The sequence below is a fragment of the Cuculus canorus genome, chromosome 4 (genome assembly GCF_017976375.1).
Source record: "Cuculus canorus isolate bCucCan1 chromosome 4, bCucCan1.pri, whole genome shotgun sequence".
NCBI lineage: Eukaryota > Metazoa > Chordata > Aves > Cuculiformes > Cuculidae > Cuculus > Cuculus canorus.
This window is the reverse complement of record NC_071404.1, coordinates 27,938,308-27,999,255: the sequence shown is the minus strand read 5'-3', so window position 1 is coordinate 27,999,255 and position 60,948 is coordinate 27,938,308. Positions and strand designations below refer to the sequence as shown.

Below are 60,948 nucleotides of genomic sequence, written 5' to 3'. Positions count from 1 at the left end.
AGAATATGGAATATCTCATAAGATGTAATTTAAAAATGGTGAAATTAGCCAGTGCAATGCATATACCAGAAGGTTTAAACAAGCATTCAGAAGTGATATAATCTGGCTTACAGGACTGGTTACTGTTATTTTGAACTGGTTTATGTTTTCTTCAAGCCCAGTTTTGCAAAAGTTTGAGCAGTATACAAATGACAGTTTTCCAGATATCAAGAACAATGATCTCTGGTTTTGATATTAACCGTACTGAGTTCTTGGTAGTCATTGCTGGGTCTAAAGGAGATATTAACAACTGATAAATCTGAGAAGCTTTAGAATTCTTTTTCTAGGTTTGAAGAAAGTGAGTTCTTATTTAGTTTTAGCACTCGTAGGGAGTAAATGCGCCCAAGTGGCACCTGGATGCTACACCAATATAACCTGTGGCAGTGAGGGTGTGACAGAAGAGCACTATATGTACCTTTCCTTAGAGAAAAAAAACACATGAATATCTTCTTAGAAGCCATGAGTACTTCTTGCCCGATGCCCTGGCATGGCATGTCCACAAATCTTTCAACCTGAGGTTACCTTTACTGACGTACTTGTACTGAAGACACAGAAAATATTGGTAATGTTATTCTTTGTTCTAAAGAGCCTGGGAATCATGCAAAGAGCAGCTCAGTTCCTAAGATTGCTGGAAGGGAGATAACTCAGTGAGTTTCTTTGATTTCTACCTGTAGCAGAACTACTGGGCATATGGCATCCATGTTCCCTGGGACTCCTGGCATGGATTTGAGAGAGGGCTGAGTAATAACATTTCTCAGGACATTCCTGTGGAGACGTCATTACTGGTGAATACTCAACTTTTCTTTTTCAGTTCACACAGGTGTGTGTACGTATGCAGAATTTAACAGAACAATACAAATCTAAGGGTGCCCCCAGCTCTACCAGGATGTTGTTGGCTTTCTTCCATGGCAGCTGCTAGAAGTGGCAGTGCTGTAGAGCCACAGTTTGCTCTGTGTCTGTGACTAGACAGCAAGACTTTCGCAGTTCTCTATTACCATCTATTGCCCTTGCTCAATTTTTGTGAATTTGTCTTCTGCCAGCAAAATTTTGCTGAGGTATCCCTAGATCAGATAATCTCACTTAGAAATATCTTCAATGTTCTGCAGCCAGGGGTTATTTTTTCCTGCAAGCGACAGAAAAACTAGAGATCCTCTTTACTGTAGGCCAATTCCAAGTATCCCCTTGGGACTGTCCATGCTACAGCAGAAGACTGGTCCAGAAAAACAAATTACATCACTTTATAGAAGATCAAAAGTGGCTGATTGACTCAAGCAAACTTATCTGATGTGGTGAAAGTAGACTCCTGAAGAGCTTCTGATCCATCCTTCTGTTGTTCCTGATCAGGAACACTGCCAGGGCAGTGGGCTCTTGTTGGTGTGCTGGTTTTCACCAGTGTGTGGAGTTAAACAAGCTGCTCCCAGAGCCTTATTACGGGAGCTGAAGCAACCTTGGCGCGACATCCTGCTGTCTGCATTGTCCAGGCTTGTAAATACTGTATGGAGCGTGTGTGCTGCCCAATCTGTGAGGTTTCGGCAGAGCACTCATCATCCCAGTAAGGCAGTCAGATCAGGATCCTCTAAGGCAGCCAAGAGATGAGGATCCTGTCAAAATCTCAGGAAGCAGACTGGTAATCTGCAGAGCCCTAAATAGGGCTTTTAAAATTGGAAGCAGTACTGACTGCCTAGACAGAGATTTTTGAACAATAAACAGCATCAGCAAGCTAAATGGAGTTCAAGAACAGCTTTAATTGTTTTTCAAAGGACTCAGCAAAGGGCACCCTAGCTAGAACAAGCTCTGAAGTACAATCAGAAAGATTTCAAGTGTATGGTAGTTTTGAAGATAATCAGGTATTTCAGTGCTTGGAGATACTCTAGCAAGGAATGGATAAAGTCTTTTTAAGGCAGCATTGACAGTACTGTAGTCTTGGAGTCCATTACAATACCTGCTCTATGTGCTCCTACGCAATGAACTTCACCATCCTCACTAAAATTGACATGCACGCCCATTTCCAATCCTGAACAGTTGACCCTGCCGCACACTTGTTCAGAAGAACAAGTTGTGTATTGTCAATACCTATTGTGCAGGGGACACTCCCCTCCTCCTCTTCCTCCCCTCTCCACCCAACCATCCCAACAGCCTGTGACAGACCAGTAACATTTCTGAGTGGATTTCACTGTAATTGTTGCAGAATCCCTTGGACCTTGCATAATAGAAATTATTTGGGTCACCAAATCTTGATTCCTAATTATAGGAATGAAAAAAAAAAAAGAAATAATGTGAAACCATTCCCTTATTCTGGGATTTTTGCCTTTAGAAACCCAGGATAACCCACTCGCTGCCACGCGTTTTAGGTGCGCTTGGTTTTAACCTTGAAGTCAGAGCTCGCTCTCTTCTCTGCTCATCTCACACCAGAGCAGAGGGACCCCTCCTCGCCGGGGCATTAATCGCCCCCCGCCCCGCTCTCGGTTTTGTTCCCCCTCCTCGGGGAGCAGAGATGCTCGGGACGAACGCGGACTTGGCCGCCGCGGCGCCCTCACGGGCTCTGCCCTTCGCCTCTCCCCTGGCGGGCGGGTTGGACGCCGCGGGGACCGCCCGGAGGGGACGGCGACGGCCGCCCCGGAGCCGCGGGGAGCGGAGAGCGGGGCGGAGCGCCGGGAGGAGGTGGGAGCGGCGCCTGTTGCCCCGAGAGAGTTAACGGCGCGCGGAAAGTCGCGTCTCCTCCGCTTGGCAACCGGGGCGCCGCGCATGTGGGGCAGCCGGGAGCTGCCGCCGCCCCCTCGCCGGGCACCGCGTCCCCCTCCCCGCCCCGGACGAGGCGTTTAACGTGGCCGGGCGTGAAGTATGGCATGCAAAGATGGTTTCTGCCAAGGAGCCAGCGATTGCCATGTCCTCGGGTCTCTCCATCGCCCTGCTGCACTGCCTGTGCCTGGCGACGTGGTGAGTAACCCCGGCGGCGCGGCGGTGCCGGTGCCCCCGCGGGCTGCGCTCACCCCTTCCCTCTTTGCCTCGTAGTCTCACCGGGCCGCCGGGGCAGAGCAAAAAAGAGGAGAAATTGTGGCCGGAGAATTTCACCAGCATCCTGAACAGCCTCCTGGATGGCTATGACAACAGGCTGAGACCGGGATTCGGGGGTACGGTGGCGGCGCGGCTCGGGGGGAGGCGAGCGGGGGGCGCAGCGCTGCGTACCGACCCGTTACCGACCCATCCTCGTCCCCTTCGCCCCGCGGTCTGAGCCCTCCGGGGAGGGAAGGGTGGGCGGCGAGGTAGCGCCTGGCCCCGAAAGCTCCGGGGGAGCCGAGCAGCCCCCGCTTCGCTGCTCTCCCACACCCTGCGCTCGGGCTGCTGCTGCTGGAGAGAAAACAACAAGAGCTCTGAAGCCGGTGTGCGTTGGCTTGATGGGGATGGAGGGACTTGCCTGGCAGCCGGATTCTTCTAGTTCTTGGGAGGTTTTGCCTCCTAAATGTCACGGATCGGTTCCTCGTACATCCGAGTGTACTTTTACCCGCCTAAGAGGTCCGCCCTTTGGTGGGTTCTGTCCTACCAGTTAGGGAAAACCAGAGCTCAGGTGCCAGAGTACACTAATTCTTTACCACAGTTGCTCGAATTCCAGCAACGGACTTAATTGCTGTATAGGAATTAGAAGTGGAGGAGTCTTGAAATTGCCTTCACCTGTGCCCTGTGTGTGGGATTTTTGTGCCCCAGGCTGTTGATATGCAGTTCTGCACCGCTAAAGAAGCACCGAGACTTGCTGTTCTTTATTGGTTCTGCTGTTACTGTGTAGCAACTGGGAACTAAAAATCATTAGGATCTAGATTAAATAAAAGTTTATTTTGTAATCTGGAATGAAGATATTAAGAATACAGATTGGAAAGTAAAAAATAAAAACAGATTTAAAAAGCCCTTCTTATGATTCACAAAGCTATAATGAGCATTTTACAGGATGCTCCCTATACAGGATTGAATGAGATCCTTGCGTAGGTTTATGCTGCAAAATACTTTCTTCCTCCTCTGAAAGTACCTTCTTAATACATGTGATGCATCTACGCTGACATGTATGCCAACACATTCCCCACATGCCATATACAGTGCTTACAGGCATGATCATGATTCTTAAAAGACAACACCTGACATCGTTGGTCACTCCCTTATTATTTCGAGTGTGTGGAATAAATGAGGCCTTCTGTAAGTTAGCACATTAAATGAGGAGGAAGCTAAATTTATGAACACCCAGAGGAATCATTGGGAACCGGTGGCCTTTTGCAATTCAGTCTCTGCGGAGAGGTTACAGGCACTTCTGCATGCATACAAAAGATGTGCTATGTTTGGCATCATTTTGGGTTGAATGCCAACTAATTAGTCATCTAGCAAAGATGCTTTATGAGCATTATCAGATTTCTAAAATTAAACAACTACTGAATATATAATATGACATACAGTTTATGTTGATTTTTATTTTAATATAGTTGTCCTTCGCAGGATATTTTGCAAGAGTAGATCTTTTTCCCCAATAAATGTTGCAGACTTGCAAAATGCTATCAAGAAGGAAAAGGTCGTTATATCTCCTTGAACTGTTTGAACATGAGCCAGCAGTGTGCCCAGGTGGCCAAGAAGGCCGATGGCATCTTGGCTTCTATCAGATACGGCGTGACCAGCAGGTCCAGGGAGGTTATTCTGCCCCTGTTGTTGGCACTGGTGAGACTGCACCTCGAATACTTTGTTCAGTTCTGGGCCCCTCGCTCCAAGAAGGATGTTGAGGCTCTGGAGCGTGTCCAGAGAAGAGCAATGAAGCTGGTGAAGGGGCTGGAGAAAGAGTCTTATGAGGAGCGGCTGAGACAGCTGGGATTGTTTAGCCTGGAGAAGAGGAGGCTGAGGGGAGACCTTGTTGCTTTCTACAACTACCTGAGAGGAGGTTTTGGAGAGTAGGGAGCTGGGCTCTTCTCCCAAGTGACAGAGAACAGGACAAGGGGGAATCGCCTCAAGCTGCGCCAAGGGAGGTTCAGGCTCAACATCAGGAAAAATTTTTTCACAGAAGGGGTCATGGGGTACTGGCAGAGGCTGCCCAGTGAGGTGATTGAGTCCCCATCCCTGGAGATATTTAAAAGACGGGTGGATGAGATGCTCAGGGGCATGGTTTAGTGGTTGATAGGAATGGTTGGACTTGATGATCCTGAAGGTTTTTTCCAACCTAGTGATTCTGTGAGGTAAATGGTAGAGAAAACTCAGATTTCAGCCTGGGGAAAACACTTACGAGTGAATATTTCTGAAAATTGATATTACATTGCTTCTTGCTTCTTCCTTTGTTGTAACATCTAACCCACTTGTCTTTGACTTTTCAACTTCTAAGTAAAACACGGAGGAAAAAAATGCTTCAGTTTTGAAAGTGATGCCTACCTCCTTACAGCAAAAGTTATTTTCACCTGGTTTGACAAGAACAACTTTAAAAAAAAACCAAACCAAAACCAAACAAAGAAAGAAATTTCTGCAATTGGTCAAATTCAACTTTTTGACATAACTCAGAGCAATAATATGGACTAGTTATTCAAATATACACTATCGAAATAAATCTTTTCCCCATATTTTGGGGTTTTTTTACTGATGAATCTTTATGACAAATGGAACTTGATTTTTGACAGTGGGTCACTCACTAGTTTATAGCATAACAAACAAAATTTAAGTGGTGGTGGAAATATTTAGAGATGGAAAGTGTAGTGTGTTTTTGTAATGTTAAAACTACCTCACCTTCCGATAAACAGCAGAATATTTTTGTTTTATTCTTGAAGCTGATTCACCATCTAGTTTTCATGTGGCTTGAAATGAAATGAAAGTTTTATTTTAAGAACAAAAGGCTGCACAGAGGTCTGACTGATGCTGATTTTAAACTTCAAATTAATGAAAACATTTCCAGTTCTGGCAGAAATTATGTTTAAAATCAGCAAAACAAATTTTGCTGGCATCTTACAGAGTTGCCACAAATAACAATTCATGAAGAGTTTTCCTGTGCAGGGTAAAGTAGAAAACATTATATTTTCAAGATTTACTACAACTGCATCCAAATTCTCAACACTATCATCAATTAGCAATTTTTTTTGGTAGCTATGGAGGAGAATTGAATTGCCTGAGCATGCTTACAAATGTCGACATGGTCCTCAGGAGTGTCTTGAACCTCAGTGGAGTATATGGAAGCTTGTCTTGCTATTTCTTATGTGGAAGCACGGCATCTGTTGAGGATTGATAGAAGAATGAAGTTCCCCGTGCCATTGGATTGACACCTTGCATTACAAACTCACTTCATTAAATGGATTTAAAAAAGCTAAAAAGTTGGTGTAACTTACTAAGCACTGGAAAGTTTGGTGGTGTAATAAACAAAGAAAGAAGTGTTTATGAAAATGGTTCTTAAAAGCTCTTGGAGTCAAAGTTCCCACTAAGTTTTTTTGGGGAAAGAGAATCTAGAGAAGCAGGAGAGAATCAGAGAGGTTTCACCTAAAAATTTAAACAAACAAAGCAGAATGGGCAGCTTCATGTAGGGAAGGGAAAAAAATACCTAAGTGCTGTCAGGAAGACTTTAAATGTGTGAGCTTTGGATTTCAATAGAGGGAAGATATTTAGGAGCTAATGAATACAGTAATCCCAATGATGTTTGAAAATAGTGGGTGTAATTGAAGTCCATTCCATTCCCTACACTGTATGCTCCACTTAATCATCATCCTGAATTTCAGAATGCAATTTGTAATGCATATATGTTTCCTACTCAGAACCACTCTATAAGAACAGGATGTTTACAGAAGCCACTTGTAGTGTGATTAATTATCTGCTAGAAAACTTCAAGTGTTACCATAGTGCTGTTTTGATTCAGCAGTAAAACTTTGAAGCAAAAGCATTTCAAGTTATACCCTCAATTCCAATTTTCATCTGCTTTTGAAAATTTTCTGTATGACACAAAGGAAGACTATAGAAAGTTGCAAAAGCTCGATTTTCTCTGAAAATCTTGTTGCCTTTCGACTGGTGATTAGCTTTAAAGTGATGGTAGAAGTCCAGAGATCATAGTATCACAGTATAGTTTGGGTTGGAAGGGACCTTAAAGATCATCTAGTTCCAACCCCTCTATGATGGGCAGGGACATCCCACTAGATCAGGCTGCCCAAGGCCCCATCTAACCTGGCCTTGAACACCTCCAGGGATGGGGCATCCACAACCTCCCTGGGCAATCTGTTCCAGTATCTCACCACTCTCATGGTGGTGGTTAAAAGATGTTTGAAAGGAGTGTTATTCACTTGAAGTAAGAGGCCTGTGTCTGATTTGCCATTTCACATACTTTACCTGGGCAACTCTTGACATAGGTAAGGGCCTGCAAGATCCCATTTAGAACTGTACTGGATTATAACTTTGAAAAATGTAATGGTGTCTTCAAAACTGTTATGATAGGCTAACTCATCACATATAGACTTACATGTAGGGAAATAAGAAAGAATGGGGAGACTGAAGCTGGTGAGGGCAGCATCACTGTGTGTTGCCATGTATCTGCTAATTTTAATGAATTTTACTTTTTAGAGAACATCTCATCTCTGGTGTCTTGCTTTTAATGGCCAATTTTAATGGCCAGGCCAAAGTAAGAATGTGGTGTGTGACTTGCCTTCTGCCCAGCACTGTTAGGTTGACTGTGAAACCTGCTGATTGCCCACAGCATGTCACTTTTTTGTTGTGGTGTGGTTGCCCATCAGTTGGTGAAAGCTGGACCTCTATCTCATCTTTGGTTCTGTTTGTTTGTGTGAGGTAGAGTCTGGAATGAGCTGTACGTCTTACTGTCAGCTGCTGAAATGGTGATAGCTCTGTGGCTTTCTATTTGGAAGTTGACATGTACACTGGCTCATGAGTAGAAGGAACAGGATAGTTTTCAATAATTTCCCTTTTTCTTTTCTTCCTCTTTTGATATTCTTTCGCATGATCTCATGCCTGTGAAAGTGCAGCTGAGTACTTGAGAGAAATAAATAATTTGGCCATTGTCTCCTCTAAGCAGGATAGATGAGGGCTTCTCTCCCCTTCTAGGCTGTGATGTTCAGCTGATGAACAGTGTTTCTGAAGAGTTTCATTTCCTGTCAGTGATGGTGACTTTAGTCAGAAGGTAAACATAGAGTGTCTTTGAAGAGCAAAGACAATTTTCTGGTTTTAGAGAAAAGAAAAATACCTAGGTAATTATCCGCTCTTATTAGGAACTCATGTGTATCTTCAAGGTTCCATTGATCAGGATAATGGATATTGTAATTTATTTTTACTTTTTAGATTGCAAACGGACTTAAAGTGAGCATTGTAAAGTGAAGCTGATATTTCTTTTTCAGGCAGTTGTCCAGTCTTCCTCAGTTGGTGAGTGTAGATGACTCAAAGGCTTAACAGGATGTGGTGTTAGATACCTGTAGTTGGCTGATTTGAATTTGGCCCAGGTTACTAATGCTTGAAGTCATTACCATCTGTCTGTTTTTCAGTGACCTGTATAAAATTAGCTGGTATTCTTAGTCCAGTTCTTAGTAGACAGGTGTCCACATCATGAAAATTGGCACCAGTATCAAGCTTGCTAGCTGTCTCAGCAGAGATTATCTGCTGATGAACAGGCATAGAAACAGTAATCTCCTCATTTCTGGAGGTATGTTCTTCCCTTTTCAGGGTTCAGACAGGCTCATGGATGAACATACGTAGAGACAAAGGTTGTTGTGTGCTGCTGCATTTGTTGTATTTGTCTTTTGGTAGATAATATAGCTTTTTTTAAAACACCCTACCTAGTTGTTCTGGCTTTCTTGCAGAAATCTTATGTATAGCAGGTGTCCTCAGCTGTACTTTCTGATAGAAGGAAGCAAGAAGGCTCATTTCATATGATGGCTTTTTTTTTTCTTTTTTTTTTTTTTTTTTACTTTTTTCTTGTCTTTGCTTAAAAGATATCAACCCTGTGCAGGCAGGAAGAATTTGGAAAGAGGAAGACCCAAATTTTACACATGTAGTTATATTAAAATAAAAATAATCTGATCTCATAATAGCAGCATTAACTGCACTTAGCATTTAAATTGTACTTTATATATTGAAACATTTGTACAGGCTTGTTTGCTAATGTTCCTGATTGGTTGAATGGCTCTAGGTGGCAAAATCTGTAATATACAGAAAGCCTGTGCAGGATTTGACTGTTTACATACAGTGGAGATCTCTGCAGTGACAGTTGCCTATGGAGACACGGGGATAATGGAGCCCAATGTCTTTCACTGGGAGATGTGCTGCAGTTCAACCCACATGTTGGCATGGAATGCACAGGAGAGCTAGCTTACGTTCCTCTTCGTGGGGTTAGGGCCTGGCATCGCTTCTTCAGCCCACATGTAACATCTCTAACACTGAACTATTCTAGCTTTTTGCAGAGGTTGCTTTTAATCCTGCCTGAGCTTCTTTAAAGTATATTATCTTGCAAGCAGTGATTCAGACTTTAACTGTTCCCACTGCAGTGTGTAGGACTCTCCTCCTATTTCATTGACATAAAAATACACACCAGCATGTTATAAATAGTTCTTCAGCATTCCTGAAGATTTATGGTGGATAGATGCTTTCTGAACATCCATTGAGGGATATGCCCAAATGGTCATATTTAAAGTTAATTGGCCTTCTTACAACTTGCTGCATTTTATTGCCAGTAATAGAGTGTTAAGAATTCTAATAGGATCTTCTGCTTGCAGACTCTGAGTTGATTAAGTGGTGAAACACATTCATTTTGGAGGACTGCTTAAATCACCAGTAAAAGTAGGTTAGGTGACTACAGATCACCTCCTCGTTGACAGGAATTCCCACAATTAATAATAGCTTTTTTAAAAAAGAAGCATGACTCACGATTTGTACCCCCACTATTGTTACAAACTGGAGTTGTGTTTTCTTCTAGAAAAAGAAGAATAAGAGATCGGTTTTGGTGTCAGCACAGATACTCCTGAGGTGACATTAAATAATGGGATGTGCTAGAAAACCCAAAATTTGGCCTTAGGAGTTGTGAACTGACAATGTAGATGGAAAATGTGGAGCACTACAGGGCTACAGTTGGAGAAAAGGCATTAGGGAGGTAATCAGCTTCGTTGTCTCTTGCTGCAGTCTTCACTTCTACCAAACATATTACTCTTTGACCAGGGTTTTGAATGCAAAGCAATAATTTGCACTTCAGTACTAGCTGGCTAATTGTTATAATGCCTAAAATATTTCTAGATCCTCAGTCATCTACCATTTTCTACTGACCTAAAGTGTGATTTTAACATTTGTTTTGTCACTGTACTGCCATCATATGGGACAAGCAACCAAAAATAAACTTTATTGGCAACCCTATTTTGTGACTTGATTATTGCCTAAGAGTTCCTGCTTCCTTCTTTCTCATGGGTCCTACTAATAAATGAAGTTTTGAGAGCAGAATAGCAGTTACTAAAGAGTGAACTCAAGCATAGCTTTAGTCGTGTGCTGCTGCTGTGGGATTTCTAATAGCATTAAGTTGTAGGCTTGTTGATTTGGAGGTCAGCTTCTTAGTCTTAGCTCTCCCCTTTTTTCTGCGAAACTCTAAAAAATAAGCTTGCAAAAAGCCTCTGAACAGGTATTGCCCATGAAGCTGTAATCATTTAATAAAACGAAAGAAATCAATGACTGAGGAGAAGCAGCTCATCCCTGTCCGAAAAAATCTGCCCCTTTGCTCAATTTTCTATGATTATAAAATTACACAGTGTTTGGTGAGCTAAAAAAAGAAGAAGATATCACCAGAAGAAAGCAGTTAAAGGTTTGGGGTTTCTTTTTTTTTTTTGGAATATCCCTGTTCACCTTTTTAGAACTAACAAAAAAAGCAGTTCCTGAGAGAGATTCAGGTGCAGTATTCTCTTATTATTGAGTAATGGAGACTAATTTTCTTGTTAGAGCTATGTAGGAAAATTACCTTTTCATTTCTATAAAACTTTGATTTCAGACACATTTCAAGTTCAGGTGAAATAAATATTTATATATTTAAACCAGCCCTAGACACATTACAGTCTTGTCATTATGGGAGATCAGATACGATTGGATCACTTCTATTTCTATGTACAAGCATGATTCGAATTTTCTCCTTTATTTTCTAGTGCTGCAGGTGAATGTCTTCACTTTCATAGTGTCTTGACAGCTCTACTGTGAGTTTCTCCAATTGGAGCTCTTCTGCTCTCCAGATGTAATTATGTTCAAGAAATGTCATTGGAGTACGTTGTCAGTAAAATGAGGAGTCTAACCACTCATGGATTTACCTGATCTGATGAGCACATTGTTACGTTTGGAAAGGGGAGCAGCTTCTGTTCTATGTTTTTAGAGAACAACCCGCTGCAAAACAAACAACTTGGTATAGGGATGTGTTATCTGGAACTTGGATATTTCTTCTTAAACTCTCTTCAGGATAGACATGCCAAACTGTCTAACTTTCCAATGACTGCTGAGCTACCAACTGTTGTAGGGTGAATTTTCTTTAGATATTATCTTAAAAAATGTCCTTCTGTCAAACTGTTAACTTCAAGCAAAGTCCTTTTTTTTTGACATTTAGCTTAAGAATTCTTAGCTGTTCTTCTCTACATAACTTGCAAACTGTTTAGTGGCATAATTTTACCTGGTTTTACTTTACTTTTTGCTCATAGTTTGACACTTGTTCTAGGTGCAAGAAGTATAGATTCCTTATTTTCTAGTCTATTTTGTCCTTTTTACATTTGATTTAAAGTGACATCTGTGAACATTGATTTATAATTTTTTTTCTTTCCAACAGGGGCATAGTCTTCCACTGCTGACAGTCTGAAGTCTTTCCTCCTTTCATTTTTAGATTGCAAATACTATGATAAAGCCTGAATTAACAGACTTGAGCCTCTTCTCCTCTTTAGAAATTTGAGTTGTAGGAGTGAAATATGGCTGTGAATTTATAGATCATACATTTTTTTCAAACAGATACTGTTTGGTAAGACATCAGTAGATTTTTTTTTTAATTTAGATTGTGAATTAACTATGTGAATTAAACCATTAGCTAGTACTTTGATCACAGAATCATCATAATAACTAGCAATCATTAGCAACTTTCTGGCCTTTTACATTGGGAACAGACCTAAATCCTGGTGAAATTAGTTATTGCATGTGTTCTTTGGTTTAAGGGGAACTGTAGAGTGTGTACTGTAGAGTGAATACCCATCTGAAATTTCAAGGTGTTTTGTACTGTAGTAAAGGAAATGATACATTAAATTAAAAGTACCTTCTCTGATGGTTGCTACGCTTTACCCAGCTGTAAGAGTGTAAGACCTCTGTGCGGTGCATTGTTTTTAACAATGTTCTGAGTATCACGAATTCTTTCAAGACAAGCTTTGTAGTAGCATGTGGACCTAGGCTCAGACCCTCAAAAATGCCTAGATATCCAACTTTGATTTTGATTGTTAGTATTAAAGCACTTAATTGTATCTCAGGATATGGATGCAGTTCTTGATTTTGCAGTATTAAATTACCCAGTGCATGACATGTAATATCTATAGTCCAGTTATTACCAGTAAGACAGAATGTTAATAATTAATGCCTTGGAGAATATGGATTTCCTGAATTCAGTGCTTGTTATTCATTAACATGGTGTTTTCAGTGAGCCTTTTATTTTTTGGCATTTGTTTTCTTATCCATTGAGTCAACACTGGTTTTCTGAATGGGGATTTACATGAAAATGCTGCCTTTGATTTGCTTATGTGGTAGAGGTAATTGAGCAGTGGTTGTTATTAGATACTTATCTGAAATGACCTGTGTTTGCGTTTTACTCTTGCTTGTCCACAGAACCCTCAAAGGGATAACTGTTCACACAACAGGATCATTCATGGGAATTGTTGACCTGCAAAATTCAAATTTTCTTGCTCACTTCCTTTTCATATATTAGGTCCTGTTACTGAAGTCAAAACAGATATATATGTCACCAGTTTTGGACCTGTTTCTGATGTGGAAATGGTATGTATTTCTGGGATTAAAATGCCATTTCCTGGTTCTGAGAAAGCATTAGCTGCTGTAAGGAGTGGATGCTTCATCTGTACCGTTCTGTCTATCATGCAAAGTGGACAAGATTAGTAACAGCTTAATTTACAGGTTATAATTAGATACATCAGGCCTGATTCTGGTCACACTCTGGTTTTTGGCTGGCTTAAGGAATTAACTTCATAGGATTTAAAGCAGACTTTCATGGCATAGAGGCAGAATCAGATCTTGTGGGGAGTGTCTGCATCAGTGTACTGTGGGAAAAACTTGTAATATCTTTGAAATTGCCTTTCCTTTATGAAACTTGTGTTATTCTCAGGTGAATAATAATGACATCGTTTCACAAATAGTTGTTGACGTTTTCATTTCAGATGAATGCTCTTTGTTGATCTTTGTGCCCCTTTTAGCATCACTTTCAGCAAACGTTTGACTGATACGCATTTTCATAAGTGTCTGCAGAAACTGAACATCAAAGTGACGTGCACAAAATAGTCGCAGAAGATTAATGTTGCATTTGCATGTACTGTTATTTGTGCCTGAACGGCATCTGCATTCGAGGTCAAATCCAGCATGACTCTCATCAACTTCTATAATCTAGTGGTATACCCTTGAATCACACAATAGTGTCTCTTTTTATAAAATACCCAAGAATTCATATGGAAGTAACACAGCTGTCGGTGCTGAACAGAATTTCTTTAAGGGAAAGGCAGTTTCAGGGCAATAACTTTCTTCCTGTACGGTACTGTCATGCACGTTGTGGTGCACCTGATAAGGTTCTATCAGGTGGAAAGGTATGCGATAGCAGAATATTTTTTCAGGGGTTAGATTCATCACAGCAGTCTCAAGCTGAAATGCATCTTACGCTTTCAGTGGTTGTCATGTACAGTATGATGCTTTTCAGTGTGACAAGGGGTACAAGAATCTGATCCCAAGGAAGTTTAGTAATCTGTGTGTCATCTAAAATAAGGTCTGCATCTCTCAGGTTTCATTGAAATATTTGACGTGGTGCTACATGGGAAGCTATTAGTTATATTGGAGAAGGCAGAAGTGAGAACATGGGCCGAGGGTCGGCAAGGAACTTGCAAAATGAAAGTTTACAGGAGATATTTCCCCTTTCGTCATTAAGGATTTATTAGGAGGCTACTCAGGGAACCAGGAATTGATTTTGGAATAATTTTTAGTTAATGTATCCATTAGTGACCAAATGTAATCTGAATGTGGCTGGAATCATAAAACCCACTGAAACAGCAAAGCGTGATATAGTCTCAGTACAGGAGATGATCAGAATGTCTTTTTGGAGCTGGGTTACTTTGGTACCCAGTGTAATGAAAAGGGCTGAAATCACATTACAAAATCTGTCATGTAGAACCTAATAACAGAAATGGCTACTTAGGAGCTATAAAGTCATTAGCAAGAAAAGGCACTAGAAAAGAGACTTTTCATAGGTTAACTCTAAACCATGATGGAGGATGCAGCCATGGAACAGAAGACAGATATTATTCTAACATGCATTACAGCAGTAGACATGCCTCCTTGCCCATGCAAATAGATACGGCCATAGAAGTAATTTCAATGGTAACATTATGCAGAAGAATTTTAAATAAAATCAGAAAACATTGTTTGGTTTAACAACAAAATCACAACTGCAGGTTAGACAGGACTTAAAGCTTTCTGTGTTACTTTTTCCAATGCCACATTATCCTTTTCTTTTTTTTTTTTTTTTTTTTTGAAATGCTTTAGCTTCCTGAGATGAGAAATGCATTCCTTTGTCCATTAGTTCACATATGATTTCTCATGATGTGGCTGTGTCTGCAGTTCTGCAGTTGTTTGCATGTTTTCTTTGTTGCATCTAAATGGCCTTTCTGAGGAAGTGAATGGGATAGTTACATACTTAAAACCAAATATGTATATATGCACATTTATCAATGTTTTGTGAGCATGGCAAAGGAAATATTTATCTTTCTTCATTTAAAAGCTTACTTTCTATCAGTTGAAATTAAATTTTCTTTCCTGACTTTAAAGTGGAAGTAGTCATTTGTCCTGATATTTTTAATTTAGACAGCAGCAGGAAATCCGTGGATATGTTTTCTTTAAAAATCTGTTGACACTTATTGTCAGAGATCATTTTGTTTCAAGTTAGATGCTTGACTACAAATTCAATTGCCTGCTTCCTGCAACCTAATTAGATTAATTATTCCTTAATGATTAAATATGTGTAGCAATTTATTGATATGATTAATGTGGGAAATTAAGCTATTTAGAAGTACACAACACTCTTTAATTGGTGGAAATATGTTTGTGTAGTGGACTTAGCATTTTCTTTATTACTTCTTTCTTTGCCTGTGAGGGATTTCTTTTTTTTACAGGAAACACTTATACATGCAAATGTGGTCTTTGTTTTTTTTCCCTGCAATTTCATACAGGAGTACACAATGGATGTCTTCTTTCGTCAGACGTGGGTAGACAAAAGATTAAAATATGATGGCCCTATTGAAATTTTAAGACTTAACAACTTGATGGTTTCGAAGGTATGGACTCCTGACACATTCTTCAGGAATGGGAAAAAGTCTGTTGCGCATAATATGACAGCCCCAAATAAACTCTTCAGGATAATGAGAAATGGTACCATCCTGTACACAATGAGGTATCTCACTTTTTCGTTCAGTTTCTTGCAATTACTGCATGCAAAAAAGTTATACTGCCTAGACAAAATGGCAACCAGAGACTATTTAATTTGTTCCATTATAGGCTTACAATAAGTGCAGAGTGTCCCATGAGATTAGTGGATTTTCCCATGGATGGTCATGCTTGCCCTCTCAAATTTGGGAGTTGTAAGTTGCAATTATGAAATTTCTTGTAACTACAGAGTTTAAATAGAAGTAGATTTTGAACAATTGCTGAACTTTCTGAATATTAGTCTCGTTACACAATCCTTCTGCAGACAAAACTCCTGTTAAGTTAAAATTAAGAAATTTTATTCACAGCCTGAAAAATTAAACTCAGGCGGAGAATCAAAAAGCAGGCAGTGATTCAACTGTTACGCTAAACCTCAATATTCTGGCTACACAGTTGCTTGAAATATGTAGCTTTTCTTGGTTCTTAGGGAGGAATTTGATATTCTGTGAAGTAAGAGATTCTTTGGAGAAGACAAAGAGGGTGGGATCTGTCTCACTTTCCAACAGCCAGGTAAAAGGCACCTAGGTAATTTGACTTTCTCTGCAGTTGGTGGAGGTACATTGACATCTGAAGTTAGATGTGTGGGTTTGGAGTAAAACCTTAATCTCTAGTTGTATTTGTTTATCTGCTGTCTCCTGGCCTATAATGGAAGCCTACATGGCAATTTTAGTCTAGATAAATAATTTTTAGATTGGTGAGAGGAATCTTAGTGCAGGTGACTTTTTTGTATATTTTGGATAATCTCCAGAGTCTGACTAGAAGGAACACGTTGGGATATTCTGCATAACAGCCCACAGAGGCAGTTATGATTCTCTGGTTTGAATCTGCAGCACTGACCTCTGAGACCATTGGGGGACGGCTGGTGCACTCTATTAACTATCTTGCCACTTTTCTAAGCCTTCTCGGTCACTGACTTCTCTGGTTTACACTCTGATGTAGTTAGTGGCTGGACATTAATATGTTTTCCTTGGCCCCAGAACTCCGAAGTTAGAAATGGCTAGAAGCTCCTCATAGTCTTTCTTTAGCATAAATTTAGTTTATATGGCTGAGTAGTCAACCAAAATGGGGTTGACTTTGCTATCAGCTGTACAGTACGGGAGCTTCAGTAGTGGGGGCTTCTTCACAGGCATATTTCTTCAGGCAGAATCACCAGGCAGCAGAAATTGCGTTTGACACTAATCTGATATTTTCCTCAGTGGAACTTGAACTGATGTAGCCATTTTAAATGCAGAACTACTTTAATTTAATTTTAACGGGAGTTTGTGCTGTGTAGGGATTGAATGCTAGCTTTATGTTATGTCTTTTGTATTAAATGTAAAATGTTTATTTGATGTGCTTATTTTTGGGCTATTGTGATTTTTTTTTTTACTGACATCTGGTTTCTGGCAAATATTTTAAACACAGGTTTAAAATATTATAGTTTTTAGTGTACTAAAGCTTTTAGTATAACCATTCTTTTCTGTAAAGAAATGTGCACTCATTCTCCAAAATGTATTCTGCTTATTTATGCTCTTTTTATTTAGTAGTATATTTTAATGATAAAATTTAATAGAAATTTCTAAAATAATTTAAAGATAAACTTTACATGCCCAGTAAGGGCAAATCCAGAAAGAACTCCTATTTATACTTCACATTCAAACGTGAATGGAATTTGTGTGTTGCAATTGACATATGATCTTAGCTGCTATTTATTGTCCTCTGAGGGTGGCTGTTGGGTGTAACATAACATGAAGAGTATTCTCTACATTTGTTAGTGTGAGTCTTGCAGTTCAGTTTCAGTAGGTTTGGATTGGGCTCTTAGTAAGTTGTGAGAAGGTGTTTCCTATTTATGCAAACTGATGCTGTGTTGTAGATGCTTATCCAAAGAGTGAAATGATTTATACCTGGACAAAAGGACCTGAGAAGTCAGTGGAAGTTCCTGAGGAGTCTTCCAGTTTAGTTCAGTATGACCTGCTTGGGCATACGGTATCCACTGAAACCATTAAATCTATTACAGGTAGGAATCTCATCAGTAAAAATGAACTTGAGGTAAAACTCACCCTCTAACATTGCCTAGGGCTTGTTTTATTCCTTCCCGTAAGGTATTCTACTGAATGTCATAGGATATAGATTAAAGGCTGAGAGCATAAATCTGAATTAGGTTTCTGTCCTTCAGATTTACATTTGCAGATTCATTACAGTAGATTGTGGCTGTCTTTCACTAAGATAAAATGAGATCATTACTCTGAGGGACAAAATGAGCATTTAATCACTGCTTAAAATGCGGTTTGAAGAGTCAAGAGGATGCCTGGGTGAGGAAGTAATTTCTCAGCACTGTATCCACATTATGTGCAAAAGACTTCCTTTGTTTGGCAGTGCAAACAGCCCATGATAGAAGTACAGCATACAGAATGGGTTATTAAAGCCATAAAAACCCTCTAGTCAGATAAGGATAGGCACAAATGCATTAGTCACAATAGATACTTCTGCTGATTTGTGCTGTAAGAAATAAGGCAAATGGCAACTATAGGCATCTGAGTGAAGTATCACTGATGAGCAGTGTGGTGATAAACAAGCATATTCACAAAATATTTTTAAAATTTGGAATAGTTTTCTAAGCATCAGCAAATTTGAGTGTTGTGAGATGGTCAAAATGAAACAGATAAAGCAAATATATTTGACTTAGTCCTCTATGGATATTTTTCTCATAAACCCCCCAGCATTTTGTAGTACACTAGAAATTTACTTTTCAGCATATTGATTATTATGAGTTAACAGCAGTATTTCCTTACTGTCCCCAAAATGCTCATTCTCTAGTGCTTTGCTTAGACAGTTTATTCAGTTTATGGTCAAAGTGCATTTTTTTGTTTGTTTGTTTAATATGAATGATAACATTTTAGATAAACTTACAGTATTTTTTATTCTTGTCAATGATTTTTGCTTTTATTTGAATATCATAGTGGTGCTGATGTATAGACCTATTAAAAAGCTCAGTTGCTTCCATAACATGTAGTGTGCACCATTATAATATTGTTCTATTTGGCAGATAACCATAATGTTATGGATACAATGGTAGGTAGGTAGTTTGTGTCTTGAGACACTTTTATTCAACAGCTGCCAAAGAATTTTTAAAATCACGCTTATACCTTAAAATGTAATCCAGTATTAGCTGTGCATTTATAGTATTTTTGATATCTGCTTCTGAATGGTACTCTACATCCAGGATTCTTTGTTTAAAACTTTCATTCATTCTTGTCTCTAAGGAACACATCTTTCTATATATGTTAAGTTATATGAATAGCATTATCTTGAACGATCCTGGTTGGTAGTCTGAAACAGTTATTCCGCAACACAAATTTCATGCATAGTCAGAAAAATATTTTCTTTATTTTTCTTTAGGTGAATATATTGTTATGACAGTTTACTTCCACCTCAGACGGAAAATGGGTTATTTTATGATTCAGACCTATATCCCATGCATTATGACCGTGATCCTTTCTCAAGTTTCATTTTGGATAAATAAGGAATCCGTTCCAGCTAGGACTGTGTTTGGTAATTGTTTCTTTTTTACTTTCTGCCATACATCCTCTTTTTAATGACTTTCACCAGGAGAGGCCTTATAAAGTGTGTTGTGCTATACTGTCTCAGTACTAGTGCAGAACTAAGAGAATAATACCAATTCAGAGGAATTTTTGCTATCGATGTATGAAGAATGTTTTATGAGAATCCTTGGAATCTGAAGAGAAACTCGGAATATGTAACCTGAAGAGTAGCATGGTTGCCTGTGTCAAAAAAAAGGCTGTACGTCTTTGGGGGTTCTCCCTGCTTGGGAGACCAAACTGGGAAGACCTGGCCCTGAGTAATACAGTCAAGTTCTTAGTCTACATCCAGAGCAGTGTTATCCTCCAGTGGACAGTAGTGTAATTACTTGAACTCACCCTTTCTAAAAATACTTGTATATTAATTTGATGGGGAGTGTGCAAGATGTACAAATATCTTCTTATGAAATATCCGTGTCATTTGTTGAAGCTTACTATGAGTAAGGATTAGATCTTATTTGAAGTTAACGTTTAGTGCTCTTCTCTCCCTTCTGCCATTGCCGTAGTGAAAATAAATTAAAAAAGCAAAATGCTCACAAGATATTAAAATTGCCCTCATCAAAATACAGCTTGAATGAGATGCTACAGTGAACTCTGAAAATAATAATAGTAAAAAAGCTTCTATGGAAGACTAAAAATAAGAAAGTAAGTGTAAATATGGTTCCAAACAAACAGATAGCATAAAAACATTTTTAAAAGGAATCTTTATAGAGCAGTGTCTTGACTTTATAACTTTATAACGTCCTGTAGTCTAAAGCAGAATAATCAGGAAAAGAATGTTCTACAAAAAACCTTTCTATAGATAGATGCTGGCAGGAGTGATAGGAATTACTGTTTCTATGGGGTGGGCCATTCAAACATGTAAGCAGAGTCGGAACACTGTTTAGTATCACAAATTAGACAAGGTTAGTGATTACTTATAGGAGAAACAACTTGTAAACCTAATAAGAACCACACTAACTCTTAACTTGAGCATTATGTTAGGTAAACTACTATATCACTTTACATGCTTTTGCAGTGTTGTTGAATAATGATACTTTTTTTTGAAGGGAGTATTGCCATGAACTGGAAAGGTAGAATCTGTATTTACAGACAGAATGTGATAGTAGAAAATGTACAAATTATAGAGGAATAGATGGTATATGTGTCATTATATCCATATGCAAAACTTAAAACAAGTAATAATAATAAAGTTTGGACATCTCCTAAGTTACAGATAAGTCTCTAAAATACCTTTGAAAGCAAATGGCTTCAAGTGTGGCTAAAAGTATTCTTTTAGTTTTCTGACAAATTCTAACAGGGATCCTGTTTTCTGAAGTTTTTCTTAAAGAAGGTAGAAATGTTGCAGGCAGGAGATAGGAATGAAGCCAGAATACCTGCTATGGTACCAGCTTTCTAGAGGAACTGTCAAAAAAGGCTGACCATTGGACACTGCATGACAGAACTTGGCAAAGCTAACAGAGGAAGGATACACAAGGAACTAAGTTCTTAATTATTTTGAATTCTTCTGTGCATGTACCTTTCATTTTGAATTAAAATAGGTACAGCGTTCTTTTCATACGAGTAAAGACAACTCTATTTGTAGTCAGTATTCCTTGAGGTTATCACGGTAGGACTTATGCAGTGTTCAGTACATACTTGGTATTGACATTTCTATGATATGGGGTATTTTAGATGAAAAAGGGAAAAAAAAAGACCTTAGACTTTAGTTTTATACAGCACATATTTGCATTTGAACTATTACTATGAAGTGGTCATATTTTGAGTTCAGTGTTCATGCTTGTACACTTTAATTAAAAAGTTGTTCTTTCAGAAGACGAAATTGTAATTGAATTTCATCGGTTGGCTAGTAGCAGAGAGGTTTAAAAGATAAGGTGATGGTTTCTTAATTAACAGAGTTATTAACATAATGTTCTAGTTTTCCTTAGCACCAAAATAATTTGCCTTGTCTTAGTGGCACCTGGATTACCAGTAGGATCAGAGGAACAGACACAGACTAATATGTGGCATTCTGAACCCATTACAGGAAAAAATAATGTATTTGTTGCAGTCTGAGGAGTGCACTCCTATTTAAGGACTTGAATTGTGTCTGAATGTTTAGAAAGTAACTTGTAAGAAATTCTACTGAAATTGACATGAAGAAAGTATGAAATTAAGGATTCTATGTTTCCTTCATGTGAAGTGTAGATCATCTGCTGCAGTCATGGCTTTTTATGCCTCCTGTAGAAACTGGCTAACTGTTTTGTGTGCGTAGTTACCTATAGATATATGATGGTTGTCTTGACTTAAATCTAACGCACTATGCACAAGCAGCAGAGAGAGGCTCCTAAGTGATTTAAAATTATTTGTTTGAAGTTTCTTGCATATTCTTGTTTTGTTTAACTTGGATCCAGCAGTACTTTTGCTTTATTTCTTTGAAGGAATTACCACAGTGTTGACAATGACGACACTGAGCATCAGTGCAAGACATTCACTGCCAAAAGTATCCTATGCTACTGCCATGGACTGGTTCATAGCGGTCTGCTTTGCCTTTGTTTTCTCTGCTCTTATTGAGTTTGCTGCTGTCAACTATTTTACTAATATTCAAATGGAAAAAGCCAAAAGGAAGACGGTAAAATCCCTTCTTGAATTTCCAGTTGCTCCAGTGCAGAGAGAAAGATGTACAGAAGAGATACTCACGGTATGTTTTCAGCTTACACAAGCATTTGCTGTCCTTTTGGTAGTGTTTTGGTTTTTTTTTTTTGTAAAAACAGGCTTTTACCTTCCTCCCAGTTTCCTCTGAGCTAATAAACCACTGTAAGTAAGCCTCATTGTTAAGGTTAATGGCACACTGTATTTAACAGCAAAAGCCTGTAAAACATGGTTTAATTCTTACTTGCATTATTTGATTTACTGGAGGAAGATGAGGAAGTTGTGACCACCTATACGTGCAGTCTCTTCTGTATTTAGCTGTATTTTGGTAACTTTCAGTTGGGATGGGTATCTTTTTGGAAACTTTTCCTTTGCACATTGATTCTGATTGGACTCGTTATACGGATCAAGATACTACAGATTATAAGGGCACATTGCTTTTTGTGTGACTAATGTTTTTGATTAAATGAAAAAGCTAAAGCATTGCATTTGTGTCTTGGAGAACTTCTCTGGACATCCTTTTATTGCATGTATTGCCTGTCTAGAGTTTTCTCTCTTCATCAGTTACAGCTTCAGGAATTTTTGAAGAATGCTGGATGAAACCTTTGTGTCCACCTTAGAATTCATTTTTATGTAATTTGAATATCTTTGTGCAGGAGCTCACCTCAACTCTTGGAATTATAGAATGGTTTGGGTTTGAAAGGACCTTTAAAGGTCCTTTAGTTAAACTCCCCTGCAGTGAGCAGGGGCATCTTCAACAAGATCAGGTTGCTCAGATCCCCATCCAACTGACCTTGAATGTTTCCAGGGATGGGGCTTCTACCACCTCTCTGGGCGACCTGTTCCAGTGTTTCACCACCCTCACAGTAAAAAAATTCTTCCTTATACCTAGTCTACATCTACCTTCTTTTAGTTTAAAACATTACCTCTTGCCCTGTCACAACAGGCCCTGCTAAAAAGTTTGCTCCCATAATTTCCCTTTTCAGGAAAAGATTTTGGGGCTTTGTTTAGCAAAATGCTTTCCAGCTTTCATAGTGCTTCAGGTTAAGTATGACTTGTGTGGTAGCTGTCTTAGTGTGCGGACCAGTTAATAAAGGCTTGATCTCATATCCAGTTGAGCTCACTTTTCCCATTCCCATATCCTTACTCTCTGCTGCATCACTCTTTCTATGAATGAGATACCTAACTAACAAAGTCATTATAGTGCTTGCACCGGCCATGCAGTAGGCCAGTAATTCCCAGGGATTGCTCGCTCTTGACACCATCACTCAAGAAGTAAGACACTGACAGCAGCATTGTAATGTACTCTTCCTGTCAGGCTGACTTTGTAATTTCCTTTTCCTGAACCATGATTTAAGAACCACTGTTTTAGACTAAGTCTTGGTAATTCTGTCTTCTGTCTCTTCTTACATCTCATTTGTCTCCTTTCCTATTCATCTGCTCTTTTTTTTGCCTTCCCACTCCTTCCATTTGCTATAGCTGCTCAGATGCTGTCCACCCACTTCCATTTTTCTTCCTCTTCTTTGCTCTCCTACCATAGATTGTTATTGTTTTTAGTCTCCTGGCTGTGTTGTTCTGTTAGCTCCCATTTCTGCTTAAAAGGATAGATGTGCTCCTGAAGAGTCTGTTACTTGTCACTCTGTTGGCTGCTAGTAAGAGATGAGAACAAGAAAAAGTATGTTTATCGTAGTTTGTAGTTTGCCTTGTACCTACAGATATTACTGCCATTAGTTTCTGCTAAGCTTCTTGATTGTACAGCATGTAGTTTGGGCACTCTTGAGGAATGTTAATAAATACTGCTTTTGATGACAGTCAGGTTTACTTGGGTCCATAGGAAAATAAATTATAAGAACAGTTTCATCCTAGATTTATAAGATTTGTTTAAAGCAAAAGGAGAATGTGTAGTTTTCTGAGGAAGCAACAATGGAGGCTTAATGAAACTGTTTTGATTCATGGTCATAATTGCTGTAAGTCAGTCTTCTTTCATGCTTATATATTTACACACGTGTTTTGGAGAAACTTCTCTTTCTCTTCCATTTTTCTTAATTTTTCTTGTTTTTAAAAACAGCAGCAACAGAACACACAGCTTCACCCAACTTGAAAGCTATGTAAAATGAGATATGAACAGTTGTATTCCACTTAATTATTGCCTCTTTGATAAATATGGTAGTGTACTTAGACGTTTGGGGATTTTGAAAACACTCAAGGGAGCAATCTAATTTTTGAAGGGTTACACGTTAATGTTATGAGTATGTAAGTAAGTGATAATGTTGATTGTACCTTGAACTGTGATTTTTTTATGGCTTTTTCTTCAGTTATGCTGCACGGAATAGAAGCTAATAAAGCTGTTCTTAATTTGTTAGAAGCTAATATGGCTGTTAATCTGCTTTCCAATCTGACGTGTAATATAGTCTTTTCCTTAATTTTTTTTGTTTGGTTTGTAAGGGCTTATCTAGAGTTTTCTTATGCCTTATTATAAGTCTGATTTTTTTTCTACACATATACTGTCTAATCAGTGTTCATTTATAGGCCCTCAGCTTCTCTGTGAGTGTGTGGTACACAAAGAATGCAGGACAGTAGCCTTACTGTAGCATGTAATCCGCAAGCATTGTTTCTTATCATAAAGACTGCATGTTTTATCTCTTTATCTCAATGATAGAATTTGATTTCTTGACCCAATTGGTATTTCAAAGAAGTCTGTAGTACATTGCAACTGTTGTGCTGGAAGTTCTGCTGTTAGCAATACGAGTGCCAGAGTTCAAAAAAAAAGTTGTATTTTAAACTTGAAAGTTTTTTAAAACAGACTTTACCTAGTCTGGTAAATTTGCCAGTCTTCCTTCATTAAAAAAAATTCACTTAGCCCTTGGAGGAAGTGTGTGTAAATTAGGAAAGAAGATGCCCGAATGCCTAAAGCATGCAGTTCTTTCTGGTGCATATCTCACTGTTTGCAACCTGCTTTGGATCTTGTATTAATTGGAGGGGGAGGGTGGGGAGGGTGGGGAGAGGGACAAAATCCCTCTCTTATGCCTGTTAGCCCTGTACTTTTACTTCCTTTGAAATGGCATAGAGCCAGCTGTGCTGGCTTTTCGTACTTGAGGTCCCATTTGTATAGGTTCCCTGAAAACAAGAAAAATATGGAGCAATTGGGGCTGTTAAAGGAAACAAACTAGATATACTTTTAAATGAGATTTCATTTTATGGGCTCTTGATTCTGCATTATTCACTGGATGGTTACGTGCATTTGATCTTGTTTAACTTATTTTTTTTCTCCAATAATATGGTGGAATTTTCCTAGAGGGGTTCTAAGAGGGAGCAAGTTGGGCTTTGAAACTGGATTCCCTGTAGGACATGGGGACTTTACTACTCGTACTAGAAATTAGACATATTAATGGTAAAATCTGATAAAATAAAGATAAAGTGCACATAATTGGAAGTACTTTTTGACATGTGTGTGTTTGACCAATTTCTGACCATAGAATTGAAGTGAGTTTTCTCTTTTGAATCAGTTCATGCATTACTTGGAATTCTTGGTGGTGGGTGTTTTTTTTTTTTTTGTTTTTGGTCAAAAACTTTTCCAGTTGTCCTGGATCAAAAGCAACTCCTGTCATTATGATCAAATGATCTGGGATGTGTTCATTCACAGTATGTATTTCTTCACCACAACCAACACATCTTTACTATAGCAAAAGTGGACTGTATGCTTTTCTAAGTTATTCTCTTTTGTAATTATATTTACTTTTTTGAGGCCACACAGTGGGTCTTACTGGTCAATATATTGGTTACAGTAAGCATTAGATTAATTTCAGATGCTAGCCAAGTAATCTGGACTGTGTTATTTCCAACAAAAGATCCTGGTGTCCGGCTAATTTACTGGGCTGGGGACAGCAGAGGTGAGTGGACAGGCTTCATAGTGCCTGCAGATGCAGCATGTGCTCCTCTATCACTTGATTCAGTTTTAGCCATGGTATTATTTAAACTCTTTAAGCCCCACTCCACACCCCGTTTCAACTCATTCTTCTTGTTGTCTATAACTTTCTGATACAAACTTAATATATTTCCATAAGGAAGAGTGCAATTTGGCAGCAGACATCCCATAAGTAACACCCAAGCTTTTGTTTGAGATCTGCCTTGAGTTCTCAAGGTACTTAGTCAACTGCAGTCATCGCTTCTGGCAGCCACAGGGAGATAGTACTGGACTCTGTCTAAGCCAAGACATATGACTTGCACCATGATCTCTTGTGATATCTTTGTCTTGGGAGCAAGGTAAAATGCTCTTGGGCTAGAATGAATGAACCTGTCCCTAAATGTTCTGAACTCCTTTCTTTAGCAAAACCAGAAGTGTTGTTGCAAGTCAATTTGTGATGAAAATGAATGATTTATAGTTTGTTATTGGACTCCTGCGTCTATTTTTATGCTTCTGCACTATTTTTTTTCACTGTATTCCTATGAAGTTTATTTTTAAAGACCTACCCAGTTCTGGAGATGAGAATGCTCCTGAAAAATAGTCTTCAAAAAAAAAACAGGTGCCTAAACACTGTTAGCATGAGCTTCAACCTCAGCTGTTTGTTAAAAGAGTGTGAAACTTGAAAAAACAGGTCAGGCTGAAACAAACCTTTTGAATGGAATTATTTATTCAAACTCAGTCACAAGAAGATGGTTACTTTCAAACTTTCTTCCTCTTTTCTTAAGCCAGTTAAGTGTCACATTATCTTAAGTAAGGCCTGTAGCATCTAACAGAGGAACTCAAGTGTAAATGGACATTCCTCACCAGGAGGATCCACTCGAGGTGGTATGTGACTGACGTGTACCTGACAAGCTTGCAAGAAACATTGTCATGTGGACAACCTTCATATATGCTTTTATGTGATTAAGATGTATTTTCTGTGATGAGGAGTACTTGCCTTTTAGTCATATGGTGGACACACCTCAAGTTACATGATGGTGATGGGAGGAGAGTGGAGATCCTGTGGCAGCATTTGGTGAACAAATATCTGGAGCAATTAATCTCTGTGCTGTCTCATGGCTTCCAGAGCAGGGATTGGCCCAGATGAATAGTTCTGATCATTTGGGTACAATGCAGAGGCCACAGGCTGGATGCTTTTCTTATTTTTGTTTTATTTATTTGTTTGGGCTTTCATTTGTTTGTGTCTATGTTTATCTTGTGTCTAAGGCCTAGGAAATTTTAAACTTTGAATGAAAATTTCTTTTTGAACGTGTAGACATATTGTAATGGAGAGGTGCATAAGATGAAGCATCCCTAGAACAGTACTGGAAGGTACTGGGAAATGCGCTTAACAATTAAATTTTTCGCTTCTTCCTTGGATTAGTATAAAAATAGCTTCCTCTGTCCCAGCAAATAGAAGAGTGAAGTTCAGCCAGTTTTTCATATATGGGAAGGGAGTTACCTGAAGAGCAGATGGATCTTAATGGCGGTACTTGGACCACAAGGCGATTGTCTGTTTACTGAATTCCTTTTGTGAATGCATAACCTAACCTCCTTTGTGTGACTTGAATAGTTCTGCAGCATTCTGGTTTTTAAATGTAACAGTAATTTTTTGCTGAGTCACTACTTCTACACTGCCTAGGGTGTCACGCTTCGTTGAGCGTTTAGAGCAGTGGCATTTAAAACTCAGATCCTAATGAAGATCTTCAGGCTCAAGAAATGGATAGAGTTCATGTAGATATAAGAATGGGACCATACAAAGGCAGAGGGCTGCGCCATGCGAGTAATTTCTTTGATGTGTCAACAATTTTCTGTTGCTCTAGTTTCATTAATCAGCATTTTTGATGTTTATGATTTACAGTCATAATATGCTGACATCATGTTTAAGTAGGATGAGAGTGGATGAAGATCATAAACAACTGGCACATTTCATCCTAATTGCTATTTGAAAGATAGCATAGAATGACTCTGGGGTAATGATGCGGTGGTTTAGTGGGAACTTAGAATATTGGGATACGTGAAGATAAAATAGATCCAAAATGGTTCTAAGAATATTTTATTAGCTGTGATGCTCAGGTACAGTGTTTTGGATTGCCTCCCCTACACCTTTTATTTCTGCTTGTTTACTTTAGTTTAGTTTGGTTTTTTGTTGCTGTTTTTCTTTGGGTTTTGTTTCTTGCTTAGTTTGATAGACTCAGATAGTGCTAGCCAGCAACTGGCACTATTTGCAATGTGTAAGGCTAAATATGTGCTCAAACAAAATGATCGGAGTGTGCAATTTAAAATAGTTTTCTTAATATTTCACATAGTACATCTTTGTAAATAGCTTATATTAAAAAAATCAGGCCTCTTGCCAAGAACCTGATATTGCTCTACCTTTTGACATTGCTGAGTTGTGGAATAACTTTACACTGTAGGTAAAACATTTGTCTACTGCAAAGTGAGCAGAATAATATCTGGAAGCATTCAAGATAGTATGAGGTTTGAGGCTAGGTTCTGACTCAATTTAACTGCGATGTAAACTCAGAGAGTTCCAGAATTCAGTTATAATGAAGGTAAAAATAGCTGGGTGTCGATAAAATGGACAGAAGTGTTGGAATTCAAAATTGGGGAATGAGTTGTTTCCTTATTGAAAGTGGAAAAAGTTTTGTTTAGGTTTTTTGGGTTGTTTTTGGTTTTTGTTTTTTTTTTGCTTGTAGTTTTTAAAGTATGCAAAAAAAGCAGGAGTTTAATTTCAACACCTGATTTATAGCTAAACAAGAAATACTGTTCTATCTCCTCCAGCCCTTACTAGGAAATGCCATAATTGCTGAATATTGTAATGAACTAGCACAATAGTAGGAAAGGGAATATGAAAGATATGCTTGGCTGTTATTCATTTGGTGCTCAAATACCTGACAGTGTTTACTATAGTTACTGGAAGACTTAATTTGTTTTGGAAACCAAAGCGTAGCTCAGTAATGTCAACCTTTCAAATGGCTATTCTAGGAAATACTACACCCCATTGTTTTTCATTTTTAGCATAGCTTAACTGCCTTTCCTTGTCATTGTGCTGATCTGCTGAGGAGAGAGGCTTCTTAAGATTTCTTCATTAGAATAAGCTATACAATCCTATTTAGTATGAAAATAACTTTTATTACTAGTGTCAGTTGCAGGCATTAATCAAGGTTGTTTATTGATTTAACTGCAATTTCCTTCCTTTTTTTTTTCTTTCTTTCTTTTTTTCTGTACAGGCAAATATTAAGAACTCAAAACCGCCAAGTCAGAATAAACCTGTATAGTGACAGGGGTAAGATTTTCAGATTGTTTAGCATCCTTTATAATACCGATTTTCAGTGAGTTTATGGCTTTCCCTATAGTGATTAGTATGAATAATGCCTTTGAGCACAAGGCTCTTTGTATTTTCTGCTTAAAACTTTTTCTGTATTTATATTAAAATTTCAGTTTTGTTTTCCTTGTGCAAAGAGTTTTCAAGACTGCTGAGCCCCATGACACCAAATGGAAATTGAGTTTCACAGAAGTGTGTGGGATTTCTAGCTGACTTCATTTTTACACTGGGTAAACTGGGGTCAGAAGAAATAAATGTTGAGAGGCCTGGGAAAATCTATGAGGCAATGACTGTTCAAAGCAGTTTCAACAGACTACTGAAGCTAATTTAGCTACAGCTTTTAAGGACAAGGAAAATTGAAAGATATAGAAAATAATGAAGGTCTTTGGTCCCTAATCAGCTGTTAGTCTTCCTTTCATAGATTTTATACAGAGCACCTCCATAACTGGTTAGCACAAAACTTAGCCTGATAGATTTATTCCTCCTTCCCCTTAACTATATTTTCAGCTATTTATTTTTTCTCGTGATATGAATAAAATCTTTAATTTTTGTGCTCACCAATGCTTAAGAACCATATACATGCATACTTACATATACATATATATGGCTTTTAAGCACTATATAGGTGGATGGATTTATTCGGCATAAATTTAGCATCTATTTTTTGGGAAAAAGGTTCTTCTAATCTATGTCTCTCTAATAAGCTGGGATTTACTTTTCTACCATGTTGTGCACTTTTAGACATGTGTAATGGTGGAACATAAGATGAAGCGCTCTTCTTACCTCTTCTGCCCTCCCATCATGTGATTCAGATCACAAAATGAGCAGCATGGCTGGTGGACTGGTTTTTATAGCTTATCTCCTCTCGCTTTTTCCTCCCAAAATAATCTGCATTGCTCTTTGCACCTCTAAAGCTATGGGCTAGAATTCATTTATTTTGTTGAAGGTGGAGCTTTTACTTGGTCATATTCCAGGGCTCTGTAAGATAAAACCAAAATCTCTAGTAAAATTCCAGTAAAACTTTGATTGCCTGGCTATACAACATAATAGTAAAACATGGTAGATTTCTCCTCCAAGTTCTGCATTTGCTAGCAGCATGGCAATATGGTGACTCAGTGGGATTTGGGACAAGCAGCATTATTTACCCTGATGACAACATGCTACTTCTCTGGTAAATGTCAAATGGTATGAATTTGGCAGGCTACATAATGTCCTTCCAGAAGAACAGCCTGTTTCTTTAGGAAGGATTAGTAGAGATAAAAAACACTACAGTAGAATTTAATAGGAAAATATTGCTAAATTACCACATAAACATTTTTTTCCTCTTGCAGCCAAACAGTAAGCAATGTCAGACTTTTGGTCGTTTTAAGCCTTCCAAATTTTGCATTGTTTTTGTTTGAATTAATTGCTATCTCCCAACTTGGGAAACCTATGTTTTCATATAGCACATTACTGACCTTCCTATAAATTAATTTACCTGCACCTTCTTGAAGGTTTAATAGTGCTGTCGTGGAAGACTCTAATCTTGTAAAATTAACGGTAACACATAGTTGTTTACTCTTCACTTTTCATTTAATTATAGTAATACTTCTTCGTGATATGTTTGATTATTCTAATAAACAATATTCTTCCATGCAATTTTAAAACCACTTTGATTGTGGTGTCATTTTCAGATGATTTTTTTAAGTTGGTTGTTTGTTGGTTTTCAGGCACCTGAAAGGCTTACTTACTAAATTTCCATAGGTAGGCATGTATACAACTGACTTGCTGCTTCCAAAGTGTTTGCCATGCATCTTAGATGAAAAAAATACCTGCTTCATTTCTTCTAAATGGCCATATGCCTATTAGATACAGCCTCCCACAAACCCCAAGTAGGAGTTAGGGCACGTTTGAGTCCTGCTCCTTCTGTCTGGGAGAACTGTATTAGTAATCAGACTGTTAGGTAGTGCATGGGATGTTAAATTCCTGTTGAAGCTGCTTGTTTGTTAAATAATTTATATGGGGACATGGAGAAGGAGTGGAATTGATTCTGGATCCAGCTTCCCTGTGCATGCACTGCAGTGGGAGGGGGAGATAGAAGTGAGCAGAACGCAACATCTAGGAATGAGGACCACTTGTCCTAGCCTGATGGGGAAGTGTTTGAGATGTAGGAAGCCTGTGTTGATATCCCTGCAACAGTCAGAGCAGGTTTGAGAAGAGGTCTTCTATCACCAAACCTTCATTGCTGTCCTGGTCCTCGTGGAGGAGGACAGTCTTTTTGTGAGTGTCTTTTTACAGTGTGACATTGCTATCTAGTTTCAGAAAAGAGCTCAGAGCTGGAAGCGTTGTGAACAGTTGGATGGTTGTTCCTGCAAAAACATCTAATATAGACTGATCCCACCTGGGGCATTTCTCTCCAGCTTCAACAGCTGCTTACTGGATATTGAAGCGCTAGCTCTCTCCTGATAGGACTGGTAACAGAAGGTGGTGTTGTGACTTGTAAATTCGGCTGTGAATTTATCCCTGAGAAAATAGAACCTACTGCCTCTGTCGTAGAGAGAGAGAGAACACTTAAGTGATATCCTGTGTCAAAGATCTGCTATGGATCTAGAAAATGTACTGACCTGCAGCAGTGAACTCTGTTTAAGAAAAAAAATCACGCCAAAGCAGCCCTGGGACTTCGCACAATGTTGCTGTGAAGGTCTGTTGTAGGATGAGGCTGATGCAGGTTTTCCAGAATGTCTGTATATCTAACCCCAGGACTGCTGTGCTATCCAATACTGCGACAGATTAGAAGAATACCTCTGAATTATATTGCAAATACATGGCCTTAGTTTTAAAGTGTACCTCTTTATTAGCCATTGATGATGACTGTGCTTCTTAGTGGCCAGAGGGCCTATGGAGGGGATTTTCAGTACTGAATACTACTGATTCTCTGTTAGCTCAGGCAGTGTGAGCTGCTTATTTTGAATATATATCCCAAGAGGAGGTATCAGTCATAAAAACGATGAAGCTATTTAAAATTGCATAGGCTGATTTAAAGCTGCTATGTAGAACACCAACAGGCTATAGGAAGATGCTGGAGTTGTATAAAGGAGCTAACTGTACAGTGCTGTACCAACACAAAAATTTCTCACATCTTGCAGTGTTCTCAGTGCTTACATTCTTAAATACAGTCCTAGGGGTAAAGTTCCCTGATGCCATGGTGATCACTTTTGCCATTGCTGCATTATCCCCAGGACTTGGCTTGTGACTTCTAAATGATGCTCTTGTTTGGTTTACAGATTCTATGTTGGCCTTATCATAGGGAATATGCACTGTGATTGTTACCAGCTCCTTTTATTCTGTAACAAGATGACTAACTTTGTCAGTTCAGCATTGTACATTGCTGTGCTCATGATCCCCTTCCCATGGATCTCAGCTCAGCTGCTGCACACTGCTTCAGTTCATGCTAAATTTGCAATCACTGAAGTGCAAAATTGGCTTGCTTGTCAAAAACTGGTAATACATACAAAACAATCCACTACTTTATTTTTTGGCTCAAGTCAAGGCTTTTGTAGGTTTAGAGAAAGTTTTAGAATTTCCACATTATGTGATCAGCTGCTTATGGTGTGCAAACCTTGTTAAATATTGAAGACTTTAGATTGACTCATATTTGTGCATCATTTTAGCATTGTAGTAAACAGCAGTATCCATCAAAGTTTAGCTTAGTGGAAAAGCAAATGATCTAAGAATTGATTTTTGGCAATAGAGATGTTGTAGGTTCAGGTTTTTTGGTTTTTTTTCCTATACGTTATGTCATAATCGCTGATCATCAAACTATCTTTATGTCTCATAAAATGGACTTTCTGCTCTGGGACTAGAAAAAGGACATCTTACATCAGGACTTTTTACATAGGAGGAATTTGTACTGATTGTATCTTTCCCCACTTTGGTTATTTTAAAGATAAAAAATATGCAGATTGGCCTGTGATGCTTAAAATTAAAGCAAGATCTTGGTGCTTTTTAATACAGGAAATATTTCAAAAGCTTTTTGCATACTGCATGCTGCATGACAGAATTTGTCTGACAGAATTTGAGTCTCCTCTCGTATATTAGGGCCCCCTGCCTTCCCAGTAGGTTATGCTTATGTGTAGGATGGGAACTTTCTAAATCTCTTGTACTGAGCTTTCTTTTTTTTCCTTCTTAGTTGCATGGACTAATGAAATATTAGTAATCTCTTGTGAAAAAGATAGAAGAGATTTTTGCATTTCGCTCAGACTGGTTGATCTATTGGCTTTGTAAGTGCAGTCGCCTATCTACCTCTGGCATACTATACCTTTTAGTGTTCCTAAGTCAAAGTCTTGGTGATAAATGTTTGAAGGCCCGTGGAGGCCGAAACTTAGCTTTCTCTGTTGCCAATCTTGGCTGTTAAAAATCAAATGGGAGATTGGTGATATAGGTGATATTGGTGATATATTGATATTTATATATGATTGGTGATATATTGGTGATATTGGTGATATAGGTTCTTGGCAATAATGTATCCCAGACTATCACAGAGCCTTAATCAATGAAGATGTCCTACAATTATAACAAATTATATATTCATAGATTATTATCAGATCTCTTGAGAATGTTGTCTGTGCATAGACAAGAATTGTGCTCTGAGATCATCCAGGATTTTGAAACTCTCATTTATAGTGTTTCTGCCAGTTAATATTCAGAGGCTGAATTCTCCTGATAGGATCAATAGCAAGGAAATTTGCTCTTGAAGGAGTATAGAGCAAAACAAAGTACTTACAGCTTCTGGTTTGGTGGTGATTGTGGAGTTGGTTGGACCAAGTCAGAGTGTAAAGCTATATCAAAGGAAGACGTAATTCAAGTAAGCAGCAACTTCTTGTGTTTATAGAAAGGCAATCTTTATCAGTTGTATTAAGGCGGGTGTTGTATGCTGTAATATATTACATTTTATGGTAGTTTCCAGGCTCCCATTTTGCATTCCTGAGCTACAACATTGTAAATGTCTCTCAAAATTCTCACTGAAATATCTCCAGAAAATCAGATCCTTTCTTAATCTAGAGTGAGAATGTAAAAAATGTAGAGTCAGTATTTCCTGCGGAGCCCCATCTGGACTAGCACAGCAGCTCTCTGTTGGCTCAGGATAACCGAGTGGTTTCCTGACTCTTTCCTGAATCTTTCCTTGGATAAAATGCAACACAAGAAATTAAGGGATTAATTTGGCTTCCAATTGATTTTCGTATTTTGTTTCTTGTTTTTGTGCCTCTAAAGTAGAAGCTACTGATAGGCAGCAGATTTGTGTTTCTTACCGTTATTTTCTAGGAGGCTAAGCAAATAATTTTGGGAGGCAGCAAGTGCTTTACATATGCATATAATTTTGTTGGTCAGATTGTCATTATCATAGTATCTTTTTACTGGGAGTATGCACCATAGCTGAAATATCCGTGAAGTGTTTTGCTTAGTATAAACCGAAAGTCACATTTTACAATGTTTTGCAATGTAGTGGTTAACCTGACTTCTGCTGATATCAACAGAATGTGGTTTGTTAAGGCTTGGCTGCGGAATCAGCCTTGTTTAATATTTTTGTTAGTGACTGTGGCACTAATTTTCAGTTGATGTGGAATTGTGAGATAGCATCAGTACAGAGAAGGAATTGACAAATGTAGGAATAAATGAGTCATGTTTATAACATTGCATAGAGGAATATGTAGGGGTCATATGTGTACCACCAATAAGAAGAATTTTTGCTGGAAACTTTTCAACTGGGGAAACTGAAAAGGAGAGACACCTGAGTGCTTTGAAGCAGGAGAATGAGCTGTTGTAATGATATGATCTTGAGTAAGGCAAGCCCCCCAAAAATATATATGAGGTTAGGTGGTGGGCAGTGTGCTAGTGAGGCCACCTTGGCAATGAGTGTGTGTTCTACTCAGCTTTGACAGGGCATAGAGCTTGGTGCTCACCACTCATAGGACGAGTGATATGTGTTAAAAAAGGCTGCCCACCTCTTGTTTTGCTGTTGCACACTGATTCTGCAAAACCTAGTGGGGAAAGGAGCTGGAATGTGTTCCTGTTAGACAGGGCTTTTGGGGTGCGTAAGGTATTGGAGCTAAGCACTGACCCAGGAGATTTTCTGCCTCTGATATTTAAGTTGCTCCCAGCACTGTTGAGTATTGAACATTAACAGTCTGCTCCAGCAGTGGTGAAAGCCCCTGCCTTTCCCTGGGTAATGTAGCATCTTTCTCCACCGAATGTGCTTGTTTCCGGATGCTTCAAGTTCAGAGTTCAATTCAGGAACACTTATCCAAACTATTGCAATGACATTATGAAAGAACAACCAGTTTTCAGTGATATGAGGTCTGTGGAGCACATTAGAAATAACCATTTTGAATTCCACACTCTTGAGTGCTTGGAAGGTGGTTTCTAGAGAACTAAGGAAAAATGTACGGGTACTTTTAGGGGCTTGTTATGCACTGCTCATTTGTGTAATCTTACAATGTTAACTATTTTGGCTTTATGGGTACATTGTAATACTTAGAAGGAAACTATGTTTCTAGCTAAGCTTAAGGTTACTGAAGTATTTGGAAGTTTCATGTATCAGTGGGAAGAACTAGAATGCCCAGCAGGCTTTTAAACAGGTGGTTAGATCATTTGGAAAGTGTAGATAATTTTATTTGAGAATAAATACTGTAATGGGGCATGAGTAGTGGATTAAATAGCAAACGGATCTTATTTGGTCACTTAGATGACAGCCAGAGTGTGGGAGGAGGAGGTATTACACACACATATCAATGGAAAGAAGTTCCTACAAAAGAAACGGGGACGACTGGCGATTGAGAGGGAGTCTAACTGACTTACCAGTGTCTGTGGTTGAGGGTGCACAAAAGCGAAGAATACTGAAGTGGCTGTTGAAAACAGGTGACAGTACAAGTGAGCAGGAGCATTTAAATGGTGCCTCTGTGAATTACACTTCATTCTTTGTTCTACTTTTGGGACCATTCTTTCATGGTTGCACTTTGAATGACTGAAGATCTGGTACTTGTATTCTCCAGCAGCACCACCTCTAAGCTGCTGGTCTAATGTAGGCAGAGAGCAGAAGGGAAGCAAGATGTTTCTTGGTTCCAGTGCAGATCTACTTTACAGACCCTGTCCCGGCCTTTGGGCCTTTGCTCCCTGGACCTGCTTGAGAGCTTTATGATGGGAGAATCTTGTGCAAAATCAAATTGTCCAAGGATCTGCATGTAGAAGGTAAAACTTGCCTCCTCTCATTGACTCTAGTGCCAACTTCTCCAGAGCACAGAGCTGTGGTTTTAGGCAGTGAACATCAATGACTTGCATTTAGCTTTATAAGCATCCAAGTAACATGCAGTACTCCATGAGGTATTACCAAGTCTCTGGCAAATGCACTCCTGTCCTTGTTGCACTTTAAAATTTCAATTTAGCAGTCCTGAAAGCTGGGTTACTGACAACTGTAATGTGAAAGTATCCAAATTGCACCTGTGTGTACTTCTGAACTTCCCGAGCAGTGACTCAGGCTTCTCCTTCAAACAGTGCAATTAGTATTTCTTTCAGGAAATACCAGTTTCCTCTGGTGTTTATTCCAGTCCTCTGCTTCTCTGGAATACAGATGCAGAAAGAAAAAAAAAAAAAAAAAAGGATTGACACACTTCTCTGCAGGAAGGAAAACTGGGAAACCTAAAAGGGATTCTTTGATGTATCAACTATGAGCTGGGAAACACACCAGCCATGAACTGGCATGTGGCTGTGGATGCTTCAGGTAAATACAGGCCATCAAAATTGTCAGTGACTTATACTGTGATTAACAGGATTTGGGCAGCATTCTGGCAGTATTTTTTCAGATTTTTTTTTTCATCTCCCATTTCTCTGTTTCCTTGAGCAAAACAGCTAAGCACCTCTGATACAACAGACAGATATGGTTGTCACTTTTCTCACTATTTAAAGTACTAATACCTTGAATAACACCTGAGTTTTCTGCATTGCTCCTCTGGCACTGAAGTGGAGAGAGTTGCTGTTGAATGAAGAAGAGAAGAGAGATCACTGCCTACTTTCTCTCAATTTAGTTTGCGTGGTGAACTTTGGCAGGGTTCTCTGTCAGGAATGAAGGGAAAGTGAGCCAAGGACAGTATCTGTGATGCAGAGCTATGTTTGTGAATGGTATCATTAGAGAGGTGCAAAATGTGATTTTCGGTATGTAACAAGTGATTGTTTGGTCCGGCCTGTGTTTAGACGTGTATTGCCACTGTTGAGTGTAGGTATTCCTATCTGGCATTAAATCTTTGTCTTTTAGAAAGCAGTGAGTCTTTGCACAAAGTATATTAATGTATTGTATCTAAAGCCTTATAGATATTTATATTTAGATATTGTAGATATATATATTTATGTTAGATATAATATGTCTTATATTATATTTTAGGTGGAAGGATGAAGGTCAAAAGTCTGTTCTTCAGGTACCTTTCCAGAAGGAGATTCAGGAGATGTTAGGTTTCCTCTTAAATGCAGACAAGAAAGGCAGAGCCTGAGTCCACTCTTAGAAGTCAGTAAAATATTAAACTGTGCTGGATTTCCCATCTGTACTTCCTTATCTGAGTTTCAGTTTCTCATCCAGCCTAATAAGTACTATTTGGCTTAAGTATATCTTTCAGAATGACATCCAGACTTGCCTGAAAGCATCAAGTAATGGAGAATTCACCACTTCTCTTGTTAATTAATGGAAAGGAGTAGTTGATGAAAGACTGATTTATTCAGTGTTTCAGTTGCAGCTGGAGAAGAAACAGTGCCTTTGTTTCTGAAAGAGCAGTAATGTGGTAATTTGGTTTGGTAATACTTGCATTTCAATATCATCTACTTTAGAAGACAGACTAGAGTTCTGAATATATGGTAGTTAAATTTCTGGAGATATAAAGCAGAAATATACCATTATGGCTGGTAAGTTGTGTCTAGGATGTTTTTATATCATCAGAAAAATAGGTAAACATCAGAGAATTTCGTTTTGAGCATGGGTCTTGGAAAAAAAAGCCCAAGTCCAACCCAAGAATCCTGGGCCTCATGATATTGAGTTTACATAGGTACCACATCACATGGAATATGATGATGCATCAGATGTGTTCACCCTGGTATTCCAGCCACAGGTAAAAGGAACTTTTGTTTATCACTTAATATGCTATTAAATCTGTTTTCATGAGCACGTGGTATCTTGTGCTTCAGGATCAAGCTATTGGTTATATTTGTGAGTATTACTCTGATAGTGCTTGATAATAAAGTTTCCATTGTTTCTGTTTAAGTGTTTATTTTAAGAATGACTAGCATATTTTTTTGTAACTTTGCAGAGTACAGATGCCAATTCAAATGTGAGGAAAAGAACAAATGCCACAGTACAGTCTGAAGCCGATGGTGGGAGCCGAATTGACACAAGGCACAGCTCCATCCAGCCTCCCTCTGTAGCTCAGGGGTCTTCTGACATTACACCCCACTCCCTTTCTGCATCAAGCCCCAACCCTTTCACACGCATCAATGCATCAGAGACTTTATCTTCTGCAAGAGCTACCCCTCCTGCTCCTCCTTCTACCCCAATTTTAACTGGATTTGTATCCCAGCATGCCACAGCTGGATCCCCTTCCATTCAGCACTTGCTTGGATCTAGACTGGAGCAGATTCAGACCACCACACCTAACACATCAGGAGCATCTGCAAAGCCATCAGCTGTCACACCACCTGCTCCCCCTGCCTCCCACTCTGGCACGAGTAAGATAGACAAATATGCACGCATTTTATTTCCTGTTACCTTTGGAGCATTTAACATGGTCTACTGGGTGGTGTATCTATCCAAGGATACCATGGAAAAATCAGAAAGTCTAATGTAGTTTTGCTGCTATGTAGTAGTTCCTAAATTATACTCACATTTGATGCAGAGTTTCTTCTTTTGAAACTATTTAAAAAGGTCAATACTTATTATTTATAAAAGCTGTGTGCTACTTTCCCGTTGTAAAGGCTGGAGTTATTAGGGATAGTTAGTTAACTCCTATCAGAGTAATGGTAACAAATTCGTCTTCCTCCCTTCAGCTAGCAGTGAACCATCACTCTCTTCGGACAGACTACTCTAGCTACACAAAGTTTGCCTTTGGAAGGAATGTGCACCAGAAACAAATCAAAGGCAGAGGTGCACAGCTGTACAGTGGAACACATCTTGACTGCTAGGAATATGCATGTTGATTATCATAAATCCCTTAGGCACTCAGCACTGCTCTCTGGACACAGCGTTGCATTTTCTGAGTGCAAGGCCCATGTCCTGAATATTTTGACAGTGCTTGCTAGAAAAGGACTTTTCCTGCTAAATTAACTATGGCAGAAGGGAAGGGCAGTGGGAGGAAATGAACAGTGGAAAAAAAGAGAAGAGAGTCCAGCCTGGGAGAGTGCAACTCCAGTAAAGTTATGCAAAGGAGTTGTAGAGCTCCGTATATTTTTACTAAGCATTATTTTGCATTGCAGCCTGGGAAATCTCACTGCAAAATAAGATTGAGTGAGCCTTGTAAAATCTGAAATCTGATGTAATTCTTGAAATTAGAGGTTTTTTGTTTTGTAAGGTGATCTTAAATGTATGATTCTTCTTTGACCTTGCTGACCAGCTTAAGTGAATTTTCTTAAATCCTAAATTGCATCTGTTGTGGCAGAGGAGGGTCAGGCCGAGTGTTCAACGTTTTATTGGAATTCTTTAATTTTTCCATTGGATGCTTTTGGGTTGGTGGTTTTGGTTTTATTTTTAATTATTTCTTTTCCCCATAGTTTTCAGTCATACCTCTCTGATTTCTTTTGTAAATGTGTTCCTTTCCCCCCTTTTATTTATTGTTCGAGTCAAGTTAAATTTTCAACACAGTTTTAAAAGTGGCTTCAAAATTAGGCAAAACAAATATTCCTATGCTTTGATTAATGTGGCTATGGCAAATCTTTGAGTGAATGAGAAACACCCTTTTGGGAAGTAAAACTGTGACGTAAACAAGAAAAGAAAGTTTCTAGGTGGAACCTGATGGGAACATGAGGCTTATGTATGGTCCATTTGTTTCGCTTACACTATAGAATAGATAGGTGCTTTTGTTAGGGGTTCAAATTGCAGTATACAAGCAAGCAACGTGGTTAAATAATAGAACAATTTAAACCGAATAGGAATCTCAATCAGAAATGTTCTTTTCACCAGAATGGGTGAAGATATGCTGGCAATAAATCTAAAAATGTTTGCAGATCCATCTGGCAAGGCAAATGCTTAGCATTTCTGTGCAGGTGACAAGTGAAAATCAAAGGCCAAATTCTCAGTTGTGATCTGGCTGTGCCTTTAACAGATCTGAGGGCTGTCAAATTGCCTTTCATTGGAGTAAAACTTAGCTTCAGTTGATTGAAATAGCAGATTGCTAGCCCGTCGTCAAAGTGTTATGCTGGAGGGCAGCTCAGGTGGGTGTTAGTGATCTGTGTCCAAGTAATGATCAAGTGATTGATGGAGACCACAAGCAGCTGGGCTAATTGATGACATGCGTGAGACTGCCCTAGACTATAATAAGATGAGAATCAAGAGTAAAAAGGTCCTAGAAGCTGGAACTATGTCTGTATCTCTGTGCCTCTTTCTGTCTATCCAAGCGTTGTTGCCAGTTCATGGCTGAGAATCTGACCTTTAGCTTACAGGACCTGGGACATTGCAAGAGTTGTGTACTGCAGTGTGTAGCCTGGATCCCAGGCTGCTATTTCATATATAGCATTGGGCTGTTGACGATAGAATGCACAGGATGTGGGAATGTTTTACATGACTTCATTGTGATTAGTGATATAAACAGTAATCTTAATCTTTGTTTACTGAAGTGATCCTCTCAAGAGACCAGATATGGTCCTTTTCTTATTACCGTTTACATGCAGAAGAAGCCTGAGCTTACAATACTCTTCAGAAAACCATTACACACGCCATGCACAGAACTGGAAATGGAGAGTCCATGTAAGATGTCTAACTGCAGTAGCTGGCCTCTTTAAATGTATCTCTAGGAGCTGTAGCTGCTTCTTCCCTAATTTGGTCACATTATTTCAGGTTGTCAGATTAGAATATTATTTTTTAAGCCAGAGAAAACACAGATAATCCTCTCTGAATTATTCATCGTAATTGCACAAGTGATAAAATATTTCTAGTACGAGGAACAATGGCCTTTTGTGTGTTGAGAAACAGTGTTTGCACGAGAAAATGCTGAAATTTTTCTTTACTTTCCTCTATGATGAAAACCAAGGATGTTTTCTTTCAGGCAGAGCTTTACATAATTCACTGGAAACAGCTGTCTCTTCCCTCCACCCATCCCCATATACTGATTGTATAATAAGCTTTTTTATTGCATTGTTCAGTAGGATCAATGCTGGTTCAGGCTATTTCATCAAGATCGATCTAAGTGTGCTGCTTGGTTTCATTTGTAGTCATTCCTGTTTCATTTCAAAGGCCTACAAGGAGTAAAAAAGGATGGCAAAAAATAATATATTGCAAATATTTACTTCTATGCTTCCATTTTGTAACAAATTTTTAATGTTACCACAGATTAAAAAAAATCTGGTTTTAATCTGTCAGTTTATTCTTAAGTACCTTCCAACACTTGTATGGCTACATTCCAAATGAGATCTAAAAAAACCCCCCTCATTATGAGTCTAGGACTAATTTATTGTACTGTGCTGTGTTTTTCTATTACAGCATATGAAGCAATTAACATAACTAGCTTCCCAAAGTACCTACAGACAATGTAAATAGGAATTTATTGTTAACAGTGATTCTTCATTATATTTAATCTCCTCGTAGAGTGATTAGAAACAGTAAAAAGCCTACAGTATACTCAGTAATACTGGCAGGTTCTGAATACTGTAGTTCAGAAGCACAAACAAAGCCAGGAATATGCTAAATATACTGGCCCAAATGTTGAATACTGGTAAATAAAATCCTAAGGGAGAGCATTGCAGGTGTCAGTTCAGTGACCAAATGGCTTACTGGGAATGATTTTCACTGACATGAACTCTACAGAGGCTATTTTTATTTCTTTTCTATTGGCCTTGTTGAACAGTCTTTTTCTTCACAATACCATAGTGATTTCAAACTAACCAAACACTTCAGATAAGCATCTCTATCAATACAAAACGAAAGCGGATAGAAAACCAAAAAATGTTACCAGGACACAGTGATAGCTCCCCGCTGACTGCTGTTTCCTCAGAGACATTGTTACGAACAGCAAAACTCCCACAGATTGCAGTGTTGCAGCCCTGAGCAGCAGCACAGTCATTTGAGAAAAGCAGTTAAAAACTCACTTCAGGAAGATTCCTTTCACAGGAACTGAAGTGTGTGTTACAGTCAACTGTGAACAAAGTCAAATTTCTGTCAGCCCTCTGCTAACAGGTTTCACTATGATTGTAAAATTGATGAAGGCAAGCAAGGTGGCAAACCTAGACCCCAGCGCTCCATCGTGACCTGAGCTTTGGGAGTTTACCAGCAGAACTGGATTTGTTTCTTTTATAAAATGAACTCATCATCTTCATTAAATGGATTTTGGTAGTGCATTCCTTCTCTCATGTGTCTTTAAAGGGAAAAAAGTTGATTTTGTAAACTCATCCACTCTACATTACCCGGTGATCAAATAAGTAGACTATATGATAATTGAATGAAAGAGGTAAATAGTTTAATAAAGAATATTACTAGAACTTTTCTGTTAATGGGAGCTAAAAGTTATTGATTACGGAGTGTTCAGGTGTAGCTTTGGCATCTCACAAATTTTGTCACTCAGGATGGACCTTGCAAAAATACTGGGGAAATCGAGTGACTGTATTTAATAGGAGTTGGTTAACCATTATTTCCACAGGAAAGTGAATTAACTTAGCTTTTCAGTATGCACAGTGTTCTGTCTCTTTTCACTCTCTTGTGTACTCCCTGCATGTCATTTGGCTGCATTGTACCTTATGCTGTAGTACCACAGAAGAACATCACTGTACAGTGTGTATTTTTCCAGTTTACCTGAAGCCTAACATTCCCATCTCTCTTGTACTATTGGAAGTACAGGGAAGGCTAGAATGGAAGAAATGACTGCAGAAGTTGTGTAAGAGATGGGTAGTGGCTTTGTGTGACATTTTGACATGGGTGCTACAGGAGATTTCCTAGGAAAACCATTCTCTGTGTGAGAAGATATAACATTGTTTGTGCTGCAGGACACTCTCCCCACCAATCCCAGTAGATTCTAAGAGATCTGTATAGAAAGCAGAATACATCACTTTGCACACTGGGCTGCAGAACACTTTCTTGACCCAAAAGATTTAGGAGGAAAGAGATTCTGGTGGGGTTTTTCCCTGTCTTCCTGAGACTTGCCAGGCGTGGCTGCAGGAAACTGCTAGGTGCAGCGTGGCTAGTGCTGTTGGGAACTGCAATATATGGACAGCTAACAAAAATTTGCCCTTGAATTTATTTAATGATAACATTGAATAATGGATTAGGAAAATGGCAGTTGTAGTGTTGAGAAGCCTAGGTGAAGTATAATGTTTAATGATGGTATTCATAAAGCCAAGGATGATCAAGTTTTAGAAGTACTGCAGAACAGCAGAACTATGCAGCAGTAAGTTTGTGGCAGGCCAGTGGAAAGCCAGGAGAAGGGGAGGTGCTTCTTTTCCTATTCTGATGAGCATAAAGCACTACAGCATAAAGTTGGAGGAGCAAAACTCTATAAATAAAAGTATCTTACTCAGTGAAAATCCAACGGATAAATAGCCTTGTGGAGTTCAGCATTAAACTACCATGCCTACCCACTTATTCTACTCCCTAAAACCAAGGAAAAAATCCAGGAATAATATAAACCAGTTAAGTGGTAATAGTATCTTTTTCTCCCTGGATATTTGTGTGGGTTTTTTTCATTTGGTTGGTTTGGTTTTGATTTTGTTTTTTAAGGCCTTATATTTCTTTCACTATGTGATTCCAATGTAAGTTATTTATATTGATATTTATATTTATATTGTTGTGAGGACCTGTGCTGCTATCCACTGAAATCAATATGTGGTTTTCATTAACTTCAATACACTTTAAACAGGCAGTTTGCTGGAAGGAAAAATGCACCATTTTGAAAGAGTCTGGTATGCATTAATTTGTACGGTCTTCATTCATAGGTCTCTCCTCAGAGTCAAGATGTGGTGCTTTTGGAGAATATGAATCTGGTGAGCAGTTTCAGCATGTCCTGAGTAAATCAGATTCTGAAAGTAAGCTTTTGCCACATTCCAAGCAAGTGAGAGTAGTGTGAAGTACAGACCACTCTGACAAAGATCTATCTCTCTTTGCTAATATCATGTACCGTGTTCTTAACTGGAGGAAATGAAAAATGCTATCACTGTAGAACTGGTAGACTTTGTAAAACATACTTTGTTTTCACATGAACTAGACTATATGATAGGTACTTATTTCAGAATTGACTGGCATTGCTTTCTAGTCCATATTTTTGTGCATCTACAAATCTCCCTCAGACTTCCTTTTATAATGTTCCCTTAGAAAGGACTTCAAAGCAAACCAGTTACTATCCACAGCATTCACTACATTTTTTGGTCATAATTCTATTTTTGTTTTCTTGTGCAAGAGAAACAGACTGTGATGGCTTCTTTAAAATTAAAAAAAAAAAATAATAACATCAGCAAAAAAAAATAAAAAGCCTTGGAGATTCCCTTTTTAGAAAAGCATTCAAACTCCCATCAATTATTGAATGCTTTTTCAATAACGGCATAGTTTTAGCATTTAAAAATATGAATGTGATCACAGCCTGGATACATACGTGTATATGTATCCATTCAAATAATATGAATTCTGTGAATTGTAGGGAAGGCAGGCTCAAGACACACATATAAGCAGTCTTGTTCTGAAGGAGTACTTTTCTGGATAGAAAGCATTGTCTAAGGTAGGTAATTTCTTTATTATTAAATTCATATCTCTATGTTCAAGAAAAAAATCCTGAGGAAAAATACTGTACTGCTGAATTAACCCTCAACTAGCACAGCGATCTAGGTTATTTCCGTGCTGGTTTTGATCTCCTTCAACATTTGCTGTGTGGTTTTGTGAATATAGTATCCACATTGCTGTTAAGTGAAGTAGCATTCTACGGATGATCTGATGGCATAAAGAAGCATTTAAAGAAATAATCATTATTTGTGAATATGTTTTATCCTTGGAAAAAACTCAGCTGGAGGTTGGTAGAAGAAGCTGGTGACAGTACAAATGAAGTACTTGGCTGGACTTCTGAGCTTGCTGCATTAAAAAATTTAGTCACACACAACTTTGTGTTGCTCATCATCTTGTGCTGGTGGTTCATCTTATGGTAAGTAAAAATGCACGAGGATGGAGAACTCAAAAGCCAAGAACATGTACAAGTATTTCTTTAAAGTGCTTTCAAAGCATGAGAGAGCTGAACCTTATTAATAACAGTAATACAGTTACAAACTTGAAAATCTCCCAATGTTCTAAAATTTACCACATCATCAAATGAATAATAATGTACTTTTCTGTATGTATCTGCATTTTGGTTTATATTAATTTGTGGCAGCATTCTCTGGCACCACACCAGTGGTAAAGATTTGAGGAGTTTTGGATAGTAAGACTTTTTGTAGCATTATGTGAAAATATAATTTTGTTTCATAGATGCATGTCTTTTCAGATCAGTACCAGCAGCACATTCATGGTGGAAACGAATCCATTTCTGTAAAATCCTGTCCTGAAGTAATTAACCCATATTTGAAGGGCTCTTGAAACAGATTGGATAGGGCAGGACTTCAGGGCATGTTTGCTGTAAGAGGCTTCTGGATTGGATATGGTCTGTGTCCTGCCAACCTCTGAAGCAGTCTGCACCAGACAGATCACAAGCAGAATACATGATTTTTGTTGTTGGGGTTTTTTTTCCTCTTTCCTCTTTTTTTTTTTTTTTTTTTGTGTTTGTTTGTTTTAAGACCATGATTACTCCACTGTAAAACTGTTTTACTGTGGAATGTAGTGCTCCCACCTTCTTCCTTGCTGTCTTGCTTTGTGTAGGGAGAAGTTATGTGATCATGGTGAGCTGTTTGAAATAACTTGTCTAGCTAAAAGGCAAGTTTGTCTTGTCTTTTGGCTGCTTTGTAGCTAGTAGGATCGATTCTGTGATCTGTCTCCCTGTCTTAGTGCTGGTACAAAGGAGGGGGTGAGGAAGCTGGGACTGGTATTTTGAGCTGGGTTAGAGCTGATGCGAAACCACAGCCTGAGGATTTTTATCCTGCCTCCACTGGATTTAAAACAGAGGCGCTCTCAGGCTTTCTTGAGCCTCAGGTGCCCTCTGTAGTCATTTTTCCTCTACAAAGGTGATTTTGTGAGTTACATCAATGACAAATAGAGAAAAAAAAATAGGCCAGACAGAATTTATGAAGGAGCCCAAATCAATGAAGTTATTTGAAGAGAGAGAAAAGGAAGAGAAGAGCAAACATGAGTAAGGATGAAAAATTAGGTTTCTTGCTGCCAAGCAGTTATTTTAAGATATGTCCTATTAGAGGTACTAGAACAGCATCTGGCAGGAAACAGCCTAGAAATAATTATTTCTTCATTATAAGTATAATGAGAAAGTAATAAAGAAAATAATTTTCTAATGTCCTCTTAGAAACATTTGTATTCCATTGATGTTGTCATTAAAAAAGAGTATTTTCATCATCATCCAGGAAGAATTAGGTGACAGAATGGTAAAGGAAAAAGATTGAGTTTTATCATTACTGTTTCCCTCCGTTTTACAACATTTCTCAACCAGAAATTTAAACTGTAACATTTATTTCAGTCTTTCTGGGACTGTATATATTTAATTTTCAGTAATGAAGCACTTCGAAACTTTTAACATTTAAGTTGCTTTATTTTTGAGAGACTGAATACAGAGATTGCTGCCTCTGATTTAGAACAGTTATAGAAGGGGAAAGACTGACTCTTTCAGGGACTGCAGATCTTCTATTGGATTAAGCCACTTACAAAAATACCCCCTAAATTTCTTTCCAAGTAGGCAGCCGTGGCACCAGCTGAGTCAATGTTGAATTCAACACCAACTGTAAATCCTGCCTCAGGATCAGCATAGTTAATCTGCACTAAGATTTCTGATTCTGTGATTAGAGAACTGGAAAGATGTGAGCCAGCAGCTGCTGCCAGCTGGGATGCATCCACGTTGCTGTGCATCCAAGATGCAGTGTGGGAAATTGGGGTCCTCAGAGCACTGAGGCTGGGGTGGAAAATGCTTTATTGGAGTACAAAATAGGGCAGACTGAGACTGAAGAAAACTCTTCCTTCAACTCAGCATTGCTGATACTCGCTGTAACAGCACTGAACGTCCCAAAGGCAGACCAAAGTGTATTGCATGTCTGCTAGGTGTTTTGATACGGAGAGTGGTGGGAGCTATAAATACATCTATGGTAATAAAACAGCATGCTTAGTACTGCTGCCTGCTAAGTACTCACAGTCTCATGCCGGCAGTTTGTGGGCCTTCCAGAAGCAGAACTGGATCACTTACTTTTTTGTAGGTATAGTCTTTATGCCCCTACTACTTCTGCTATAGCTTAAACATTTTAAAAGGGTTTTTCTCTTTGGTGTGCGTTACTCCATTTGAGGAAATTGAGGAAAATTAGGCTAAATTTTTCTCTAGTTTTGTTTGTTCATTTTTTTTAAAAAAGGTTTCCTCACCTGCACACATGGAAATCACAAGCTCTGTTGCAAACTTTGGGAAGGTAGCAAGCTCTTCTAAGCCTTTTTAAGGAGAATCTCTATGATTATTAAAAGGCAGTTTTTATTTTTAAATATAATCTCTCATTTGGAGAGTAGTTACAAATTTTAAATGAGCTCCGGCCTATTGAATTATTTTCTCTGTACTGAAAATATGAGTTTCATTTGTAGCTATTTCCCTTAGGAAAATAAGACACGCTGAATGTAAGGTAGTCAATATATGTCATGTTGGGAAAGATGCTTAGCTGTGTGGTATTTGGTAGCCATTTCATAAATACATGGATTGTATTCTTTTTCTTTGGAGAATATGAAGATCATATGTAAAGAGAAAGTGGGAGGATTTTGTATAGAGATTTTAAAAAGCTGCTTCTCACTTCCTATCTGGATATCATATGCATAAATATAGTGAAATCAGCTAAGAGAAAATGTGAGTAAGAGAAAAGACCTTCTATGTTCATCGTGCTCTCAGTTGTTCTTACTAAGTACTTAACAGCTTCTGTGTATGCTTTCAGGTTTTCCCTCTGCTGTGCCATGGAGGAAGTGCAGAAGGCAATGCCTTTTTAAAACAAGACCTTGGGATTTTTAGGTTCATCAGTCCAATCAGGAGAGCACTCAGTCAGTGCTGGCCTTGCTGAGTTAGGAACGTGATTTTGTAGGTCTAAATTCAGTCATGGTGGAGCAATCTGTTCAGTAGGAGAAGGTATCCCAGTTCTGAGTAAAGAACTGCTGAGGCTGGAGACCATTAGGACTTTTGCTGAGGTAAGATGCGAGTTGAATTAGACTTAAGAATTGCTCATTAGCTATTTAAAACTTCCTAGATGTACAATCTAAACACATGCCTTAGCGTGTCCTGCTACTTTTGCATGGTTTTGATTCATTCCAGGCCAGTTAGTTGCTTTGGTCCCTTGCCTCGTGGCTGAGTTGGGCAGGGCAGCAGCTACTGAGGTGGTGTGGAATCTTCATGCCTTCCCTTGAGCTGTGGGTTCTCTCCACACTGAGCATCACCCAGGTGGACAGCAGAGCCTGGGCAAGGACATGGTGCATGCCCGTGCTGGTGGCAGATGAAACCTGACAGTCAGGCAGAGAAGTGCAGTGTGGATAGGGTTGCAGTCCTGAATCAGTGGTCTTAAAATATTGCTCTGTGGCTTTCAAGATCCAGTGAGTGCAGTAGCATAGAGTACTTTCAGTGCTTGAAATGTCAGGAGTAGAGCAGACAAAAGCTTTCCTGTTTTCCGGATTTTCTGAATGAGTGCTAGCTCTGCCAGCCCAATCATACTGTGTGCTGCTGTGGCAAGAGCCGTTCAGCTTGGAAGCGCATTAGGAGTGTTGCATCACTAGCAAATACACAGAGCAGTGACAGTACGTGAAAAGCCTGGATGCAAAGGGAGTGTTTACTTGGTGGTAATAAGTAAGCCATCTGATGGTTACATTGAGTTCCTGTGTTTCTCCTCACCTTTACCTTCTGCCAGTGACTCCCTGTCCTGCCAGTTCTGATAGTTCAAATTGCTGAGGCACTTCTGTGAGCTGTTAAAGTTGGCTGATCTAACAGATGATGTGGAATATCCTTTCTCTCACTGTCTAAACTGACAGTGGTCAGAGAAGCAGGCTGAGAGATACTAACTTCTGTACTAATTTAAAATGCAATTGTTGTACCACCTGAGGAACCAAAAGAAAGCTGTGTGTCATTTTTAAGTTGAAAAAAATAAAATAAAGAGCAAGAAGACAGTATTTACTAGTATTTTAATTAACTGTAAGCTTTTCCTGTGAAGACCTGTCTATTGCAACTAAAGCATTTCTGTTTAGGCTTAGACATTTTAAGAAATACTCCCAGTGAAAAATATGAAGCTTTTTGAAGTTTTTTAATCTTTGTTTCCTGTAAAGGCCATGGCATGCAGAAAATACACACTAAAGCAGGATAGTACACATACTTCTTTAACACCCTGTTAGGAAAGTTCTAAATCCCCTAACTTCTTTTCCAATAATTTAATACTTGCACCATATATGACTGTCCTAGATGCATGTTCAAAGAGTTTCAGTGCCATACCAAATTCTGATATTTATCCCTTTGTATTGACTCATACATGGGGACAAACTGAAATGGAATCAAAGCAAGGGAAGCCTTGGAGTTGAATTAATTTATGCTATTCTTCGTGCACATTTTTGTTACATGGAACAATGTGGCTGGGAAGATTGGAAGAATCAGAGGATAACTAAATTATTTGAATGGATATATTCAATGCTGGTCACCTGACTATACTAACAAACTTAAAAGGTGGTTTGATAGCTGTCAATTTGTTCTGCTATTGTGCAGCTTAACTGTTACCTTCCTGTACTATGAACATCTATGTATTTGGAAAATAAATCCATCTTGGAAGAAAGATTGTGCAAAAAAATTGTTCCTATTATACTCCAGTGTATATTGCTGATGTCAAATAAAATACAATTGTGAGAGTTCTTAACCAGTTGTCTTTCTAATTGTGGCCTAAAGCAGGAAGAAGAAGGAGTATAAATAAAATTCTTTGGTACGGGTACTCCTGCAATTACTGCTGGAACAGTAATGTTAGCTTATGATTAGGACAACTTGCTGCTTTATATATGAACAGATAAAGGAATGGGTTTCATCAGCTCTGTAATGAATGATAATCTGTTGCATAATTTATTAAGATGGCTCACCAATCTACTGATGTATTATGTCCACGTGTGTCTCACTATGTTAACAAGCTAAAAGCTAAATAAATTGCTTTGCATTTCTTACAGCACCAGAAACAAATAACACACATACTGGCAGCACCCACTTTGTTTATTCCCGTGAGGTAATATGGCAGTACCTACTTCTTGCCTCACCTGCCAACAGGCTACTTGCCAGCTTCCCTGCTTCATTACATGACTTACAGCGATTTTCTGGTATTCTGTCCTTGGGCCTGGTAAAGCTTCCATGCATTAAAAAGCATAGTCTTGCAAACCCCACATTTCATTAAGGATGAAAAAAGAAATACGTGTACAGAGAGATGTACAGAGAAATAATTTCAATATGTGCAGTGGCCTGTGCAAGGCAGAGTGAGGCACCCTCAGTTCTTTTGCTAAGTGTGGGCAGGACCATGAAATCTTTTTTCAGGCTGAGATGAGAGATGTCAGAATGGCTTACAGTGCTGCAAAGTGCTGTAATTGCTGCTTGCTTCAGGCACAGATGTTGATGCCAAGAAGTCTGCTGTGTTTGACAACTGCAGCTAGCTCATGGATTTGAGAGACTACATCCCTTTTGCCTGGTTTTTGTGAGTGTAAGCCTGGTGCACAAATTAGTTGTATGTGCTGCTGATGCCACTTAATGATGTATGGCACAATGCTGACCTGCATCTCAAGTTTAGTTAATGGCAGTTATATTAATTAGGCAGGGTATGAGGCCTGTTTGGCATCCAAGGAAAGTTGCCATTGACTTCAGTGGATGTTGCGACTTGGTTTTATGCAAGTCAAAACTCTGATGATAGTGCAAGAAGAATTCAGTCTGCAAGCTGAAAGTAAGTAAGGAGTTCACTCTGCGCTGGTGCAAAGTACCTCCTGAGTTTATTGTTCGTGCTTCTTTGAGTCCAAGGCATGTGCCCGATTAGTGTTTTTTTGAGAACACTAGCTGTTCCCGGTAGGGAGGAACTTGAGACTTCTGCTGTTGGTTTGTCTTCAGTCTGAGTTGAAAAAAAGAATTGAGCCTGGGTTTGCTATGTGAGTGCTCTCACTGTGGGCCCATGAAAATCTGAAAATGAGCTGGGAATAGGTGCTCTCGATTCCCATTAAATTTTTCTACTTTTAGATGCTGCTCTTAGTACTTCTCATAAGAGAACAACAATGATCAAGAAGGACTCAGTTGGAGAAGTCAGGTTCCAGCTGCTTGCCTGCCACTTGCCTTGTACCTTTCCTCCTTCCTTTCTGCAGGGCTCAGTCTCCTGGATGTGTTCCGGTATGCTCTGTTGGAATGGTCTACAAGAAGTAACAGGTAAACATGCTGTTATTTGCATAAAATGTCCAGGTCTGAAATGTTAAGTATTGCTGTTCATCTGCTGAGCAAGCTCTGACCTGGAATGTGTTAAAAAGGTAAACCAACTCAGCTTGTTAGATGGTCTGAAATATTTAAAGTAAAATTGTTTATGGAACCAGACCAGATGACATCTGGTGATATAAGTGAAGGAACACCTGGGAACAGGTTGGATGTAACCCACAAGGCTTTTCATAGCTTATTCTAGGAAATGTCAGGTTGGGATGACAGCCAGTGCAGGCAGAGAGACAGGCAGTTATGTTGGTTTCTCCTTGGGGGAGAGGACAAGTGAGAGACTTGAAGAGAAATTCAAGAGGCAGGGTGAAAGTTAGTCCCAGTGTCAGAGTGGGAAGGAACTGGTTGCAACCTGTTGTTATTAGGTGAGGGAAGACAAAGGCAGGAGCTGATACGATTAAGCCAGCAAGATTTAGAGAAAATATTTTAATATATGGAAAACTACTTTTTCAACTTTGTTGGAAAATGATGCTGAAGGGTGGTTAGTCTTTACAACTAGTAGAGGACTTATCTGTATTACTGAGCTGGCCTTAATGCTGATAAAAGCCTGTGGGTGTAAGTTATGCTGCTGCCGCACGGGATGATGTGAAAGGAACCTCGCTGGAGAACTAGCAGGTGTGAAGCTATTTGAACAAGACGGTAAGAGTGTTTCAGGATGTAAGATCTGTCCAGGAATACTCAGTGGTATTTATTGCAGTTTTGCCTGTGTTTCCTATATGACTTCTGCTTGCTCTGCGGGGACTTCTGCTTTCTGAACTGAGAAAATTTCATTTCAAACTACTGAAAAATCATTAAAAATGTATTGAGTATTCTCTTTATCAGATGACAAGAAGCTGAATAAAGAGCTGCTTTGAATTGTTATGCACAGCATTAACTGAGTGTGCCAAAGCAACATGAACCGCTCTGGGCTTCTTGGTGTTGTATCTAGTGAGTCGGTTGGGTTTTTTTAACTGATTACAAACAGAGTTATTTCTTATGTCCTTTTCTTTAATAGCCTAACAGAGCACTTGCCTATAAAAGACCTTCAAAGACTCCTACCCATTTTACAATTGTATATAAGTGCAAGTTCCCAGATGACATAACTATAAATATAACCATAACATGAAGTAACCATAACCAATGGACCATACTGAAAGGTGCTTTGCTTCAGAAGTTTTTCTAGGATCTGGAGTGAAAAGAGGTGTGTGATTCAGTTGCCATTTATCCAGGTGATTTTGAACTCATTTTTCACAATGTTTCTGGATAATTTTTTGTGGAACCCGTATACCCAGGGAGCCTTAGCACTGGTTAACATCGTATGTGGTGTGCATATACACAAGTGTTAAAGAGTTCCTACGTGGTGGTAGAGTTAGTCCTGAATATTGCTAAGGTAGCAGCTGATTAAGTAGTTTATGGCCTTTTGTAGTATGGGAAAGGGACTCTGAGACCCAAGCATTATGTGGGTTGTATGGACACACATCCAGCTGTAAGAGGACTATTTTTGCCCAGGGGCACAACCATCCTCGCAGGTCCACCCTGACTTTGTGGCTAAATACTACAGTGCTCAAAAAGAGACTTTGTAAGGGTGGAGGCAGCCAGCTGGAAATTAAAGCAGCCTGATCATTTGCATGGCTCTGGGCATCACTGAATGATTTTTGCTACTGTGATATACCAGCCTCTTTTTTTTACCATGCAATTGACTTTGGCTCTTTTATTTATTCTCTTTAATGATGTTCTTTGTTTTTTGTGGAAACCAATTACAGCTGTCAGTTTAGGCTGGAAGTTGTGCTTGTCTTTTTTTTTTTAAAATTTCCATCTCCCCTAAGCAGCATTGCATCTCTGTTATGTGATTTGTTGCCGGCTATAAAGCACAGCAGCGCCTTGGAGACCATGTGTAGGGTCTGCTTCGTATCTTGAGAGCTGAAGATTCATAATGTGCCATTAATTGTGGCTGCAGAAGCAGGCCTCTACCAGATTCCCTGGCCCTCTCATAGAAGGAGGTGTTTGAGGTCTGCTTCTATGCTCTCCATGCTTCTATGCTCTTCTAGCCCCTTTAAGTAGCTCTGCTGTCTGAGAGTCACTGCAGGTGGTATTATCCCCAAAAATTCTTTTCAGTATGTTTTAACTTTAGCATATAAGATTGCAATAAATATTGCCTTTAGAGAGCAAGTGTGATAAATTTTATCCTGATTTGAGGAAAAATTTTAACTGTTTATGACTGTAGCTACATAATAAGGAATTGTGTGTGTCTGCTCCACTTCTCTAACTGGAAGCTCTTTTTTCTGTGATTTTAGGAGCCTAGAATCCTATACCATCTTGGGCTTTGATAATTTTCACATTGACCTAGATTAGCTAAAATGTCAATACTGATGTTTCTGAATATGTTCAGTTGTTATCAAATAGTGACTGCTTGTAGATCAGTGTGTCTGTTAGACCTTTTTCAAACAGTTCATATATAATGCTTGTTTTGTTTTGCCCTTATTTTCACAGGTTGTTGTCAATGAGCTGCATTTTGAAATATGAAAAATTAAACTTTTCTGGGACGTGAATAAAAACACATAAGCATAAATGACCATCAGCTGGACATATCTAGTAGTGATGGGGAGAGAATTTGGATTTACAGATTCCAAAATCTGTCTACAATACTAGTCTACATGCTGAGAAATGTTTGGAAAGAGCCTGTCTCTAATGGATAGTTGAATTCTCCATCCTAGTCATGTTTGTGCAAAGGCTTATAATTAAGTGTATAAAAACTTAGATATGAAAACTTTTGTTCACACTCTGTATGTGCCTTTTAAGTACCTAGCCAGAGGGTGTTCATTGCACTTGCTTGGAATGCAAAAGTAGTAGATATAAATGCTACCAATAAGGAAGAAATCTGCTGTTGTCAGAGGCAAAAATACAGAAGCTGTGCAGGAAATATGAGACTCACAGTTGGCTGAAAAAAATGCACTTAGGAGTTTTTAGCGAGGAGATTACAGATGATAGAGGTGTCCCGCTGTAAACCTGAGTGAAGCTAAAAGGAGAGGTTGAGGAAAGATTAGGATGTGCCATTATCTCACTGTTTTCCTTTGAGGCACATCAGGATCATCCCTCTCTAGCATCCTAGTCACTTAAATTCCTTTCTGATACACAAGCTCTCTGATAAAGATAGGGGTATGAGCCAGGGATCCCACAGGAGGAGAATGAAGAGCTGGATTATAAACCTTGAGCTGGTTGTCCCAGCTTTTTAGATGCTGGTCCACCTCAGTGAAATCCAACATCCAATCAACTTATAGTAGAGTTTGAACTCTACTACTTCTTCTTCCTGCATTTTTTGTAGGAGTGGGGAGGAGGAGAGAAGGACAGGTGTTAAAAAAGTAAAAGTAGACAGTACATGGGGGGGAAAGACAGTTCTATTCTCATGTAGCCTTGGTGTAATTTGAATAATGTAAAAACATGTTCATTTTCCAAGGGTGTTTAAGGTTTTGTGGCCACGGTTTTTTATGTCTTTTGGTTCTCGCAACATGTTGAGAAATTGAAATCTTGCTAAAATGTTTAAATTTGGTTACGTAAAGACTTGTACTGAACTTCAAACTAAATCCTTGGTTTGGTATCTGTCCTCTGCCCCAGTGCACACTGTGGTCTGCTTATTCAGTTAGATGGGAAGAAGTGACCTGTGGTAGTGATACGTTACAGATACTCAAAGTGAGAGCTGAGGGAATGAGCCTGAGCATTCTCATTTCATGCATCTTGATTTAATGTTACTTTGTCCACATGACAGTCACATTTATTGAGTAAGTTATCTTAGATAGTGTGAGCATATCGTACTTGCATTATCCAGAATGAGGATGTGCTAAACTGAGCAAATCAACCAAATCATTACTTAATTGCATGCTTAGTTCATTGTCATGAATTTTCCCAATAAGTGTTGATTATGCCCTTGCAAATGCATTGTTTTTACATTTCCCTGTAACCATTATTTCTTTTTTGTAACTATTTAGTTAAAAAATATTTCATTAACTTCTTTAAATCCAGATGAGCTCACAAATAGTTGATTTAGATTACAAATAGTTTTGTGTTGTGTTTTTAACATGTTGTTTAAAGGATTTTCTAGGGAAACTTGTACAGTACGAAGCATTTTGGAAGAGTCATGAAGAAATGGGAAAAGTACAGAAGATATTTTCTGCTGTATTGGTGCTGGAGCTACTGAGGAGAGAGGTACAGATCCCTACAATGGCCAAAGTACATTGGTCCAAGGCTACCAGATTTAATCTCAACTTCCGTGCTTTTTTCAGTTAGTCCTTGTCCCTTGTCCCCAGAACAGAATACTGTTTCTGTTTCTCTCCTCCTCTGCTTTTCAGTTCTTGGTTTCCTTTGTCCAATGATCCTCCCTGATCTCTCTTCATAACTAGTTCCCTCAACTAACCTAATAATTGACTTCTGTGGGAGTTGAGGTCATGCTCAAGTGCGCTCCTGAAGAAGGATGCTCTTGTTAATCAGAACTAGAATTGTCTGTGAAGAAAATAACATTTATGAAGAGTTTTCTGACTTACAAATAAATGCAAGAGCAATTTGTTCACGTTCGTTTTGTCACAAATTACTCATAAATTGTTCAGGCAGCTAGATAAAACTCTCTCAGATACCTGGTGTGAAAGAGAAATAACCCCATTTACATATTCATTTAAATTCATAGAATCACAGAATGATATATGTTGGAATAGACCTCTGGAGATCATCTAGTCCAACATCCCTGCTAAAGCAGATTCACCTGGAACAGGTTGCACAGGAATGCATGCAGGCAGGTTTTGAGTATCTCCAGAGAAGGAGACTCCACACCTCCCTGGGCAGCCTGTTCCAATGCTCTGTCACCCTCACAATAAAGTTTTTCTTCATGTTAAGATGGAACTTGCTGTGTTCCATTTTGTGTTTGTTGCCCCTTATCCTGTCAGTGGTCACTGTTGAAGAGTCTGGCCATAGCCTCTTGACAGCTGCCGCTTAGATAGATTTATAAGTATTGATAAGATCCCCTCTCAGTCTTCTGTTTTCCAGGCTAAACAGGCAGCTCACTCAGCCTCTACTCCTAGGAGAGGTGCTACAGTCAGTAATCACCTTTGTGGTTCTTGGTGGACTCTCTCCAGTAGTTCATTGTCTTTCTTGAGCTGTGGAGCCCAGAGCTGGACACAGTACTCCAGATGCAGCCTCACTAGGGCAGAATAGAGGGGAAGGGTAACCTCCCTCAACCTGTTTGCTACACTCTTCTTGATGTGCCCCAGGATACCATTGTCCTTCTTGGCCACGAGGGCGCATTGCTGGCTCATCATCCTTCTCCACAGAACTGCTTTCCAGCCAGTCAGCCTCTAACCTGTACTGCTGCAGGAGGTTCATTTAGGAGTTTTTGTTGTCATGTCCGAGTACAACAGGTGTATTCTGCAGTCCAGTGTTTGGACAGTGAAACAAAGACATAGTTGTATATCTTTCTTGCTTTTGCTTCTTCCTGACTTGGTGTGTCCTAGAAGTTAAATACCTACTCTCTGAAGTGGTTTTGGCTTGCACCAGCTAGCCAAATGGTTTCTGGGCAGTCTGGGATCTCCTGATAGGAGCTTTCTCAATATATAGCTGCACTCACTGGAAGGCAAGATCAGTAAATGATATTATTCAGTTCTGTACCAGCTGGCCTCAGGTGAAGCTCCTGGGCAGGTTTAACCTAGTAGCATAAGTGCACCAGACTGCAGTGGAGTGGAGAAGAGTCTCTATGTTCCTTAAAGTAAAGGACTCTATTGTAACTGGTCATTAAGCAGAAGCTGCGAAGGAGTTTCTTTGAGTTGAATTGTGAAAGCATGGAAGGATGCTGCAAACTTAAAAGGTAGTTGTACAGAAATATCCCACAGGTTGACAATAATCCTAGTTGAAAGACAAACTTAGTGGCATTGTATGACATTAATACCTGTATTTCAAAATTAAATGACATGTATTAATGCAATTTGGTCATTTGCAAATGCTTTTCGTAGTCTAGGAACTAACCTGAATGTATTCCCTCAATTTGAGACAAAGCCATTTAGAGTTTCAGACATCACGTGCAAATGATCTTGCTGGTGCCATCACATGTAAACTTCACAGCCTGTGATCACATCCAAGCAGTGGTATACAGATAACTCATGTGAGGCATACTAGAACTTATTCCACCCAAACTAAGATGCTGTGTTAGATCTATGAATCATCAACCACAAGGCCGAGGTGCAGATATTCTAGATAAACTCTGCACTTTTTGTATTCTTTCAGATCTGGCAGGAGCCAGGCAATCCTTCTGGCCCCTGCATGCAGGTGGCTTGTTTCACTGCCTTCTTGCAGATCTTCTTGTAGGTCACTCGAGTCCATGTCATTGTCACTAAATGTAAGGGAAGCATTGGAGTTGTTTGGAGCTGAAATGTGTCATAGAGCTTTCTTTGATCAAGAAGGATGTTATAAAAAAATGAAATCATCATAAATATTTATTTTCTTCAGTGTTAAAAGGTTGGACTTGAAAAACAAAGGCAATGATTGAAAAATAAATCACTAAACTGCCTAAGCTTACAAGTCAACAAACACAAGATTTTCAAATTTTCTATGGGAAAAAATTGAAATTTTGTCTAGTTCTGATAGAAAAAAGGCAGATTAATAAATAACCACCTGGTAGGGATATGTATGCCTGCATATATCTTGATCAAATGAAAGTTTTGAGACAGGAACTGCATCAGCTTGCAGACTTGCAGGTTATAGAGAAGGATAACATTCCAAATGTAAGAAAAGGAAGATAACTGAATCAAGGATAAATCTTGTTTTACTCTGCTGACCATCTACACAGGTCTGTGACCCTGTACAGCAGAAAGAAGGCTATGTTCCCTGCTTGCCCTGAAGTGCAAAGAGACGGGTAAATAAGGGTGATTCCTCACCCAGGTGAAGAGCTTCAGGGTGACTAAGAGTAGTTTCTTGCTTTCTAGCAGGCAGCTCTAGAACTGACTTGGAGTTTTTGGTTAAATTAAGGGATTGCTTAAAACAGTAGGATTGATATGTTCTTTGTCACCTGTAATGGACTGATTATCTTTTTAATTTACTATTATTTTCTTTTTATTTAAATAGTTGAATGTCTGTGCCTGGTATTGGGCATTCTGGTACTGCCCACCACTGAACCAAAGTTTAGATATGTAAGGAGTGACTTTACAGAAGTATAAGCCTCGTGTGCTTGGCTGAATCAAAAGCTTAGATAAGTGTGGAACTAAAACTGTACAAAAAATTCATATTTGTAGATCAATTGCCAGACTTCTGACCTGTGCAGAGCTATTCAATATAGTGACATTAATGTTTCCAGCAACACTATAATTAAAGATTAAATCCAGAGAAGTATCAGATGTAAGCCTCTGTGTTGTTTAAGGAGAAATTTGGTGTTTTATAGAGCTGGCCTTATGGATAGATCTAAGATATAGGGTACTGCAGGTTTCAATACCTGTTGTTAATAATAGAACATAATTTAAGTTAGGAGGAGGCAAGAACTGATAAATGTAGAATGGATAAAGAATTGCATTCTTAGATGAGGCTAAGAAGCACAGAAATCAGCAATGAAGAAATAGAGTATCTTGCTAAGTCAAATTTTTAGAGATTTTTTTCATATGCAAGACAAAATTTAGAGCTATGGAACTAAAAAAAGACCCATGAAATGTCAAGAAGTGTGATACAATATGAAAAAGCGTGACCAAAAATGTTACCTCAGCTGGAGCAAATGCTTCCTAGTTTAAACTGAATAGCAAGCATATCTATAACATACTATTGCAGCACATTGAAAAATATGTTAGTTGCCATCTGGAAAGTTGCAGTGATTGCAATTTTAAAAATTTCCTTCTAACAAGAAGCAATTTTGCAATCTCAGCTGTGGCAGAAATTATCAAGATGAACTGCTTCTTTACCTTTACTTAAATGATACATTATGCAAATTGAAAACAGCAATTTAAGGAAACAATTACATAAAGAGAACAGCTTTTCAGATCCTTGAACAGGAAATGTTAAGGGATAAAAAAAGCAAATCCTAAATGCTGCTGACTTCAAGCTATTACAGAAAAAAGCTCGATACCTTTCTTCATTTCAGGACTTCCTGGCTCAGCACTTGCCCTTAAAGGCAGTCTTTGTATAACATCCCTGATGTGAGACCTTCAAGAAACTGAGAACAAGTAAAGTTGCCCACCTGCTGAAAACTTGAAACATCAAGACAGCACTACTGAAAAGATACAGGGTAGTAAACAGGTTACTTACAGAACTGGAAGCGAACTCTTATCTCAGTTACCCACATTACTTCACCATCTTCACATTTATCAGCTTTTATGGAATTCATGGCTCTTTGCCCCTGTGTCAATCAGTGTCAAGCAGCCCGGTGCTTGCTTATCCTTTTCCATCATATTTGAGTGATTTTAAGTATGTATTTATATCGTGTTGACTTCATGTGCTCTTTTGATAGTCTGTATGTAGAAGATGAACTTTTGATCGTCTGGGTGTTGACTGGCAGCTCAGACTCGGGAGCTGACATTCACATAGTAAGGGAGACCTTTGACATTGACAGAAAATGCTAGTTGCTATTGTATTCCAGCACAGCGCTGCCTAGGGACTTTATGGAATCTTTGTCATTGCCTTTTCTTCTTACAAAAACTGTCTCAGAAATGTTTTAATGCTGTTGGTCCTGCCTTCGGTATGAGCCCAGATTAGCTGATCTCTTAAGGTCCATTCTTGAGGAAAAATAAAGTGTATTTCCTTTATTCAGAAAACAAATTAATCAAGTAAGTTTTTTAAATATTATTTTGACTCATATTTTTGTGAATATAGCTCCTTGTGTTTATTAGGAGTTCACATCTTTATTGTGAGGATTCCTACTACTGTGTCTTTATCACACAGTGTGACTTGATGACTGACAGTTTATATGCATAACCTTTTTCTAATGCCATTCAGACTCTGTGTCTGTATATGCAGTTTCTAAGGTAAAAATAAAGAGGTTAGATAATA

The 60,948-nt window shown here is 38.8% G+C and overlaps 1 protein-coding gene across 3 annotated transcripts; it reads left to right on the top strand.

The window, feature by feature from the left end:
* Window positions 1-2,695: 2,695 nt before the first annotated feature.
* Window positions 2,696-50,621, top strand: GABRA4 (gamma-aminobutyric acid type A receptor subunit alpha4). 3 transcript variants are annotated; one of them, XM_054065306.1, is made up of 11 exons: window positions 2,696-2,976; window positions 3,052-3,170; window positions 12,947-13,014; window positions 15,462-15,682; window positions 15,787-15,869; window positions 17,567-17,710; window positions 19,093-19,245; window positions 21,713-21,972; window positions 38,518-38,932; window positions 44,336-44,383; window positions 45,034-50,620. In XM_054065306.1, the coding sequence occupies exons 1-11, from the start codon at window positions 2,894-2,896 to the stop codon at window positions 45,108-45,110; spliced, it is 1,671 nt and encodes a 556-aa protein (XP_053921281.1). In that variant the 5' UTR covers window positions 2,696-2,893; the 3' UTR covers window positions 45,111-50,620. The 3 variants fall into 3 exon arrangements, with proteins under 3 accessions (XP_053921281.1, XP_053921280.1, XP_009558262.1); XM_054065305.1 differs by having other exon boundaries at window positions 44,336-50,621; XM_009559967.2 differs by lacking the exons at window positions 44,336-44,383; window positions 45,034-50,620 and having other exon boundaries at window positions 38,518-41,879.
* The last annotated feature ends 10,327 nt before the right edge of the window (window positions 50,622-60,948 follow it).

Excerpts from the sequence above, each read along its gene's own strand:
- GABRA4 (XM_054065305.1), top strand. The coding sequence starts at position 2,894 with ATGGTTTCTGCCAAGGAGCCAGCGATTGCCATGTCCTCGGGTCTCTCC. Across the intron at positions 3,171-12,946 it reads GCTGAGACCGGGATTCGGGG|GTCCTGTTACTGAAGTCAAA; the intron begins GTACGGTGGCGG and ends TTCATATATTAG. Across the intron at positions 21,973-38,517 it reads GTACAGAAGAGATACTCACG|AGTACAGATGCCAATTCAAA; the intron begins GTATGTTTTCAG and ends GTAACTTTGCAG.